At 40.4% G+C, this 72,089-nt stretch overlaps 1 protein-coding gene and 1 long non-coding RNA gene across 2 annotated transcripts; both read right to left on the reverse strand.

The window, feature by feature from the left end:
* Nucleotides 1-5,794: 5,794 nt before the first annotated feature.
* LOC121663153 lies at nucleotides 5,795-36,869 on the reverse strand. The gene is made up of 6 exons (XR_006015546.1): nucleotides 29,740-36,869; nucleotides 25,765-25,863; nucleotides 13,683-13,781; nucleotides 12,614-12,791; nucleotides 11,737-11,816; nucleotides 5,795-7,635 (listed from the first exon to the last, which is right to left on the reverse strand). It is a non-coding gene; the product is annotated as an uncharacterized LOC121663153 (long non-coding RNA).
* A 26,460-nt stretch (nucleotides 36,870-63,329) lies between these two features.
* On the reverse strand, nucleotides 63,330-71,615 carry LOC121663152. Its single transcript, XM_042025098.1, has 2 exons — nucleotides 71,017-71,615; nucleotides 63,330-67,830 (listed from the first exon to the last, which is right to left on the reverse strand). Exons 1-2 carry the CDS (start codon nucleotides 71,613-71,615, stop codon nucleotides 67,800-67,802), a joined length of 630 nt encoding a protein of 209 aa, XP_041881032.1. The 3' UTR covers nucleotides 63,330-67,799.
* Between the last annotated feature and the right edge of the window lie 474 nt (nucleotides 71,616-72,089).

Raw genomic sequence — 72,089 nt, forward strand, 5'->3', positions numbered from 1 at the left:
TGGCCTCAAAGCTTACAGCCCCTCCTGAACTCTTTACTGCCAAGATTATTTCCTGATTTCTTGCTCTAGGTAACTGCCTCATCCATACGAAATAAAAGGATTTGGATAGCTTCAGCCATGAGGGGTTACTGGAAACAAATTCTCTGCCTCTCATCATCAAGGAAGCTCTCAGATAAAAAAACTGTTTTCTTTATCTTGTTTGAGTTAACCTCCACTGACTGACATCAACAGTTTTGTATAACATGCTTTCATCATGTTGGTGCAGCAGATTCAGGGGAAAAGGACAGAAACTTAACTCAACCTAGGGATTATCTGAACTCACATGTAGCATGCTCTTACATCAACTGAGCCACTTTCTAGGTCCCTCCACTGTACTCTTCCTTACACTGCTCTGAACACAATTAATTTATTTCTTCCAAGCTCTATGACGTACCTCTGTTCTCCATACCTAACTCTTCATCTTACCCACGCTCGCTTCACCAACAAGGTCTTCTCCACATCTAACTATTTTCATATTATTACTTCTAAGACAGTGAAATATTCACAAACTGATCAAGTCACCACCATATTTTCCTGTAAATCTTTTTCCCATTATAGGCACAGCATTTATGTTGCACACCATGCTGGACAGGTCTGTTTGGAGGAAAATACATGGGAGAAGGACCACACAGAGCAGAAGAATGGGACTGTCACACCAACGACTTCACATCCGGACAAGGAATAAATAAGCAAGGCAACACTCATTGGAAAGTGGTAATTGCAGAGAAATGAGAAACTGCTGGCACCACAGCTCCTTAAGGAAGCTCATGTTGGTCTTCTCAGAGAGACAATGGGCAAAACTAAGGCCAGCTTCTGTCTCTCACTCAGGCTCAGACCTGGAGAGCACCTTCTGAGACATAGAGGCATGCTTGTGGTTCTCTGCTTGTGGCTTCATGAGGAATGTAGAACGCTTTGCTAACTTCAGCTTTTTTGCATTGAATGTACCCATCAAGCCCTGACAAACACAAATGTTTCTTACGGTTTCCGGGTTTGAATTCAGCTAAGGTTGATTGGGTCTTGGCCACTTCTTTTGGCCTTATGCCACCTAACAGGTTTAGATATGGGAAGATGGTTGATGTAATGTACAGCACAAGAGTTTGAATGCCAGGAGAGCTGATTCTGCACTCTACTGACTCACTGTCTCACTTTGGGCAAGTTTTCAGGATCTCATTTTAGCAGCCTTCAGAGTGAAAATATTACATAGAAATTTTCATTGCTAATATCCCAGCCTTATTTTCTCAAGAACCATTTCTAATGCAAGCAAGCATCCAATAGGCTAATAATGCATAATGAAAAGTAATTACATGTCAAAACAAAAATTCACAACCTTTGATGTCTGGTAATGCAAATTTGGTTTGATTTTCTAACAAGGTTGCATTTTTTCTGCTGGATGTTTTTGGAGCACTGGTGTTTTTATCAAACTGCTCATTTTAGGACACTTAGTTCCAGGATGCTGCAGACGTTGGTTCATTTTGCACATTAAATTTGTTTAAACAAGCCAAAACAAACAACACAACAACAACGCAACAAAAAAACCCAAACAACAAACAAACAAAAAAACCCCAACCAATCAAAAAAAACCACCAAAACCTAAAACAAACCCCAACAACAACAAAGAAACCCCCAAACCAGTCCACAGAATAAAAAAGAACCATATAAGCCCTACCTTTTTATCTAGCAATCCATGCTGTCAGTACCACATGCAGATACAACAGAGATGATGAATGCGGAGCAAATGACAAATGTGTGGGGACCACATCATGTAATAACCACCACTGCCTGTGCCAAAGGAGGCAGTGCCAGGAATGCCTAGGGGACACTGCAGAAACATGAGCTTCTCTTCTCGATCATAAATTTTCCACTTACATCCTTGCTAATGTACTACATTAATAAACTTGCAGACACTTTGCAAACATTTATTTGCTTTCTTCAGCTTTTTTTTTTTTAACAAGCTGAATTAAAACAATTAAATTAAAACCAATCTCAATCATGTTGTATGCATTGTTTTATACTAGTAAAAACCACCACTAATTGAAGCCTTCTCCAATTCTATCCTTAGACAGCTTGTTATTTGCATTTAACACTGGCTTTGCAAAAATTTTTTTAAAGAAACCAGAAGGAAGATTTCAATATCATCCAAGTCAGTAATTTCAGGTGCATTTCTCTTCAAGAATCTTGTAGCAGATGCCATGTATCCCCAAGAATTAATTTCCTGTTTCTGTCTGTCCAGATGTCAAGGACAACGTCAATCTAAGAGGTAGAAAAATAACTTTAAGGCACCTTTCTTTAGGAAGAAAACACTTCACTTCAAGCCTTAACACATTGACAGCTTTGATAAAAATAGGATTTAATTCAAGACTTTATCCTTGGCAGATGTCTTGTCTCACACATTAAGTTGTGTACACTTGTAGTAAATATATTTCCATTCAAAAAAGCAATTGCTGTGGTGCACTGAAAAGTCTTCACCCCATTTTACATTTAGAAATACAAGATTACAGTGTGCAACACTGGCACAATATTAAGTTAATAAGTCAAGTATACATTTCTGATAAAGAAATTGCAAAACTCACAAACCCATTTTATTAATGAACCCTTAAGGCTAAAAAAGTTCTTAAGTATCAGTTAATTTCTCCAGATTTTACCTCAGAAATATTTCTGTTGAGAGCAGGAAATTTTTCCATGGGTAATTAACACAAGAATAAAACTGAATGAAGTAGAAATATGTCCCCATTTCTTATAATTTTTGTTCTTAGATCAACAACTGGAAGCTGGAGACTCTTGTATTTACAAGGCTGGGTAATGACTTATGACCCTATTTTATTATTGATTATATTTTTAATTTTTCTTGGATTTGCACCCTGAGTAAAAGTGAAAAAGAAATGTAACTCAATAGAGTGTACACATTACAAGTCTTCCTCTCAGAAAAGAAACTGTTGGAATCAACCAAGTCTCCAAAATTCTTGCTTTATTCCTGGCTTTTCTTTTAAAACCCTTGCTCTGCCACAAGGAAGTTTTGGCAAAACATTTCTTTTGAGGAGGGGGGAGGAGGTAGAAAAGTAGAGGGAGGAACCTAAAAATCTCCACCTTTTGGCCATCTCAAGTCTGCCTGGAAGCTCAATATGATGCAATTAATGAACGGCAATCCTCCACCTTCAGTGCTTCCTTCCCTTTCTCGAGACAGATGTGCTAACAGCATGGCACCTTCTTTAAAGGAACTCAGTTTTATGGAAGCTGATCTCTCAGCAAGGCACAAGTGGCTACAAGCTTTTGGCTGCCCCATGTATTTTCAAGCAAAATCACTGTGTTTCTTACCAAATATTCAGAGACCATATCAGAGATGAAAATCATTTCTATCCAGAGACCAGCAAATGCCTCTTTTTTTTTTCCAGATTTTTGAATGTCCATGAATGTTAACATATTCTTTGGTTGCCTTGGAAAACATTCTTATATACAAATGTATCTTGTTTGCAAGCTTTTTTCTCATATGGGGCACACATTTTACTCTGTTTAGCTGGAATCCTATTCCTTCTACGCATATCCTGATACGCAGCCCCAAACCAGTTCTCTCCCCCCATGCTTTTACATCTTGCAAGACATACAATGCCACCCTCTCCTCACTTATATCCAAACTCAAGAAAGAAAAACAGCTCAAAATTCAGCCTATCTGGGTGCCTACAATTAAACACCTAAATAAGTTACCTGTTAATCAGGGATGCTAAATACCTACAGTTCCTGCAAAAGTCAAGAACTGTAGAAAACTAGGATATTTCAGCCCCCACAACCTCCATTTCCAACCTGCCCTCAGACACAGGAAGCACATTCTCAGCTTTACTTACCACACTCATGGTGTTACGCTCAATGACACTGGATAAAGCAATTTTAAACAGAAATTAAGTTATTGAATTGGATTCTCATGCCTAAATTTCACCACAGAAGTTTGATTTTTTAGCTTAAACATTACAGTAAAAAAACCCCAAGAAGACAGAAGAAAACAACTAGATACACAGAATCCCAGATTTCCTTCCAAGAGGAAGCACAGTGCCAGGAAGCATTATGGATATCAACCAGCTGTCATGAAGGACAGAGAAGACACCTGCTCGTACCATGCTTCATGCTTCACAGAATAAATAAATAAAATAAAATCTTACCCTTGAGTCTCCCAAGAAGTTAATTTTCCTAACATTGCCAATGTTCTGACTCAAAGAAACATCAGCAGAAAGTAGTGATCCCTAACATATTTAAAGTGTTTGTGGAGATAAGTTTTGTCTCTCTCCCTAAAAAATTAGACTAAGCTTCAAGTACTATTCATGAACTGTGGAAAGAGCCACAGTTTTAAAATATTTTTCAAAAAAGACAAAATTTTCTATACATTATCTCAGAGTTAACAAAGCAATATGCACTTCTACAGAAAACAAATGATTTATAAAGGATGCTATGAACTGTTAGAAGTGGAGTTTCAACAGCTTCAGACCAACTAATACGTCATTTGAACAAATACTGAACAGTAACTGAACAGTAACAGTAAGGGATAGGAGAATGTTTTCAATGGATGTATTTGAGATACCTCAGTTGAGAAACTTTGAGATTAAATCCCAAAAACTTCTAATTATTTTCACTTCAGTGTTTTGTTACTAGGCTTCCAAGTAGAAATCCTGAAGTGGCTCTATCTTCCACTTGCAGCTGAAGAGCTTTGTGCACAGCACCAGAAAAATTCCTGTTGCTGGAAGTCCTCAGCTGAAAGGGGAGACTCTCCAAGAAGACAAACCTATGGCAACCTCAGGAAGGGAAAAGCAATTGCCCATTTCGTATCTGTTTTGAAATTACTTTCTTCATTCTACATAAATTAACAACGCTAGGAGACTTCCTAGGAAAAGTAAATTTTTCTTACAGGGTGCTGGAAAATTTTCATGGAGAACTGGCTGAAGATCTTGTGTGAAAAGGCTGTCAGCAGAAATATGCTATTCTGCAAAGGGATGCTGGCTTAGCAATATGCTTTAAAATAAACTAATCACATTGAATATTTCTTCTGCCTTTTCCCATCAGCTGGTCATAAAGAGAGAAGCAAAAGAAAGAAGTAAACCTATTTGAGAATGTTTTCACCCTGAAGGAGCATGGGAATAGACAGCTCAAGAGTTTTGCCTGAACAGCTATGGTGATTTAATAGTATTTCTCTTGGCAAAAGTGTCCAGATTAAAGACCAAAACCCAGTATTTTAATTTTTTTAGCAGTTCTTAGTTATTTAAGCATCTCACAGGAAGAATGCTAAACTTCAAATATTCAAGGCCTGAAAACAGCAGTGGTAATGACAAAGTAGAGATTCATTTGAGAGTCAATGCAACCTATGAGAGTCATAAGAATTACAATAATTCAAATATCACCCACAAGTATGTAGAGTCTGTTTTACTTGTGGTGCTTAACAGAGGTTGGCAATTTCTATGTGTTTTGCTTTGGAACATAATCTGAAACAACAATTTGGGTTTGGCACTTACTGATATACCAGCAATTAACAAGTTGTTAAAAAACATCACAATCTTTTGAAGACCATATTGATCCTTGGGGTATTTTCCTGATCTTTACACTACCTGCTTCTTCTTATATTTTAAATTACCTTCATTTACATGCAGATAATAAAAATATGCCTTTATTTGACTCTATTTAACCTACCATTGTCAGACCAACAAATCTTTTTTTTACATTTGAGCAACAGTTCAGCAGGAAATCAGCCCAGCAATGACATAAAAGAAAAAATCCTAACTTTTTCTTTAGATCTTCTTTGCTTTGGGATACTATTTTCAAAGTCCTCAGATCTTTCTCAAATTCCTAATTATGTATTTCTTTTCTTATACCCTCAAACAACTGCTAGACTTGGCGCAATCTAGAGTTCCAGGACCTTGCAGGGAAAACTTGCCCAGCAATTTAATTTCTGTCTTACTCGCAGGAAGGGAGTCCCTTTTGGAGAGCAGCAGAAACCACAGTTCAGCCAGAGCAGTTTTAGGTTGCCCCTATAGCAAAAACTCGTAAGCTGCTATTGCAGCCTAATGGGGCTGCTGGTGTGCATTCACACAGTCCTACTGAAATGCCCTCCTCATTAAAAGGGTTATTCAGAAGCCAACGTCTGCACTGACTTCGGTTTCTAAATAACTTTAGATTCAATGTCAGGGTCAAAATAGGGCTCCTGAATGGCTTCAGGATGGCAGAGTACCTGGTGATCCCTAGGATTTGTGAATTAGTGCAAGGAAAGGGAATCAGTAGATGAAGATCTGGTTATTTGGTCAGGTTTCTTTGCAATGCAAGGTCTCCTCCTTTTACGCTAGTGTACTGTAAATTGCCAGGGAATTGCGGCAAAGGATAACAGCATTTTGTCACAGTTGTGATTAAGAGACTGAATCTTTAGTGCCCCTTTAAATTGCCTCTCCTGTTGTCCTAATTCAAATAGAATTTCATTGTTTTCAATGCGTGGGAGGAGGATTCAGGGGGAAACAGTAGCAAATTTTACTTCTGTCCCAGAGAGGTATGCAAACAAACAGCAGAAGTGAACTTCTAGAGAAATTATTTTACTGCCTATTAGTGTCTGCCAGTTCTCATAGATCCATCAGGATGCATGAGAATTCCCTTATAAAGTAATTTATGTGCTGTGCTGCAGAGCAGCACTTTACTCTTTTGATCTCTGATATTAGGGATAACAAATTTGCAGGCACCTTCAGATTTCTCAGCACTGCCATGCAGTCTAAGCTGGACTGGTCTGACTGCTGCTTGTTCCTTTAACTCGGTTTTATGTAACACATGATTATCTCAAGCATAGCCTGGAAGCAGGCAGGACTTTTAAAACTGTTTGGAGAACCTGATTAGAAATAAAAGGGGCTTCATTTCTGATCTTACCTTTCTTTATGTCCTGGATTCAGCTGGGATAGAGTTAATTTTGAGATAGGTAAGGACAGACACATCACTCTGTAAACATATTTTCTTGGTTGCTTAAGCTTGTTTTTGCAGTTATGCAAAATATATCAAAATATGGTGTGGGTGAATGTTGGGTTTTTATGGTTTTCATGAAAAATATGGCATATGCCCTTCCAAAGCCGGGAAAATGATGATAGCATTGCTTTCTCATCCTTTTTGGAGAGACTATAACTCTCTTATCCAGACCACCTTCATGGTATCAGGTATCATGGTATGCTGTACACCTGAGGCCTTGCTGTGCTCCAGTACAGAAAGCTATAGTTCCTTGCTAAATGTCTGTACATGGATTTGAAAATATACTCATTATTTCTATGTGAAAGAGCTCTCTGAAAACCTTATGAGACAACTTCACCCCACCCTCTTCACTTTCCTTCACAGGTATAAACGTGCTTCTTAAAATGTTGTTAAACTTGTTGTGAAGGAAAGTTCTCCATTTTGTACAGATCACTCAAACAGAAATCTGTCACAGTTGCATGCAAGTTGCATACAGTCTTTCTTGGGACTTTTGTATCTTCTTCTAAAGGAAAACATGGATGTGTTTTATGATACCATTCTCTTAAGGCATATGATGGTTTCTTCTTTTCTCTGCTATCTTCCCATCTGCTGTCAGTGGAGCTTCAAATGTTCCATGCTTCCTCCCTGAAAAAGAAAAAAAGAATTAAAAAGAAAGAGCTGAGCTCCTGCTGCACATCCGAGAGCCCTGTGGGAACAAAGAGCCAGGAGTGATGGGAGGGAGGATGGAAAACCAGTGGGAATAGGCAGGAGACAGGCAAGGCAGTGGGGGAAGGGGCCATGGGGCAGTGGGGGAATGGGAGCAGAAAGGAGCCAGATCTGGTAAGCTAAGGAGAAGCCCAGTAGGAGAAACTTCTTTGTTTGCAGGAGACAACAAAGGGGAAGGGGAAATGATGGAAGAAGCAGAGCTGTTGGGTTAGAAGTTGTTCGTTGTTTCTATCCACACTCTGCCCACACCCACGAAGGGGAAAACGAAAACACACAAGGGGGACTGATTAACATGTGCAAACAAACATGCTTCTTTTGCTCTGCTTGTGACAATTAACTATCTCTTTTTCCTTTTTTCTCCCTTTGTTTGGCATTTGGACAAAAACAATTAGATATGAAAATGTGAAGTTGAAAATCTAATATGGCAAGGCTATAGAAGATATTGACTTCCTTGATCTTGACACATTGATCTAAATATATTTTGTTAGCAGCTCAGAAGTACTGGTTTCTCTTAGACAGGGCTGACTGCTACAAGGAAAACTAACCTAACCGACAGTGATATGATTTTTCTCTAAATCTAAAACTTGAATTTTTCCTGTATCCTGAGAGATTTAGCAGGGAGAAGTTAATGTCACAACTTTTGTATTGTTTGTATACAGAACTGCTTTGTTTTAGGTTAAAAACTCCTAGTGGAAACCATTTATTTGTGGAAAGAAACATCAAATCCCTGTGAGAAATTAATATATATCTTTACTTATCCAGCAGGCCATCTAAAATATCAAAACCAGAGCAATACCAACCTTTTCTAAGTTAACTAATATCAGTTCTTTGCTGTAGGACTGAGTGTTTTCCTCCTAGCAATATTACAGCAGAGTCGTCAGCATTTCAATGTAATCTGCACTACAATGCCCTATGTTAATGCAGACAGATACTTCAAAAACAGAACAACATGTTAATTGTCCCTCCCATATAACTCTTGGGCCTAACAATTAGTACCCACTTTTATTAGCAGTTAAGTGCAGAAATATACCATTTAAAAATCTTACAACCTTTGTTCTGGATTTTAGGTGACTTCCACAAAATGTGTCTTTACTAATTTCTTTTGTAAGCTTTCGTGTCTGTTGTAAACAGCATTTTTATTCCCTGACTTGTTGCCTGGATAGTAAGGCAAAGAAACAGGACACCTTATTTTGCTAAAACTTTTGTTTTCTTTTAAATTTTACTTTAAGAGATTAGTAAAAGCTGGAAAACTTTCTTCATTTGTCATGGATGAATTTTTTTCCCATCTCTTTATCTGCTGTACTTGGAACTCTGAATTTGGTAGTTGGAAATTAAGCTATCCTGGGGATTAAACTCTTCAGTAATAAAACTGGATTAAACTTCAATTTCTTGATCAAATCTGAAAAGAAACATGGCTCAAAAGAGAGCACTATGAAACTCAGAAAGATTTTCCCTGTGAACGTGAATTATCAGAATAGTCATGTTCTTACAAAACAAGCTGACCAATCCCATTTCTGCTCTTTTCTGAATACTCATTGCTGGTTTCACTTTTCACCCATTTATTATTTCAGTTGCACTGTTTTAAGACAGGCTTTGTTCTGTGCAAGATAAACAAAACAAGCAGCGATTCCTGGAAGTAAAAAATTAACTTGTCCTGCCAGTTCCTTTTCCTGCAAGGAAATTGCACTGTCCTTATATACTCATCCCTGTCCTGCTAGTAACCAGGGTGTTCAAGTCTTAAACCCAATCTCTTTTGCATGGTTGTGGTGTGATAAGTACCCTCCAAAGGCTTGCTTACTTAGCAGCGGCCGCTAAACACATCTAGTAATACCTGCTGTAGGGCTTTTCCTGCCGCAGCTGGGGGGGTGTTGCTGGCACTTTGACTCCATCCATGCCTAAACGAACCAAGAGTTGGCCAGTCAGTCCTCAGGCACCAGGAAGGCACTTTACGTACCTGGCTAAATTTGCCTTGCAATTTACAGCTGTGAGAGGAAAAACATTTTGCCTGTCCCTTTCATGTTCTAAAGAGCGAGGGAAACAATTTTTACATATATACAAGTTGGGTGTTTTATCTCACACAACTTTCTGGTGCTTACACATTTTCTTCTCCATAATGAATGATTAATTTTTTAATTTTTTTGAAACTCCTAGCTCTCAGTGGATATTTTTAGTTGAAAATAATGACTCATCTATGAGAGTGTTTCTTTTTTCTTCTCCACTGACCATCTTTGATTCTTTAAAATGTTCTCATCCCTCCCATTACAAGAGCTGTGTTCTCTCATACAGCTGAGGGTATTTTCTCTGCTACCATGGTCTGTATATTTCTATGAGCAGCTACTGAGAGAGTGTAAAACAGCCCACTCATATGTGAGATATGAAGATTTCCACAAAATGAAACTCAAAACCATGTTTTACAACATACCAAGAATATGAACACACTTCTAAATATGCTTATTTTTACTGTTTCCTGGAAAGCTGAATTTATTGATTCACACTCAGTTTTGTTGCGGGCACATACTGGTACATGAAAGGTCCTACACTGGAAAATATTTCCTTCCAATTCAGTTGTGGTACAAAATAAAGAAAAAAATCACTGTTTTTGCTGTTTTCAGTACTGGAAGTGTATTAGCTCAAATGGAGAAACTCAGGTTTCATTACAGCAGTTTAAGCTTTGAGTTGCAGCAATACCAACCATTCTGAAAAATCACTTTACAGATTTGCTGCAGAAGAAGATGAAAGAGTGGCAAAAATTCTTGTCTTCATGTAAGGCCAGAATGATTGTTAATACCAAAAATTCCAAGTATTTATAGATAGTCTGTACCTGATGTAGCTTTTGGGGAAGTTATAAAAAAGCAATTTCTTGCTTCTATATTTTAGTAGTCCCTTTCCAGTTTAGGAGATTTCTTCTTTATCTGCATAATTAGTCCAATCAGTAAGCCTTGGTTTAGCTACTTAAAGTTAAAAAACCAAACAAAATTTCACCATTACACTGAAGAATTAAGCCATGTAAATTCATAGAATCAGTCAGTCCTGAACAAGAAATGTATCATCATTGTAGCTACATCATCTTATTTGAAAATACTTCAGTACTTTGCTACTTAAATAGCTTCATTAAGGGAGAAAAATACAGTATTTACAGAAGTAAGCATTTTCACAGAATATGTATAATTTGAATTGGAAAAATCAATACAAAAAATAATCCGGTTTTAAGTCAAATCTGAGTCCCAATACTACTGTTTGTTAAACCAGCCTAAGTGTCTGGAGCCAAGCACAACACCTGGCTGCCTTTGAGCTGGATTCCACATAAGGATACTGGCTTATTTCTCATGGGGCTCCCTTGGCTGGACTGCACAGCCTACTTTATGTGTGATGCAAGGAGATGCCCACTCTGGTAAGCGGAGGATTCAAGAGTGAGTGTAGCACAGGAGCATGGGGTCATGTGGGAGCCTGACAGAGGCAGGCTGTACTTTCCTTTCTTTTCTTTTTTGAGTTACAGCCCCTGTGAGTCAAAAGAACTCAGGTTAACTGAGCTGACCCAGAGCACTTGGTGTCATTACAACAAATGAAAATAACACCATCGGAGCCAAGAACATCAGTGATTCAATGAGGGACTTTTTGAGTTTTCAAGTCAAAATTCAGTTTTCCTGTTGCCAGACTGAATCTTGGCATTTCTTTTGTGGGTGAGAACAAAAAATTTTACTTTCTTTTTTTTTGTTTTTCAGGAAGGAGAATGTTTCAAAATTCATGAATTCTCATTTTTCATCAGATCCACTCCTAATCAGACTCCCAAAACTTGTACTTTTAAAGTTCCTAGTACTACATTTTAGGGCAGAAGTATTAATAACAGTATGTGCATGCCTATATACAGCAGTAGAGTTGAAGTCTTTGTGTGTTGCTGCATTCAGACTTGTACAAAGTCAAACCCAGCTCTTCCTTTAAATTAGACAAAGCTTCCAAACTTGATTCAAGAGACTTATGGAACCAAACACAATTGTGTGGAATCTGTGAGGAGCAACATACCAGCACTGGATGCTTCAGAGCCATGTCCTGAAGAGTCAGAGGTTTACTTCTTGTGGGGCTAAAGCACTGGCACTGGATTTCTGCAAGGTACATAAAATACACCTCTGAAAAGGCTTATTACAAGAAATTAATTTCATAGACCTAATTTAAATATTTACAGCATAGTGCTATGTTTGCAGTACAATTATATTAGATATACTTTTTGTATTGTAATAAATTAATTTTCTGTCTTGTCTGTTTTTTAGAGCATCTCTTCTCAACATCAAACCTTCCTGACCTCAACCGAAGAGAAATTATTAGTAAAATGTTTCTGAGAACACCTAAAAAATTTATCTAAAAATGAGCTGTGAAAATTTTATTTACATATACTTTTGCATTCAAGGAAAGTCAAAATCAGTTTCTTTCAAGGGTACCAAAGTCGGCACAAATGGCAGAAATCCTTGGAAGGTAAATATGTGCCTTGCTCTGTTTGAAGAAATCAGGCTTCAAAACAGCAAAGTTATAGACTTTTGAAAACATGCATCCTGGTTTGCACAGCAGGTTTTTAACATCAGAAGCAAACACCAGGATGTGATGTTCTGAATATTCACTTTCAGTATATTTGAAAGCTCACACCTACTTGTATTTGAATGTGTGATTACTTTCAGCGCTGCATTGTTCTGAAACAGTTACAAAAAGAAAAGGGCATTGGAGACCTTACTGTTTATAATAAATCATGTTTCTGCTTTCAGTCAGGGAATGAAAGAATATAGGCATTTTACTCACAGGAACTACTATTACTCTTGTAGAAATAAACTTTAGATAGAGCTTCCTGCAAAAAAGGCTGTGATCTAGGATGTATGCTGATTTGAATCATTATGTGGAGAAATATACTCACATTTCTGTGACCCCATTATCTTCATTTCTCAATTCATAGAAAACTTTGTATGCTTTGGAAGATCTTTTGCAGTGCTGTCCCTGATGCTTCTTTCTGGCCAAAACTGGAAATGTGTTTTCCTCCTCACTTTCTCAGTGACACTTGTTGATTTATGTTCTCTTGGAAATAAATAATCCACCTCAGGATAAGAGAAAAACAAAGCTGAGTGACAAAAACCAATTCTGCACCCTCAGAGAATAGTGAATGCAGCTAAAGGGGATCAAATATGGTCACAATCAATAACGTGGTCAGAACTGAATGCATCTTTCAAGCTTTGGCTTGAAACTTCTGTTAGTTACTGGAACTGTTCACCGCCTTTGAGCCTAGACCGTAGTTTTAGACTGAATTTTGGAATGAATAAGAAAGTTCATTTCTGCCAGTTGACCTGGGGAGTGAGGTTCATGGCTAACTCAGTTCTGAGTTCACCAGCCTCGATTCATCATAAGTGACAGAGGATGGCTGAGATGGGAGAAGGTGAGACGCTTAAAGTAGGTGCTTAAAAATAGGTGAAAAAAAAATGCTGTCAAAATTAACTCCTATTTTATGTGTTTCCTGTACCAGAGTCACACAATTAATACCTCCATGCACACTGCTTGTTAAATACACAGTATGAAGAAGCAATTGGAGGAATAATGCAAAAGAAGTAAAAGAATAGTATTTAAAGGTTTTGTTTCTTCAGAAGAGCCATACATCCCTTAATTCAGTAAGAATGTCCCACAGTCTGAGACTATCATAAGCCATTAATGGGATTTTTTGGTTTTGATATTCAGCAAAGTATTAGCTAAATAAGGGGAGTATTTATTTATTCCTTAATTCTATCTTATTTCTTGAAATAATTGTTCTTTAGTCAAATATCTGTCATTGATATATCAAAAAAATCAGAAATTAATTTAAACAAAATGGGCCTTTACTCTCAGATTTTCCCTTTGACTTTTATTTCTCTTTTTAGTAGCAAATATTCAGCATTTCTTTTTATGGTGTACTATAATAATAAAAGCTTAAAAGTTTTACAACAGTTCTGAACTCATACCTGCAAACTTGTATTCTGTAAAGGTCCTGATATCATTTGCTTGAAAGGCTTATCTGTAGATATTAAATATCATGAGATATTAAAGCCCATTTTCAAAGCCTAGAAGATCGAGAAAAAATAAACTTTTTTAATGGTTCATACTTGAGAATACAGCATTTCTAACCTGCAAGGTAATAAAAACATTAAATGTAGATACAAAAACTATTTTAAATGTATTACTTTATGCTTGGTGCCAATTTCTTTGAACTCATTTTATTTCAATAAAAGTAATGCAGAACAGGGAGAGGTTGAAAACAGATGTGAACTCCTGCCCCTCCAGTCTTCTGGGCAGATTTCCCACTGATCTACCAGAAGTACACTTTTTCAAATAATTGTTAAAATAAAAATTTTGGTTAGAGCTAGCTCTCATGAGAACAAGTGCCAGGGGATGTTCAGCCTACAGTCCTTGTCTGCCCACAAACTGGCACTTGGGATTACCAGATTTCTGCTGCCTCAGTCCTGAACTCAGCTTTATGCCAATCATACCAAACTACAAGGTGGCTTCAAAGGTTTCCATGTGTAAACTCGCTGCCTCTCATGCTCATCTGTCCGCTAAAAGCTTTCACTGAAAAGTTAATTTTACTTAAGACACCCACTTCTCCCACCCCAGTACCAATACTCCTTAGAAAAGTGCTTTAGTCATTATTTTGCCTGGCAAGGTCTTCATTAAAAAAAAAAAAAAAGAAAAAACAAAGCAGAAAAGAAAGCTGTGATCATTTGCTTACTAACTGTAACACATTCAGCAGCTGCAAACTCATTGTTTTGCTCCAGCCTCCTGCTCCAAGTAGCAGCAAATAGAATATCATGCTTGGAAAGAACTAAAGCTCATCAATCCATGAATATATGGCAGATATTGTCACTGCTGCTGAATCACTGTCCCTTAAGCAATACAGCAGGCCTGGTATCTACCTGTGGAGCTACACTGAAAATGTGCACCTCTGCATACTGGGGCTCTTCTGGTTCTCTCCCAGCACTACAAACAATCTCCTGTTTTTCTGGAGGACTGAGAGTCTTTTATCATAAAAGCAAGTGCTTTATCAGAGCTCAAGTATGGAAACAGGTTTTGTTTCACGGGAATGAACACAGGGGTCAGGGTAAATTTTAAATAGTTTAGCTTTCTATCTAAAATGAAGCCTCACTGTGACTTTGTCCTTGAGATCATTAAAACACGAGAGACCATCAAAACACTGAGGCTGCTCTCTCTTAAGGAGCCAGTGGTATTCCTAAGTGCTTCAGTGAAGCTTAAGCAAGAAGTTTTCAAGGAGGTCCCTCAGCTTCCTGAACAAGATTGGGGTTCTACAAGGAGAGGACTTTCTTTAACAACAACACATACAAGTCACCACTCTGATCCTCCAGTTCACGTTCCTAGAACAAGATTCATTACATTTCTATTTTAATGCTCTGGAAGTTGGAAAAGGACTTTGAAATGGGAAAACAGTGATCTGGTCTCAGTGCAGCTGGGATTTTCTTTGTGTTGATCTGGTTCTCTGTCCCTAAGGCCTTTTGGTCCAACAGAAATATATTTATTCACGTAACACTGAGCATGAAACAAATTTATAACCTTGCATTGCCAAAATTTGATGTTATACACAGGGAAATAAATCTGAAGTTGAATCAGCTTTTTAGTCACTTTAGTTTTTTGAGCACATGGCCAACATGGGAGCATTAGCGTCAGTTATTTTAATGATTTTTAATATTTGGGACTTTTTTTTCCCACTATTTTGGTAGTCAATAATTGTGAATAACACCCTGCCATCATTTTTGCAAATGGAGAAACAAAAAGAAATATTTGTAAATCAAAAGCTAGTATAATAATGTCTTTTTAAATTTTACATAAATCTGTTAAATAGTGGAGTTACTTGCCCTTTTAAATAAAACTCAGAAGACCTGAATATATCTTAATACAACATTAAAGATTTTTGTACATAATGACAGTAGTTGACCTCCATAATCATAAGTTGTCAAATAAGTTGATAATGCCACAGTAAGAAAGCAAATAAAAAAGGTGTCTTTCATGTTGAAAATATTTCTTACTCCTTTTACAGGTTTTGTATTGTAAGTAAAAAAAAAATAAATTAGACTCTGTGTCTATTATGAACTGAGCTTACTCAAAGGAATTTCCCTGTTTAAATCAATAAGGAGATAAACATTGTCTGCATAATACTATGTAGCACTGGACATTTGATGACCTCCTGAAATTCCTATTCACTCAATTCATTTGATGAAGTATTGCACTGGACTCAGAAATGCTCTGAGAAAAAAAAAGATTGAATATAAAAAAATCTTTGGCTTAATTACAGGGGTTTTTTACTATATTGGAATAGCTGTAGAGAGATATAATGTTCTTCATAAAAAAAATTTATATTATATATTTGAAAATAGGTAATTTTTAACTTCCCCTACTCTGATGACTGGTCCAGCAAGCAAACATGACTTTTCACTAATACTGTCTGCTTTCCATTATTTTAATATGTAACTGTATCCCTCATATATGAAATGTATATCTACATATAATTTAAAATGAATAAATTGTCATTAATGATTTTGAGTAGCAAGTTTTTAATTTCAACAATCTTTAATTTTTATATGTGTATGATGGCAAATTCATTGAGGTCTTTATTTTGGTTTTCTGCGTGAAATCAGCAGCTTGAATTATTTGCCTGCCTCTTGAAGGAAGCAAGTCTAGCAAAAAAACAAAAAAGTTATTTTATTTCTAATGAGAATTATTTGTTCTCTAAAATTCCTGAGTGACGTCAGGACCAACTGTAAGCTAAGGCTCTGGAGCTGAGCTTCAGAAGATTTCAGGAATCGTTCTTAATGCAGGGTCCAATTTCAATTTATGAAATACTGGTGTGGGTGACTCATTATAAAACACTTTCAGCATTCTGTGTTCCACTAGAGTGAGACTAAAGCAATGGGTAGGACTGTACAGAAACAGGAGCAGGGCCATATGCTCGGTGGGCTGCTTGGCTGCACAAGGAAAGAAACTGATACAGCACTGTGGGGGATGTTTTTTTCTGTCCCATATGGAACACTAGTTACAAGTTACAGTGAATTAAACTCCTGAATCAGCAAATTAAATCAGAACAGCGTCGCCTGATGACATCTTTGGAAACAATCTGCGAAACAATCTGGTATATGTAAAATAATGTTTAAGAACAGATGTGACATTCTTTGGCACTGACCCCCCAATATGCCTGTTCCTATGTGGAGTCTTTGGGACTTCAGTGACTTGCTTGTGCAGGGCTTCTTGCAGACCCTGACAGAAGCAATTCCTTGCTACGAAGAACAACAGAAAGGGAAAGTGCAGCTTAACTTTCATCTGGAACTTCTGTCCTCAGGACTTTTGAAGCTGTATTTGTTAAGTGGCACGTCATATCCGCTTGTAGCACCGACAGATTTAAACACATACAGCACTTGTTCTCTGGGTATATGTGAATCTGCTCACATGCACCGTGACTTTGCTTTACTGGGATTTAAGGAGCAAATGATCCCATCCCTGCTTAACTAGAATATTTGTCCTTTTGAATCAAAGTAATTTTTTTTTTTTTTAAGGATCACCAAAATCCTCCCACACTTGGCAGAATTATTTTGGTTGCAGTAACAGAGCATGCCCAAAGTTACTAGAAACCCTCTGCTTTTTCATAATTTAGTCCTTTACGCGTCTGGGGAGGGGGGGGAAAAAAAAAAAAAAAGAAAAAAAAAAAGCTAAGGTGGAGAAGACATGGGTTCCTGGGAAATACGGAGTTAACATAACCCGGTTTTGTTGCCGGGAGTAGGAAATAGCTCACTCCTGCAGTCAATTTGCCTAATTGATGAGAAGCCTGATTGCAGGCGAAGGAGTGGATACCCCGGGGGCGAAATGCATGCACAGAGGCGGGGAGCTTGTGCGGCGGCTTCACAGAAACGGGGGCTCCTGCGCTGAGAAATCATTTTCCACGATCCATTTTCCCATGTCCAGCATGCCCCCGAGCACAAAGCCTTGTTGCAGACCTGGAGAGAGGGGCCCAGCCAGGGAAGCCGCGGTGTTAACCGCCTCGGGGCGGCTGCGGGCCCAGCGAACCCGGAGGCCATCCCGGCTGGGAGGCCGCTCAGCCCCCTGCGGCGAGGCTCTCCAGCAGGAGAAGTCTTCTTTCGCCCACCCAAACGCTCCCCACCCGCAAACAGCACGGAGTTCGCTTCTCTAGTGTTTCCTGCTCCATCGCTCCTCCGAGGGGAAACCAGACATGCCCGAGTGACAGCAGTCCCAAGGCTTGGGCCCCGCAGCAGCTGCGTGGTTCCCTAAGCCGCTCGCTCGGGATGCTGCCCTGGCACTTCACAGTACAGTAACCCAGCCCTCGTCTGGGCTTTTGCATCTCGGCTTCATTACTATTACCATGATAAAGACCAGCTTTTTTTTTTTTCGACTTCCCTTTTCAAGTCTCTACTTGCTCTTGACTTTTCTGAATTTCTCTTTGAAACCTTGACACTTTGGTTGCTCTCCCAGACAGATCTAATTACAAGAGTTCAAAAACCCTTGGGTTTTTTGTTGGGCTGGGAGGTGAGGGAGTGAGGAGAAAGCATGGATAACAGAGAGATGCTGTGAAGATTTGCTGGGACAACTCATCTCCTCCCAAGGCTCCTCAGGCCTTCTCTGCAATTCTGAGGGACCAGAAAGCTGCAGCTGTGAGACATAATCAAAGATCCAGGCTTAGCATCAAACAGAAATACCAAAATGTGAGCCTAACAGGATAAACAGGAATTGGAGGCTGCCAATTGTTTCAGTGTGCAATACTCTGACTTCTTCCAATGAGACCTCACCATTCCTACTTTGAGAAAAAAACTTGATAACAGTTTAAATTTTAAAAAGAAGAAAAACCCATGTGGAGGCTCATTCAAAGCATCACACTGTGAAACAGCATGGGAGCTTACAGTCTGCTACAGCCCTCATTCCATGCTGATGTGAATGAAAATGCCTTTTAATTTTTTCCCCCCTATCTCCAGGATTCACTGGAATTCCTGGACAGTTCCCAAACCAACCTACTCCCCTTAACTCGCAGGATTTTCTGATCCCCATGTTGCTAGGGCTGAAAGGTACCAAAAGAATAATAAAGGTATTTCTGGGGCCCTTTATGAAAAGTTATCTCTCTGATGCAGACATGACAGAACTCAGGTCTATTTTCCTGAGAGCAGCACGATTTCAGTCATGGCTCACCTGGGGGTGGTTTACAGAGATTCTCCTTTATGTCAGTACAAAAAAAGGCAGTCAGCTAGTGAGGACAACATAGCCATCATCAAAACTCAGTGTGAAAAGGAGAACTATGTGTTAGATTTTTACCCTACTGGCATTCATAAATCACCTGGAACAAAGACATATGGGAAAACTGAGCCTAGCCTCAACAGAGTAATTATTTCTGGTATCTCCAATTCAATATTTAGTTCTGTCACTAGAGGTGCTAATACATTATCAGGAAGTTAGGCTGTATATCTGTCTGGAAGATGGACCTTGTTTCTTTTTCTCCTAATTCTTCCCAACCCCTTTCCTTTTCCAGGCCACAAGTCCTTGTACATCCATAGACTTAATCAGTGAGGCTCCTGATTTAGTATTCTGAGGACCGCTACTCTGGTAGTACACTATTAGAACCGCTAGACACAGCTTTAATCCTTTTGACAAACTCTATTTATATTCCTCCTGTATTAATCTTAGAGTCCATAATACATCATGCAGTGACAGAGTAGTGGATAATTTTATTAAACCTGTGGATGACACTAGGTGGGAAGAGACTACCAGGAAGCTGGGTTTAGAATACAAAGTGATCTGGACAAATTGAAAGCATGGTCTGAAGCAGCAGCAGCAGGCTATCCAGCACAGACAAATGCAAGACAGTGCACACAGGCAAGAATAATGCACTACATGAAGCCAGGCTGCCAAGCAGCTGCTCAGGGCGTGAGGTGAAAGCTGAGTAACTACAGAGGATTGCAAGCTTAGCAAACCCAAACACTGCAAGAGGAACTAGAAGCATAAGCCCAAGCTGGAAATCACAAAACATAATAATTCAGTCATTATGCTGCATTACATCTTCGAGGCAGCACCACATCCAGATGTGTGTGAACTGCTTCAAGAGGGACACAGAACAGCTGAAGAGAACAATGACGGGCAACAGAAGTTTAGAAAATGCAAGTAATTAAAATGGTGATAGCTTAAAAAAAAAAAAACTGAAGAAATTACAATCTGCAAACCTGTGTAAAGGAATTGATACCTTTTTTTCCTATTTATTTAGTTACTGGGGAAAAATAATTAAAAAATAATTTAAAGAAAGAGGAATGGCTTTAGTTGCAGGAAGAAGGTTAAGGTTCCAGGTTGAGAAATACACATTTTAAAGGTAAGGAAAAGGGGACTCTGGACCAAGTTTGACAGGGAGAGCAGGTGCCTGAGAAAAAGTTATATAAATATCTATTAACAATGAGTGGGTATTATTTGATGCTGCAGTGGGAAGATGAGTGGTTTAGATTATCTTTTCTTTAAAAGAAAAGAATCTTCCAGTTCTACAGTTCCAATAACCTAACAAGCCTAAAACTTTTGAAGTTAACAGAATTTTCCAAGATCCAAGTCCTTAAAAAAATGTATAGGTTTTGACAAGAGTCTCATAAAAATAAACCAAAAAATTTATGAGCTATACTATTGGTTCACCTGTATTTTACCATCCTCTACACAAAGCAGTTATCTGTTCATAATTTATTGTAATATGATACTGGGAAAAATTTTTTGTCGTACGCTTAACTAAGTAAAGAGTGCAACAAGCCATAAACACTCGACAGACGTTTTAAAGGCCATTAGTGTAATGAGATTATACCATGAAGTCTGTCTACAGTACCTGATCTTAAAAAATTAAATCAACACTTCTAAACTAGGAATGATTTCAGCTGAAGAGAACTATCTATCCACATGATCCCTAGTATGCTTTTCTGGTAATTCTTATGCCCAAAGACAGAAAAAAGTCCATCAAGGAATGACAGACAGATTTATTATACTAGAGTATATACTAGATTACTAAAAACAGATTATTTAAAAATAAATTAAATGATATCTTAAACTAATTTACATACATGTTTTTCTTTACCTATGTTATATCAAATTACGTAGTTCAACTACAGTTTATCAACAGGAATCTAAGCATTCTTTTTCATTTTTTGCTTAAAAGTATTGTATAAAAAACATCACATGTGAATAATTACTCCATGCTCCAAAAATTTTTTTACATTATACAAATCACCTGTGTGTAACACAATTCACACTTTGGTGTCCCCTTTTTCCCTTTTTTGAAGCTTTTAAAACACACTGGCACACAGGACCACATTCAACTCCTGTATAAAGCTAAATTTCCACCTGAATTTGGTGGATTTATAGTAATATCCAATGTTACGTTTTCTTTCTTTTTCTTTTTTTCTTTTTTTTTTTTCCTATCAAGCATTGAACATACTCAAGGCTACTGCAGTTACAAAGCACAATGAAGTTTTATGTCACTGATATTACATCTTTGGACTTTACTGGGGGATCACTCTGCATTTTACATCAGGACAGTAGATAATTCTGTTGATTTTTTCCCACCCTGTTCAGTCTGAATGATTTTTTGTATCCCCAGTAAATTCCCAAATTAATTTTCTGAGGCTTGAGCAATACTCGCTGAACTTGTTCCGGATTTCACTGCATCATCCTTTCATCCCCCCACAGAAATTCTCTACCTGGTAGAGAACTCATTCAGTTCTGAATTATTAGAGTTTTATCTTTGGATCTGACCCTAACATAGATTAAAAATATCAAAATACTTAGTCTTAACTTACAGTCTTGTAAATTAAATGCATATACATGTTCCTACATGGATGACAACAGCAGTTTGCATTTCTCCCAACACACTTTAACATGCATAGACAGGAGTAGGGATATACCAGCTCAAAGTGAACTTTTGGCCTCTTGGGGGCACAGGAAATTTGGTTCCTGAAGCAACTGCAATTCTTCCACAGGATCCCTCCAACTCGGCTTTCAGCTGCAGTAGTACAAATCAAAAGCAACCTCCTGGTGCTAGCATGGATATTGACCAAAAGTTAACACTATATACATATATTAAAAAAATTCAACCTGTGTGTCCTGGAGGTGTGTCCTGGTTGCTATGGGAACGGTAATGATCAATTTCCTGGCTAGTATGGGATCCAAGTACCCTTCAACATAGCTTTAATGTTGTTTTTCACACTTGCAAAAGATACAGATTTTAGATGTAGTTCAGGCATTCCCAAATGGACTAAGCTCTTTTCCCTGACATTTTGCTAGGATGTTTAACTTAACAAAACAGAGCAAAACAAAACAAAAAAAGATCAAACCAACCCCAAACAACGACCAAAAAAAGGGAAAAAAATGCTTAATAAAATAATAGGCACATTGTGATGAAACACTTACAGTATTACCATCAACATTTCCAGCAACCCCCTGCCAGTATCCATTCAGACTGGTGGCTCAATGTACCTGAGACAGCTAATTAAAAAAGGAAGTGGTCAAAGTCATGCCCTTTTTTTTGGTAAACTTCAAAGGTGATCCCTCTCCTTCCTCCTCTTTACATTTTACTGTCTGGCTTTCTGCCCATCCTGCAGCTGTTGGCTGAGCCTGTCTTTCATGGCGTCAAACCTGCCTCCTCACGGTCCATAAAGTTACAGCAGAGATCGTGATACGCAGGTGTGGAAAAGCCAGAAGTGCAAGATGGGCCCGTTAATGATTTTTCTGGCACCCCATGCTGAGCTGCTGAAAAAAAGAGAGCAGCTCGCAGAAGGCAAGGGACTCTTTGTTTGCAGAGGTATTTGAGATTGTATTACTTCTCCCACAGCAAAGGTGTTGGGTTTTCACTTTAAGGGCTGTTTACAGAAATTATTCACCTTTTATACAGCTTTTAAAAAATGCTTTGAGGCTTTAATTGGACACAGGATTTACATCACACCAGTACGAAAACTCTTACTTTTCATTTAACCCCCCATCAAATCTTTCAATGATCTTGCTCAGTGATAAGCAGCCACCTCCCATTGTGTGGACTTCACAGAGGAAAACAGAAATCAATCTTTAGGGATTCATTTATGTCATAAACTTTCATTTGGAAATTTCTGCACCCATTTACATTTGGGCAATGAAGGCAGAGGGGACCAACTGCTGGGGGACAAAAAGAACAAAACAGGAAAAACCACAATGATTTGTTATTGTTCTTGAAATAACTGAACAATTTAATAAACTATATCTAAAAGTCTTATCTTATAGAAGTCACGTAAAAGTCTGCTGTATTTTAAACAGTCCTCGAGCTGTGAACTGGGCCTAAAGAACAACTTTTAGCAATTCCAGCTCAAGATTTTTAGAAATGGATGCCTGAAACTAATAGTCTACAGGAACCATTTTCCAGAGCACACAAGCGACACCACTCAGAATCAATGGGACTTGAATTTTCAGATCGTCCAAATACCAAAGCATGGCCTGAGTTTCACAAAATATTTAGTGCCCAACTTCAACCGGTGTCCCTATCCCCCTCTAGGAGAGAGAGCCTGAACAGCTGCTTGTGGGCTTTAAATCTGTCCCTGAGCCCCTAATTAGGTGTGGGATGCTAGCACTTCTGTGACCTCTAGGTCCTAGATTCCCTAAGCACCCCAAACTTTAGGCATCTGTATTTTAACCTTTTACATCAATGTTTTAAAGCTGGACAGTATTTTGGTGCTAACAAAGAGTGAGCAAATAAGGACTGAAAGAAGTAGCAAGTGAGGAACATATTGCAAGGGGATGGGAGGTTTAAGAGGAGTTAGTGAGTCAGAAAAGTGGCAGCTGCACTGTCATCTCTGCTGTGATCTTATATAGCAAAAGTTTAGCAAGGGTTTTTCTACACAAAGCTACTGGGTATTGCCCAAATCTCCAAGGTGCAAGTTCAGTTCTGCAGCTGCTTATCCATCTAGATCTATGCCATGGTTTAACCCCAGCCAGCAGCCAAACCCCACACAGCCGCCCACTCACTCCCCCACCAGTGGGATCAGGGAGAGAATTAGAAGGGTAAAAGATAGAAAACTCATGGGTTGAGACAAAGACAGTTTAATAGGGAAAGGAAAGGCCACACAAACAAGTGAAGCAAAACAAAGAATTAATTCACTGCTTCCCATGGGCAGGCAGGTGTTCAGCCATCTCCAGGACAGCAGGGCCCTATCACATGCAATGGCTACTTGGGAAAGACAAATGCTATCACTCCAAACATCCTCCCCATGTCCTTCTTCCCCTACTGAGCATGATGTCGTGTGGTCTGGAATGTCCCTGTGGTCAGTTGGGGTCACCTGTCCTGGCTGTGTCTCCTTCCAGCCTCCCACTCACCCCCAACTTTCCCACCAGTGTGGCCATATGAAAAGCAGGAAAGGCCTTGGCTCTGTGCAAGCCCTGCTCGCAATGACAAAAACATCTTGATATTCTCAACCCTGCATTCAGCACAAATCCAAAACACAGCCCCATACCAGCCACTGTGAAGAAAGTTAACTCTACCCCAGACAAAACCAGCAAACTCTATATGATAATGTGGCCCTTCTGGTTAGCAGTGGTAGATTAATTTCAAGCTCCTGACCTGCTCACGTATTTTTTTCCTAATACTTTTATTTCCATGAACAATCATTTCTAATGCAGCAGTTCCTAGGAACTCAAAGCAGGACTGGGTGCGATCACAAATCTGAAGTCAAGCAGTGCCAACCATAAATGAGCTGGATCCAGGTGCATGATGCTTCTGTGACTGCTTCAGCAGCTGGTTGTGCTACTCAGCAGCTTATGAAGTTCTGAGATAGCTGAACATCTCTTCAAGAAAGACCAGTGGGAACCAGAATGCACCTTATTGTCTGCAACAGTGGAAAATGGAGTGCGGTTTTCTCCACGCCTGAAGTTGCAACTTGCTCAGAGCTGGCATGGCATGGCTTTGCTGACAAACAAATTAATCAAGCTCCTTCTAAAGCCATTGGGGAATGATATGCATGTATTTCATGCTACTCCTAAATCCAGTTCTGTTAACAGAATTCTAAGGGAACTTGGTACACATAAGATGCTGTCTCTGCTATTTTCCAGTTATTGCCGTGGAAACTGTGCCAGTATCTTCAGCATGGAAATATAACACAAACTGCCCAACCCAGGACTCGACAAAGATGGTCTGTAACCTAAAAGAGCAACCAAAGCTCAAAAATCTAACTCAGGGACAGAACTGTCAAGAGTATTCACACAGAGCAAAGAAATAGGGAAAGAGATATAGAGAAGGCAACCACTCTCTATATTTTTACTAGAAACTTATTTCCCAGCTGTCAGAAGGAAGAGTAAGGTGAGCTCATGAATAACTGCTTTTGCAGGTTCCCTTGAACGCCAGACTAATCTTTAGCTATCCATCCTGCAGCAGTCTGTAATAACCTCCCCACTGTGTCAGCAGATAGATTTTAACAGCAACACACAAGAAGCAAAATCTTTTTTTAAACCAAGCAAGTCTCGTTAGCCTTTGTGCTGCACCCACAAGTCACCTCATTATATGAACTGGTCTTTCACCTTACATTTGTGATGCTACAAAATGTCTTCCCAACTATATGTACCATAGTTCACAACATCTCTGCCATCAGCTTTTCAGGAAGGAAGCTCTGACCTTGCAGCTCTGGAGGGTCATGAGCCAGTGCTCCCACAAGAAAATAAATTTTTAAAAAAGCATGTTAGAAACTGAAAAGCTGAGGGAGCTTGGGCATGGTGGGAAGGGGAAGATGTTGCAGAGTACTGTGGTAAATTATCTGCTGTGCCACAGGACTCTTCTTTAGCCATGTGCATGCTATACAGTCTTTTTGCACCACAATTCTTTTCTCTGGTGATGATGGCAGTACAATAATAATAACTCTGTAGAAATAGCTACCAAGTGCAGTTCTGGTAAGGCCACTGGAAAAAGCTGCTGAAAAACACAGCCCTAATTTCATACACTCAGCTTAGTAATTATGGAGCAAAATTCAGCTGAAAGGAGCCAGCAAGGGCTGGGATTTTCACACTTACCATAGGAAATATTTGCTGGGTTTCTTTTTGGGGCTTTGTGTGTTTATGAGAACAAGGCGGCCGTTAGCAGAGTGCTGATCCCAGAAGTCTAGCTGAGTGCTGTGAGCAGAAGAAAGAAAACAAAGTCAGAAGGATGCATTTCTAAATGCCCCTTGATGTGCCATCCTAAAATTCATCTTCCCCTGGAATAAAGTAACTAACATAAAATGCAGGAATGTTTTAGAGATTATATTTTCCTTATTGAAGCCAATCTCCATTTCTTTGAAAGAAAAAAAACTTCTGAAGAGGACAACATTATGTTTTATCCATAGTTCACTCTCTTCTCATCCTATGTATTTTCTTTCCATCAGGCTGTATTCTTCACTAATAATAGAAGTAGAGGGCAAATGATTTAGTGTTAGCAAAACACGTCCAGTTTTACAAGGGCCTGTCTGAAGTAGCCATTCCGTGCTCTGTCTCAGGTAAAACAAGTGGAAATTACCAGCTAAAGGAGGTTCTGTCCCCACCTCCTAGTATTTGTACAGCTATATAATAAGCCATATCAAGAAAGCATCTCTAAACAAATCTGAAGATAAATTAGGGAGTGGAATGTGAAGATGATTTTCGTCCAGATCAGAACCAAGGTCTGCCTCCCAAAACAGGGGGCATGAGTTCCAGCAGGAGCACAAGTTGGGAAGAGCTGGAGTTGACAGCTTCACTTTACACAGCACACTTCCATCAATCCAAAATTATTGTGAAATTAAAGTCCTGGCCAGTTCACAATTAAGAATAAAGACACACTCAAAAAAAAAAACAAACAAAAAAAAACCAAACCAAAAAGGCATGTATTTTTTTCTTTTTGTTTGAGCTCTGTGAGCTGGCTCACTCTAGTGTCAGAGACGCTCTAGCAGGAGACCAAGGACATGAAAGGGAGGGGAGCTGATTTAGCAGCATTAGCTGTTATGTCAGCTTAGTTGTAGCACCAACTCCTTTAGAGCTTCTGTGGCAAGCTGATCATTAGCAACAATAAAACTTGAAAACTCTTGAAATTATTTTATTTCTTTTTCTTGCTGGCTGGAAAATTACAGTGGTTCTTTCTGAGATCTGTCATAAAAGGCAGTTATACATGATGATACAAAATCTGTCTCAGAGACCAAGAGCTGAAATAGAGATTTGAAGCTTTGTTCAGGTCACCTAACTCCTCTTTCAACAGAAAAAGAGGGGATGGAGAGGACCCTATTAAGTTTTGCACAAAGGCTGTTCTGGTGAATCCTTAAACACAGTGATTTTACTTCAATCTGTTATTATACTTCCATGAGACCGAGAGAAGTGCAATTATGTTGGTTCACTGTTTGCTCCCATATCTTCCTCCATCTGCCCCAAACCACTGGCGATCAAGTGGCTGCTACGTGCCGCTCCCAGGAGCAGCACACAAGCTGCAATGCACTGCTGTTTCAGAAATTCCTGGGTCTGGCTCTGCTGGAAGTAGTGTAAGTGTAAGGTATTTACACATTTTCATTTCCAGGCATGAGCCAGAGGTGCAAAGGTTCACAACTGAGGCAGCAAAGGCGACCTCACCCATGAGGTAGGCTTGATTGGATCCACTGATGGCAAATTTCACACAAAAGTTCACCTCAATGCCTCAGTCAATTTCAAGACTCTTAGATGAAAGAGTTTATGACAATGATTTACTGAATAAAAACAATTAATGCCATCGGCAGATTTTCATCATTTGACAACACATAACAACTGTGTGGAAGCGATGCACTTGGATTTTGTAATGGATCTGATTTAAAATTTTCCCATGAGATTTTGTACTTGGCAGCACAGGAAGATTCAGAATGAGTACATTGAGAAAGGCCAAGTTCAACTAGAAAAGATCCTGAGCAACATGATCTAGATTTGAAGTGGAAGCAGAAGTTGCATGACAAACCTCCAGAGATCCCTTACAACCGCTCTTTTCAATGCTTTTAAATTCTTATATCAGTAGATTTGATCCTCTCACTTTAACAGAGGCATCCTGCTTCACTTGAGTACTTAACCAAGAGCACTTACAAATGGTAACAGCCATGGTCATTATCAAAGCTGAACACCTCTCTGGACTATCTGCTTTGGCCAAATACCAGTCACTGCCCCGTGTGACAACTGGATGAAATACAATGGACCCTTGAACAGGAGCAGGGTCAATAATCAGTTACACCCTCCTGGCCTTAAAATGTAATGAATAGGATTAGATGAAGAGATATCAGGGAGGAAACACCCTTTGAAGCTTAGTTAGCATTCTTCAAACTACAAGATTATTAGTCTTAGCCTGGAGAAGAGCTTATGTCCCTCAGAGACCATCTCCTTTTTGCAGCTGGTCTAATTAAAGAAGCCTACAAACAATCTTGTCTGTGTCTTTCTGACCACACAATTCAACACAAACTGCTACTGAGAGGGAAAGTAACTGTAAACATCCCAGTTACAGCAGGCAGATTAGGCAGGAGGCCAGCTGAGCAAAGAGAGAAGGCAGCAGACCAGCCTCCTGGACCTGGTGCCAGAGGTTAGCTATACGTCGTACTTTGCAAACAACAAAGTCCTTGTAGCTCTCCTTCTGCAGAAACCCTGCACAGCCTGCAAAGAAAGGGAGTTATTTCCAGCAATCTCTACAGGTGTGTGCATGCCGCAGTTCTTTTTCAGATTAACATTAATTTTGATAAAATAAAATTTAAGGGTAAGTCTCAGAGCAAAGATGCTCATTATAGTCTTTCTATATGTTTTAGTCTTTCTTAATGTATTAAACATAGGAGCTCTGCTTAAATTTCAGTCCTGGGGAGAAGAAAAAAAAAAAGAAAAAAAGGAAAACTTCACCACAATGCATAACTATTAGAGTCTAAAAAATAAAAAATTGATAAGTGCTTGTAAGACAAGTAACACTTGCATTTCCTGCATGAAGAAAACAAGGGGGAAAAGAAGACATCCAAAGAGGGAAAGGATCAGTCATTCAACCTAGCCTCCTGACTCAGTGAGAATCGATTTTTTTGCTGCCTGCTGCATGGTCCTGCAAGTCAATGCAGATCCTGACTTCTTGCCTCAAATTTGTTTCAGGAGAGATTTTGCACCCATCAGGCAAAGTGTGCCAGCACTGGAGTGAGCAGTGTTATCGGGTGTTAGCTGCAGCACTCTGATACATCCTTGAGAACTAGCACATCATTAGGGATATTTTCACAATGGAATGTGTGGATCTTAGGTCCATGTCAGACAGAACTGAGAATGCTTTCAAGAAGGAATTAAAAAGTCTTTAACAACTTTTAATAACTGTTCATTTAAATGTCCTTTATCCATATGACTTCAGCACTATTTTTGAAATTTTCAAAGAAGTTTTGATAAAGCAACTCTGTACGGTCTTCTGTTAGAAAAAAAAGAAAAAAAAGAAAGAACACACAAAACACCCAACCAATGAAACACACACCACCACCCCTTTCCCCCAAATGGAGGTATTTATTTTTTGAAATGTGCTCTAGAAGAGAAATTAACAGGAAATATATTTCGCAGTGCAATACCCACTATAACAGATACAAAATCTGAGTCTCCGCACTTTGGGCAGTTATTGCCACCTCCCTGAATTAGCCACAGTTTACACCTACTTGCACTGATATAAATGACAACACAAGAGCAAGGTGATAGAAAACAGGTCTGCAATGTCTATCCTCAGCCAAACACACCTGCAACCCTCTTACAGAGCAAACTATATATTGCAGTATCTCTAACTTGTGTATACTACAGTAACAGTGATAACCTCTGTGGAACTACATGTAACATAAATTACACATTTTATACACTGGACTTACAAGAGATTTCACATTGACCAATATATACGTGAACATTGAAACACCCCTGCTCACATGTTACATTCTAAGCACATTTTAAAATAAAATAGGATTTGTTCTTTGGCACAGCTGACATGCTCCCCCAGCAGCCACGTTGATGAAAAAAACAGTGAGAGTTCACACTCACCAAGGACTTGTCAGCACAAGGCATCACAGTTCCTGAAGAGCACTTCCAATTCCCACAGGTAGGTATCTGTCTCAGTGACACAGCTTCAAGGGCACACTGCAGACACCTGTGAGATTAAATATTAAACTCCCTGGTCACACTGGCATGCAACCTCAGCCATTATTATTTGTAAACTACATGGCTGAACAACCCCAGATTTTCAGAGAAAGAAGTGATACTGTGGTCCAGACTTTCACTGTGACTTTGCTGAAAAGCATGAAGGCTGTGTTGCTTCCAGCCTCCCTTATCTATGCTGCTAAAAATGAAGTGACACAGATCATTCTACTCATCAATCATCCCCACTGGGATGTCAAGAGACCACCAATAGCATATCTGAGACTACTCCACTGATGAAAGAATATGTGCTTAAGAACTCTACATGTTTTCCTGATCATCAAGTTTCGCTCCAGAGATAACTGGAAATGTTTAATTTGAAATAATTTCCTGAGGGACAGTCTTACAGAACAGCTATTCAGATTATTTACCTGTAGCCACTCTGTGTAAAGAAGCTTATTCCTTAGAATTGCCAAGTGTGTGAAAGGAAAAGCCTCTGTCAGAAGAGTTGTCTGTCTATCCACAATATACCATCCACTTTGAAGCAGTTTCCACATAGATGGTTTCCCATCCATAAACCACATGCTTCATAACCAGAAAACCACTGCAGTGGGGTCCCCCTCGAGTAACTTTATTAAGAACACATTAATGTCCTAATGAAGGATAAAAATTAATTTCAAATCCATGCCTTGTCTCTGATACAGGGAAAAACAAGTCTTTGCTGAAATACAAAATAATAAAGGATTAACTGCCTTAAATGTTCTAAGCAAACAATGATTTTTCATTCTTAAACCCCAAACTCTATTTTTAGAGATTTATCTTATACACCTGCTTCTCTTTCCTAGAAATAATATACAGTACCTGATTTTTACCTAGATTCTCTGGCATCTCCAGCTCCATATCCAATTCTGTTTGCTGCTAAAGTTAACAGTAACTTTCAAATGAAATTAATGTTAATACTTATAACTTTAGAAACGTTAATCTCAGCTGCTGTGTCTAGAGTTAAAACAGGAGCAGCTGGTGTTCAGGAGGTTCTGGTTTGGGAGTTATGGATGCCAGTGGAAGGTGGACTGGAAAGAAAAGGAATTTTGTTTATATGACTGATGAAAATTTCTTGCCTATCAGCAGCTGCTTTCATTAACTTTCTTTACAAAAATGTGAAAGAATTTTGGTGTGGGTCCTCAGAACATGCAGTTCCTCAAAACTCCACATCAGGAGGTGCAGTCTCTCCTCCTTTCCCTGCACTGGGGACCAGGCCCCACCACCCACAGACCCATTTCTCCTAAGGCAGGTGTGCTTCAGTCATGCCTGGGAGGAGGAAAGGCCAGGGTCTCTTTCAGGACAAGAGGCACTGGGCATACATAAAGTGGTACTGCTCTGGGAAAGAAAGGCTGGCTGAAGCATGAAGTGGACCAGTTTGGGGATTTATTTTGTTGTTATTAGAAGCTAATGTGGAGGGAAAAGAGGGGAGTCATATTCTTCACTTTTTAACATTCAAGTACTGTAGCAGTCACCAGACACACAAAACCCCGGGTCCCAGGCCCTCCTTGGTATTTAAACTTTTGCCTCATCCCTCTGAAGCCTCATGCTCCTACACACAATCAGCACCTCCTCCCTGACCCATCCTGGCCCCTTCCTTTTTCCTCTTCCTCTGCTGTGCTGAACACCACATGCACCTCACTCAGTTTTGTCCCCTCTCAGCTCTATGACAGTCTGCACTAAATTTCTCCTTCCTGACTCTGACCCTTCCTTGTCACCCTTTTTCTCCTTTAAAACTTACCTTAGCTTTGGCCCCTACTTTTGGATTTATGTCTATTCTGTAAGGAAGGGATACCCAGTTTATTTTAACATGCAACCTCAAACAGTCATAAGTTTGATCCAGGCCGCAAGGAGCAGACTGTGGGCACTTCTAATGCCCCTCAGTCCTAACAAATCCCTCTCTATGTTCCATTGCAGCCCAGCATATATATGGATTTCCCATCACCCTGGAATGGCTCCCCATTCTCCACTATCTCTTGTCTTGTCTGTGAAAACTCTTCAAAGCTCTACCCTAGGTGTCATCTTCTGTATCTTATCCTCAGGGAGCCTCTCCTCTTCACACTGATATAACTATTACCTTTAGGTAAATGGCTCACAAATCTACATCTCAATACCAAAGTGATCTCCCTCAGTTTAGCACTACACATTTAATAACACTTCTGATCTGCTGCCCTGGAAGGATGACTATTTGTTTAAAACTAAACTTTGCAGATATTACTGAGCAGCTTGTCTTTTTCCTTTTATGTTATTTCCTTTTTATGTTATTTCCTCTTCTCCACTGCTGTTAGCAGCAAAATTCTTCCCATTTCTAAAACTTCAATTTTCAATACCTACTTTTAATACCTATTTTTTGTACCTACCAGTTCTGGAATATTTCCTACCTTTCAAACTTTTCTCCACAATAAAAGAAATAAATCCAGACAACATGCTTCTCCATATCTTGGCCATCTTGATCTACTACAAATACTTTCTTCTGCAGTTCTTCACTGTTCCTGTCTTTTTGGACCAAAAAGACAGTCAGTGATGAACAGAATGATATAAATGCATTACACTCCCAGGACCTGTTGCACTTAGATATAGTAAGGTAATCACAGGAACTTTAATTACATTAAAAATAAAATGCAGCAGCAGTAACAAAAATTGTTGATCTAGCTCCTCTGTGACTTCCCTTCCTGTACCACTGAATTTTCAATTCCTGCCCCATTATCCCTAAGTTCTATGCCAAAGCTGGGTAAAAGCTCTTGCTTGCTGGCTTTTTGCAGTGCCAGTGATGAACATGTTCTCAAAATGATATTTTAAAGAGTAACTTGGCCTTGTATTGAAAATCTCCTCTTCAGATTTGTGCCTGACTCCCACTCCTGTTCCCAGATATCAGTTATCACAAACCTCTTTGGAGCCTTGATACAAAACCGTCCAGTGTGCCCAGAGGCAAGGGCAGAAAGAGGGGGAGGCAACAGAACTACAAACAAACCTCATTTCCTTAGAATAAGAGTGAGAGTGAAAAAATTATTAATTTACAGATTTACACAATATACTTACACTTTTAGTTCCTTCAGCTTACTTTCAGTTAAAATAGTTTCAATGAAAGAGGCAACAATCATTATGTTTAAACTGTCATCTTTATGTTTCAGATCTATTTTTTGAGAGGCATGAAATGAAGGAAGGAGTGAAATGGATGCTACTGATGCAGGACACTGCCATTTCAGAAAGCCAAGACACACCTGTTTGCTCTCAGCATTTTCATTGATTTCTTCACATGCCAGACCCATAAACCATTTCTTAGGGGCCGCTGATGCTCTGCCAACACCAGTAAATCAGGCATGCCAAGGGAAGCTTTTAGCACAAAAGCTGAGCAGCATGAAGCAGCTGGTGCCCATGCCAGGAAACTCTCTTACCTTCAGGCCAACGCAAGCTGCCGACCAGCAGCCTTTCCCAGAGCACCACAGCCACTGTTCTCCTCAACAGGACTGTCTGGCACGTTTCAGTCTCCAAGAATGTCGGCGTCTTTACCCAAACCAAGATTACAGATGGCACTTCTATGCCTGAGATGGGTTTTATTAAAACTCCAACTTTCAGCAGTTAAATACATACAATTCTGCTTATACATAAACAGTGTTCCAAGTGTAAGTAACATCTGAAAAAGCGATCTGTTTTCTTGCTGTTCGGCCAAATGTCATTCACTTCCAGACTTCATTAGACTTACTGGTGTCGTCCAAGAAAAAAGAAAACATCTCCTTATCTACCTTGTAATTGTTTTTTAATAGATATTTGGGGCAAATTTGCGAGTATTACAGCTTTTTTGTAAAATATTTTGCATATGGATTTTTTTTTTTGTTTTGTTCACACTGATAGACAATTGAATTATGTTACCACTGTAGGTCCTTTTCAGCTGAACTATTCTATTCTGTCTTCTATTTTAACACTCAAGAGAAGTACTGAAATGTGAGCTCTGGATCTGGTCCTCCTCTAGTCTAGGGCTGCTCCCTGCAGCAATCCCACTATAATTCTCTTTTCTCAGAATAACAAGAAGTTGGTCTTTCTGTAAACTAGAGCTGGAGAACAAGAACTGGAGAGAAAAATTATTTTAAATAATTTTTTTTTTTAACTTCACAAGGCTGAGGATTCTCATTTAAACAAAGTTGAAGAGAACAGCTGAATCAAATGAAAACAGAAAGAAGTCTTGCCTGTCTTTGTATGACGGGAGCAGGGAAATAAAGAAAAATGCAATGGCACTAATATTTATGGAAATTTGCACTGTGAGCATAAGCACCTAAGCATCCAAGCAAATATTAATACAGGGGTTGAGTATATCTCTGTAACCCTGATGGGCAACAATACAAAACCAGGAAATGCTCTAGGCAATGTCTATGTAAAACCCACATCAACTGCCCGTATCAGTTAAAAAACAGAGATACATTTAAATTAGTGCCAGTATGTGAGAAGGCCTTTGATTGAATGCCATTTGCATTTCATAGAGAAAAACAAAAGTTTCTGGGCCTGATTCTCCCTAGACTTGCACCCAGGTGGCTGCACTTGCATTGCACAGGTTACCACTATAGAGTGGCTCAATATCATAAGTATTTGCAGCTCCTTGTGTGACTAGAAATATATTCCTAAAATACAAAATACTTGGAGGAAGGAAAACCAGTATCCCGAAGCCAATCTGCACATGTGCCATATTCCTGTCTTGCTTTTCCTTCCCTACTCCACTCCTGGCACTACAACTAAGCTGCTCCAGGCTGGACATGCCAAAAGGAGCCAACTTATTGCAACCAACTCATGGCCTGAACTTTCTATTTTCCATTGGGTATACCTGTTCTAAATACCTCTACTGCTCTTCATTTGCTCATCTTTTTGTCCTGCCAGTATTATAGCCTGAAAGGCTCAGGGGTTTTCAAGTCATTTTCAAGTGGCCTTTTCCCCTTTTCATGCATTAAAGGCTGCCGCTTCATTTCTCCGCTTTACTTTTCTCTCACCTGTTTGTGAACAACCACTTCAGCCTCAGCCAAGCACACAGAAACAAGCACTGAGCCAAGGCATATTTGCCTCGGGTCAGGCAAACAGGGTCTGTGTGGCCACCCTTGGCCTGGGCCAGGATGAAAGGCCATCCAGGCCCCCTCACGGTTTGGTGACACCCCAGCCAACCCTCCCTTCCTTTGGAAACAATTACAGAGGGTCACCTAAAAGTGGCTGCAAATAAAGCTCTTTCCAGAAGCTGAGAGAGGCTGCTTTCTCACCACCAGCATTTGGGACCTGTTTTCTGCTGTCACTCACACTGGTGGGGACCAGGGTGCTGTCATGGAGGGAAATCACCCAGGACTTTCTCTGGGTGCGTGACTTGGCTTCCTGGCAGCTAATCCAGTCGAGGCAGTAGTTCACATGTGGGTTTTATCTTAAATAAAGAATAAGAACTATTATACTTGTGTGTTTTCATTTTTGCTCTGTTAATGGGGTAGTTCCAACTTTCTTTCATGCTCTCCTTGCCAGCTCTGCACACTGTGCAACTGTTAATCTAAATCCTCCTAAAGACATCAGCTGGTGGCTGAATTCTATGGAAAAGTAATTTTAAGAATGGACGAAATTTATAGAGACAATGTCTGCCCAGACAGTAAAGGTGGAAATGAACATGCTTTTAATGGCAATGGAATAAATCTGGTTTAGTGCAACATGGGGGCCAAGCCTTCCTGTCAGCCTACACAAAAGCATGAAGCAGGCCTGAGTCCCCCTCCTCTGTGTAGGATGTCCTCTCATCAGGGGGGTTCACTGCAAGCTACTCCTGGCTCCAGCTTGGAGACTGTAGCTGTCAGGTGCGAAGAGAGAAAGCAGAGTGAAATTTGCTTATCCAAGCCCTTTTCCAGCCTACAGCCAAGAGATACCATTTGGTATCATCCAGTGTACTGTGGGCCAAAGGCAAGAGCTCCACATTATGTACTGTAGAGTTCCACACAGCACATTTCTGGGAGTAGAGAGACTGGGTCTTAAGCTGGACAGGAGGCTGAAGCCCTCTTCTGATCAAAAGAAAAGCATTAGTCTTACCAAATCAGTCATCTCTTCCTCTCACATTAGAAGCCAGCTTAAAAGCCTCAGCCTTATACCTTAAATCCTTTAACTCAAATCTAGCTTGTCACCTGCATCCTTGCCACAGGAAGAAAGTGCAGCCTCAGCAATGACATCAGCTGCATGGGACCCAGCTGAAGCTGTTCAAGGAAGAGCTGGGCATTGGCAAGCCCACGCTTCACCACTGGAGGTGAGGACACTGGACAAGTGTGGGAGCACTGCAGCTCTGCCACCACTGCGGCATGGGGCCAAAACTTGTAGCTTCTCTCTTCAGTCAAACCAGAAAGCAACCCACATATAATGGGTGAGTGATAGGGAGGAGACAAATCCTTTACACGTTAAAATTGCTGATGATGTTACACTGTGTATGTGATGAATACACTACAAGTCTGGAGATAGGGAAAAAGTGGTTCTGATGATCAGTTACTTGAGTGTTTGGTGTAAGCCCTTCTGAGAAGAGGAGAAAAGCTGCATCATGTCACAACATCAAATGGAGTATCACTTAAGAACACCTGCCTCATGTTAAGGAAACCAAGAAAGGTATATTAAAATTAAACCAAAAGGTGGTTAAAGTTTCATCTCAAAACTTTCCCTAGCCATTTTCTTCTTCTTCTTTTTTCTTTCAAGCCAAATAATCTTCTTTGAAACAAAAATTTACTTCTGATTCCTGTTCCATAAGTAGAATTATGGGGAAAAAAAAGTGGGAAAACTAAAGAAGAGAAATAATTTTAAAATCTCATTGTCTTTTACTGCAAAATGGTCTTAGAAGACTGGATAGACCACTTCTCATTTATACAACTACTTCTTTAACTTGTAGTAATATTGCCAGAATTGACCAATGCTAGGTTTTTCCAAGTTGTTCAAAGGCTAGGGGTCATGTAATACACTTCTTGTATTTACAAATACAAGGCCATATTGTCAAATATACAGGATAAAGTCCTAGTTTCCTATTCTGTAATTCCTCCCCCCTTCCCCCCCACCAACAAAAACCATACTACTTCATTTTTCTTTCAAACTGTTTCATTGTCCAGGTTATCCTTTGGTAAATAGGCTCTAAATTTTGTAGAAGACATTAAATAAAAAATCCATGTAACAAACATTACAATTTATATAGCAACTTATATGCTCAGAACACGTTAATTCAAGCACAAAACGACCACAGGTATACCTGTGCACAATAAAAATATCTGGATTTAAGATTAGAAGAGAGCAAGGGTCACTATATTTTTCATTGCTGTAGAAAAAGATGTTATTTTTGTCCCTTGCAATATAAATGAGCTTAGTAGGCCCAACATGTGAAATACCTTCAGGACAGAACAGACTTTATGAAAAGATAGATGGATGGAACCATTGAGTTCATAATCATACCACTGCTTTTGACTTCTCTCCAAAGCATGTTCTACTTAGGAAAAGAATGCAAACTGCAAATTAAACCCTCACTTATCCTCAGCAACCTGACAGTCTGGCCCAAGAAATACTGCTAAGTCTGGCACACTGGGAGAGTGATGCGTGCATCACACGGAGGTGTGAGGAACGCGGCCCACCCCGGCTCATCTCGCAGGGCACAGCTGGGGAACTGTACACAAAGAGGGGAAACAAGTGTCTTTGAGGCAAGGAGGTGAGAAGGGGCCTGAAGAAAAATGGGAGATATTTTTATTTCCTTCATATCCTGCTGCTATTTTAGCCAAGCATTTTTCATTGCTAACTTATATGAAAAGAGGTTTTTTTACCAAAACAGTTTTCAGATGTCAGAATTAATCCCTTTGATTAATGTCATTAAAACTGGGTGTGCTACTGAGTCTTTTCAAGTATTCTTCATTACCATCCTTTAAACCTGTTCTTTTTGCATTTTCAGTTTACAGCACCTTTGCACGGGGACACAATGAGCTGGAAGGGAAGGTGTTCTGCCAAGAAGATTGGGGCAAACACCAATGAAGCTTCTTCTAAGCATTTGCACCCTCCTTATCTCTGTGTCATTCTTCAGCTTACACACCCTCAAACATTCTCCTTGCCTTCATGCTGCTTAGCTTCTGTGTGGAATGTCAAAAACTTGAATACCCTGATCAAAATTCTTTCTTTAGCTCTTTGGCTTCCCCATTAGCAGAAGCAGCAGGTGCCTGAATCTGACACAGAACTTCCCTAGCCTAGAAACACTGTCTGAATAATTAATATTTCTCTCCTCTAACTTTCTATGGTCCCTTTTCACCCTCTGTCAGCCAAAAGAATAATGTACTTGAATAATCATGCTGTAGTACAGTCAGTCATGAAAACCACTTGTTCGCATGTTGGGCAAATTAATCAGACTGTCTACATACTCTGGCACAGAGGCTTCTTTTCTATTTAAATAATTGAGAGATTGCTTTGGATTTTAGCATTTCATATGTCTATTCAAATTGTAGTTCAGTTTTCCTTTTTCTAGAGACTAGGATGCTTTTGGTTTAACAAGCAGAAATAACTGTGATAGAAGAATTGCACCAAAGGGACAACACCACATTACTGGGCTTGATTCTCAGGTGACACAAATGAGCACTGATCCATTGATGCTAATGGGTTACACATTCCTACAACACTTAAAGATCTGGCTTCTTTTCTTGCTGCCTTCTTGCTGTCAACTTTTTGCCATCAGTTTTGGTGTGGGGCTTCCTTCCCCTCCTCCCCCAACTAAACTACCTAAATGCTCAGCTATGACCATGCGTGTAAGTAACACAACTTTTTGATTTTATATGCTCAGGTTTTCTTTTGGGCTGTTAACTATTACAGCCCAGTAGAAACAGCAGCCAAAAGTCTTCACAGTCCCATTGGTCCTGTAGTTTATTCCTTAGTCTTCCATTCTGAGAAAGATGATATAAAAATATTAAATTATTTAATACTCAAAACCAAGAAGAAATCAAAGATAACAAATACCTTGTTAAATCTTAGAAGATATTCTAGAGATATAATTAGGAATGAGAATACCCTAAAATATACTAAGCTTCCCCTTGAATAAACAAATCTGTTTATTCCTCTCTCTGCTGTTTTCTGATCACCATCTTTCTACTCAGAGGAAAGCAGCTCTTTTTTCTTACTAATCAAGATCCTTCAGGAATTACAGAAAAGGGCTCCCACATTAGTTAGATGTGCTTTTCCTGAGATCAGCCTGCAAAGTGGAAAATCTGCCTGGCTACATGTTAAGGACAAGTTTGAACCCATCTTCCTTCCCCCTCTCTCCAGTACCAAGGTCAGCACAGATTAAATATTTGGAACTCCATACCTAAATCCTGGTCTTCTACACTGTGTAAAGTAATTTCCTTCAGATCTAAGCAGCTTCCAAACTGCATGCCTGATAAAGTAGAGCTCCAGACAGTGTTATCTAGAGTGGTAACACAAAATAACATGAGATAATACTCTGTGGACAGCGCACCTGCAAAGGTGTATGAGCCAACGCATATGGAAGAGATACGTGTGTGAAACAGAGCTGAAACGACAGTCAGTGGGAATCAAGGAATTAGATGTATGTCCCCAGACAAAATGCTCTGCACTTCAATGAAAGCTTCTCCCACATTGTCTGGTCTGCCTCTGAGGGCATCTCAAACACTGTCTGAAACCTGCTGTAGAACTGGCTCTCAAACACAGCCTTATCACAGACTGATTCAGTTCTTTGCAACCATATTATGTTTCTGTATATCAAATTGTACACCCCTATGAACAGAGGAAAAATACCTAAACATTCTTAGAGTCATAATTAGTTGCTAAATTGAGATCGAGGTATTTTTTCTCTGAAGTCTGTGTTTTTCCCTAGGATTACTGGAACTAAATTTCCCTTGACACCACTCAAAAGAAACCCCAGCTCCACAACCCAGTGAAGGAGAAGCAGATGATTTAAGATTATAGGATTAGGATGTTTTTACTAGTTCTAATTCCTTCTTCATCAGTAATGTGTGTACATGGTTATTCACCACAAACTCTTCACTGTCCTAGTTAAAAATAACAGTTTCACTCCTTTTTCCCAGCAGGAAAGTGTTCACATCACAGCTGATACTAACAGGCTCTGTTGTTAGAGAAACCAAGAACGGGATAAGCAAAGGGTCTGAGACACTGACCTGGATAGTTTTCTTTTAGTCCGTTTGGATTAGAAGAAAAAAAAAAAACCTCTAAACCAGACAGCAGCTGTGTCACATGCAGGAAGGGTACTCCTCTGTATGGAAGTTCTGAGCATGCAAGGTTTCATTCCTCTTCCTCTTCAACAGACCATTCACAGGTAACCCACAAAAACTGAGCTTTATGAGAGAAATGAACACTTTAGGAAAACAGACCCTTAAAAAGAGACTGGTATTATCTGTAGTGTTTTTTAAATGTTCAACCATGCAAAGTCCTGCAGTTGACAAAGCCCCAGACATTTCTATTGAATAATTTTCTTAGTTATCTAAGAGATAACGAGTATATATTGCATAAAATATATCATGTATTATATATTATATATAATTAATATATATTGCAAAAAAATTGGTTGATTTTTCAAATTAAAAAGCAACATTCAAAGAAAATGTAACTTTAGAAGCCTTAAGGAATAGTCTCAAGGTACTTCATGTTATGGGACAATTTGTAGCGAGGCAGTTATGTCCAGGGATGTCCACTTAAAAGCAAAATAAAGTTTTAGTCAGTATTTTTTTTTCCTTCCAGTAGCTGGGAAACAAAGCACAAAACAAATGACAAGTAAACATTCAGCCACAGGAAGCCATTAACAACAGTGGGCACCAATTAGGGCCCAGCAGGTATCCTTTACACTGCCTGGTGCTCTAGCTCCTCCTCAAATACTTTGGCATAACACTCACAAACTCAGGCTTAGGAAACAACAGGCTGTTTCATTTACTCTGCAATTTGTAGCCACATATTCCTGCTGATAGGCCCATAAACCTGTTTGTAGTCTTCTTCTGTTTCCCTTCAAGTTTGTGTCATTAGAAACTACAATTACTGTCTGTCCAAAGAGAATACTCTTCAGGAAAGAAAATAAAATTGAGATACTGTGATCCTTTTCCTCTTTGTCTCTCTCTCTCTCACTCCTTTTCAACTTTTCTTTTCGAGGAGAATGCATAACACAATAGCTGACGTCAGGCAAATGGGCTCACTGAGAAAATATATGTGAATTCTCAGATTTTTGCAATGGGGACATTATTTTTTTCAAATCACAAATTTTCCAGTAGAACAGAGTGAAAAGCACATTGTTCTCAAAATTAAGTCAAGGTCTTCAAGAATTAAAAAAGACCAAAAAACATGTTCTACTTCATCCAAAAACATTGCACAAAATATACAGTTTCGAAATCCTTATGTCAATTGTAAGATACTTTGTAACTGCTATCCAAGAAACCTCAATAAATTACCCAAGCCTTTTAAAGTCACTTATAGATTGTGCCTTACTTCTTCCCTGAGCAAGTACAGAATTTTATTGAAACATGACACAGAATAAGATTCTCACTTTTGCATTGAGACTGTAAGATAAAAAATAACAAAGCAGGTTGCAATCTCACAAACCAAGATTTTACCAGCTTGTAACTGTTTTTCTGAAATGAAAAAGTACTTCTGTGGCATTATGGCACTGCAAAAGGCAGAGGAAAGTCAGAGTCCAGCCCAGAGAACTGAGAGATCTTCTTAGTGAGTGTCATGATATAAAACAATATGGGTGAAACAACCCACTCAACTCCACTAAATCAACCTTTGTCTTACAACCATCCACAGCCAGGGTGCTCTCATGTGCCATTTCTCTCATCACTGCTAGATGAAAGTTAACCCAAACATCATCAGCTGATGTTTGGTAGTTTCTTGATGCTTTTGGCATTACAAGGAAAACAAACCAAACCTGTGCTAATTCGGTGCCCTCCTGTTTCTCTTTGATTTTCCTTCATTTTTAATAATTTTTTCCACTGTTTTTTACCATTTCAATAAAATCAAAGCAAACATCAGCAAATGAGTAAGTTACTTTCCAACTGCACTAAATGTTAAATCCCCACTGGCGAAGGCGTGCCCAGTTACCCACCTCTTTGCTCCCTCCACTGCCTCTGCTGACAGTTCTCACTGAAGCTCCCAACTCCTGCTCCTCCAGCAGCATGACAGAGTTGTGCAGCCTCTGCATACAATAGCCCCCACAACAAGCATTGAAAATCCTGTGTGACAGAGGGATAAACTCTACTACAGAGTTCCCAGAACACCTATCCAATGGGTTTTGAGGAATAACCAGAAATATACTTTAAGCCTTGTGTCATGTGTTTCAGTACTGTCATACAGGTGTGGGGTATAGGAGTGTCCTTATCATGCCCAGATATCGGGAGCCTAGAACCCAGAAAGATAATTGACAGAAAACCCACAAATCCTGTGTGTATCCAGAGCTCACCTGTCCAGTGCTCTTGTCATGGGAAATGTCTAGGAACCACTGAGTTCTGCACCAGCCCTGACTCATCACTGCTGCTGCTTTGCAGCTCAGCACCTCAAGGAGACCATGTGGCCACCAAGGTAGAGAAATTCAGTACCTGTCTTGCTCCTCTTGGCTCAGCAGGGAACCGAGAGCAGAAGACTCCACATCACTGTTTCCTGGCATGCTGGGACAGGAGCACTGTGTGACAGAAGTGAGTGAAATGATTGAGGTACTGATATTCCTCAGCAATACAGAAAATGACATGTGAGGAAGCCTGAGTACAGGAAGCCAAACCAGTCTGCCCATTTCCACAGATCAAAGAACTCAATTGAGTGGACTCTGCTGATGTGCTGCTCCATGAATATATGTAAACTCAAACATTCTCCTCCATAGCTAAAAGGATACAACTGATGTGGACATTTGCAGGATTTTCAGAATGAGGTTTATTTATTCCATTTGAAATTAGCCTAGACTGGCCTTTCCCAGGTACCAAACTGCTGGGGAGTTTCACCCATTACAATGTGAGCTTTCCCCATTCCTCTGTGGGAAGGAAGAAGTTGTGCCTGTGTAACTTACCTGCATACACGCATTTCAGTTTTGTCTTGATACTTCTCAGAAAGAAATTTGGGACATAGAATAATACACCTAAATACTGATCATCTAAGTGTACACGAATCCATACACGAAACACTAGCTAACAAGAAAGGTGTTACTATTTGCACAACTGAGTGCATATATATAAGCAACCCTTTCAGCACTAAGAATATATCTTTGAAAACTACATCTTATACTCTAAGGCCAAAAGAGGTAGTGTCCCTGCTCTACAGCCACCTAGAAATCAGGTGGCTCATCCAAGCCAGTCATCTAGGCTCCTTCTGTAGTCAAGCAAGAGAGATAAGTGTCTCCAGATTGCCATTTATCCCATTCTAGGATAGGTGAGTAAAACAGGTGAGATGAATCCCTGGCATGGTATCTGCTGGGGGAGGGTGAGGAATTACTTCCTAGATTACTCCCTTAGGAGAGATACTTAACTTTTAGCAGCTAATGTTGAGAGGAATCCCATGATACAAGATTAGGGAGGATTATAAAGATTCACACACTTGTGAAAATTCCCATTATATTTAGCTTACAAAGAAAGTCAAAATATAAATTTCCCGTGCAAAAAAATCATCTTACACTCTCGATCATTCCAACTGTAGATCACTATATCTATTAGAGATTTGTGGAAGTTTTATGTGTTTTCATAAAGAAGTAAAGTTCATGCTGTTCTATTTTCCCAAGAAAATGAGGTTCACTTTCTGAATATTAAGAAACTGTTGCAAACCTGTTAGCCATTTAAATATGACAGAGATATATAAAAAACTTAAAACATTTAGTGGGAGCATGTTACCAAGTAAAGGACAGATCTGTCAGCGCTGCCGAAGAGGAAAGGTGGGAATGTGTCATCACTCCTGAGATCAGAAATGAAATTTAACCCAGAGAAGAAACTTGTTTAGCTCACTGCTTCCATTCACCTGACACCACAGTGTCAATTAGAGACAACAGTTTTTCCACATCTGCTGTTCTTCAGGAGTTCAAGGTTCCCTTTCAGTTTTGCACAACATCCATGCAAACAGTGAGAACAGCTCTTGTTAGCAGAATCTCTCCACGGTGCCTCCTGCATTACTGAAACCAGTGGCACTATTTCTTTTTGTCCATGCCAGCTAAGTATGTGCTACCATTTACTGCCTATAAATGCAGGACGTTCCACACAGGCAAATATCTCAGAACAAAAACCTGCTCAGCCCAACTGGGCACTGTTTGCAAGTTCTTTTAAACCGCTAATAGTTACATTAAATAGGGAAAAATATTTTCTGCTTTGATGAGATTCACACCTGCCATTCTTGCAAGGCTAACTCTTCAAGAAATTGAAAAATTCAGGCAATAGTAACATATATAATCTTCGGTCACAGTTTCTCCCTGCATGGAAAAAACAATGTGCTACTTCACAAGCCCTGAATAGACTAAACTCAGAAATAGGTCGAGAAAGAGGCAGACATTGCATTTACTGTTTTTCTCAGTTTATTTGCTACTGTCATCCCCTTTAGGATTTTCCCTTCTCATGTCAAGTATTTAAAAAATGAGGAGAAAGCATAAAGTCATGATTAAGTGAGCATCTGCTTAAAAGTGGCTCTAAATTCTAGAAGTCAGAGCCCAATGCCACAAAGCAGCTAAAATGTAGACGTGAGATCTGCATTTCTCTGCATTGCTGTGGCTGGGTGAAAAGATTCAGAGATATCTACCAAGACTAAATTGATATTCAGGTGTTGAAAAGCAACTGTCACAGTCACAACTGAAATGCCGGCCTACATACAGTGATTCACATGTTGTGTTCCTTTAAAAGTAACTATAACCCTGTCATGCTAACAATCCCATGGAAATCCAAAATGGGTGAGGAGGGGAGCTTTCATTTCCTGGTTACTTTACAACCATTTCACCTGTCTCATCCCAGAGTCTGGTGCTGCATTCCAGTAATGCAAGCACTGGGAAGGCTGGCGAGGTGTGAAAGGACCATAAAACAGAAACACCAGGAGACACCACGGAGATCATCAGGTCACACACTACAGTTTTACAGCCCCGGTTTCCAGCCACGCTAGCTCACAGACAGCCAAAGCCTGGGCTTCTGCAGGCAGTGAGAGGAGCAAAGCAGTGGCTACGCTGGACACAGCCACTTGCTTCCACTCTCCATAACCCATCTCATTTGTACATTCCCACACAGAGCAACTGTGAGATTTGAGTTCACAAAGGTGGCAAATTTGAAGCGTTAAAGCGTGTCTTTAGATGCATTGCTTCACTGCAGACGTACTTTATGGGGGTTTTCTCGTAACACCTGCTGCTATATCCAACAGAGAAACTGATGTGGGTCCTCCATTGGATCAGCATCCAGCTCTCAGTTTTCCCTGCAGTCACTTTTCCCCTCTTCCTCTTCAGTATTCTCCAAATTTTCTTCTTCTGAAGAAAGCATCTGAGAAGAATTCCAAAATTACCATCCTTTAGTCCTACACACTTTCATTTTTTAATACAGACTAGCATAACCAGGCCTACAGTCTTTAGGTTATTTTTATTTTATTTGCTCAAAATAAATAGCTGTTAAGATTAAAAATGAGTGATTATCTGCTAATATACCAATGAATTGCATACCCAAGCTAAAGATTTTAAGTCCCAATACAGTTTTACAGACTACATCAGTACAAATGACTCAAGAGGACCAAGAGTTTCACACCTCATAAGATGCATTATGGACACATTAAGATTAATGAAACGAGCAGGATCTGGGAGCACATCTCTGTCCACATCCACATTAGCACGGCACAAAATAGAGGAAGCTGAACCTGCAGAATGAAAGTCAGTGCTGAGGACCCAGCACCCGCCCAAGTTTTTCTTACTTTGAGCTACCTCTGGAACTGTGGACCAAAACACCCACTGGCAGCTGGCATACACAGGGCAAAGCATGTCCATCCATCCATCCATCCATCCATCCTCAGCCCCACTTCATGATGTGAGCCTCCAAGTGCCAAAGGGGAGCAGCTGGAGGCTCACTTCAAAGTAGATCTGAGGTAATTAGCTCTAAAGTCTTTTGCTACATAAATATTAATAGTAGTATTTTAATGTATCTCAAGCACTTCCAGTTTAAAATGGTTGGAATAAAACAGATTTAAAGTTTGTCAGCACTTAATTAAATGTGCTTATTTTCACCACCATTGCTGTTTTCCTGCTGTATACCCAGAACACTCCAGGGCACAGCATGGCCATGCAGACATGCCCGCAAATGAACACGAGTGCAGTTAGACATCTACAGGCCTTTACAACAAAAGAGCTGAGCTGAACTACTAATTTCTACAAATGTAGTCTCCCTCACAGGTAGATCTTGGGCAGAAAAAAAATTGTTGGTTTTAGTTTTTTTAATTTAATTTCCATGTATACGTTAAATCCATGTATGCAACTCACTGTGGAAAACACAGGTTAAACAAGCTTAAGATACTAGAAGAGAAGAAAACTTGAGCTGTTGTTCTTTTTTAGGCTTCGAGGCCCACATGACACAGCTGACAAAGCTACAAAAGTTCAACCATTTGTGTGTGCAGGCCCAGGTAAAGGAAGTCTGCACTTTCCAGTCCTCCATCTGCTTATTTGACATAAACATATAATGGGAAATAATGCCGTGGAAGCCCTGAGCAATAACGTGCAAGGCACTCCTGTAAAAAGAAGCATTAACATACTTTTACAAATTGTTATGACAACTTAGTAATTGGATACAGCAACTTTTCCAGACCTATTGGCACACGAGTGTGGGAAGAGCTTGCCTGGAGGCTGCTGGTTCTGCAGGACAGTAGCTGCAGGCAATTCAGGGAACACTTTCACTGGAAGCTACAGGTCAGGAAAATAAAGGGGAAAAATACTTTGGAAAAAAAAATCTTGAAGAACAAAATCTAAAAATAGACTTTGATGGTTTGAACAAGATAAAGCTGTTGGAAACTGTTTGAACTGTTAAATTAGATTTATTTAAAGAACATAACTGGTTTGATTTTAAAAGCACTTCAACTTCCTTTACCAAATGAAGTTTTTCTTAACTCTCAAGCTTCAACAGAATTTCCTAATTTTTTAAAATGATTCCTAACAGTTCATGAGGCACATTTGAAGCTAGGCACCAGAAAAAAACATTGCATGCAAGGATCTATCCTATTCCTTCCACACCTGCAACTCTCAGCTCTCACTTAAACTAAACATGGAATTTTAAACTTGTACAAACCTCTTATTTCAGTTTAATAGTGACTTATAATTATTCATTCTAAATCCACTTCTTACTGACATAAGCTAAACAAATGGAATTCTAAATTACAATGACTGTTAAAGTCAAGGTTTTTCCACTGCAATATCCAGGTCAGTATAAAACCAACCCAAGTTTGAGGTAATTTTGTAGTATACATAAAGCCCTAAAGTACTCAGAAACAAGTATCCTCCTATTGTTCATATAAATAAAACAAAATGTGTAACACAGAGCACCCTTTGTAGCCCTTTCTTAATAAGATTTTGATAAAATACAAGGGAAAATACTCTCTGCTCAACATTTCCCTAACCTTCACCTATAAAGAAAAAAAAAGCCACAGATGGGTCAATACTTTTCGAATTGGTTGATACCCTACACAAGACAAAATTATGTATATGTCATGATTAAAGCAATTCTCTCCCAATGGTGACTGTGTCACTCCAAAAATAATTCAATGCAGTATTCCCCTGTTAAGTATGGAGAAAAGTGTTTCCTTTAGAAGAGGAAATTCTCTTAAGGAAGTTGTTTTAAGCTAAATAAAAGTTCAGGATGAAGCCAGCAAAAGGTGTGAAGGATTTCTCTTTGATTTCCTAGCTTGTGTATTTGGGCTCAGACACAGACTACATTTTATGCACATATTAATAGGATGCTAATAAGCCTACAACTCCACTTTGACAGGGACCTGTAGAGACAACCCGATATGTGGCACCAGATATAATAGCTGTCTTAAGCAGGAGATTTATTTCCCTCTCCCACAGGGGGTAAATCAGACCACATATTTTTTAATTACAAGTTCAAATAAAAATGTCATGCAAAGTTAGGCTGTTATTTTTGTTGTAATGTTTCTCAGTTAAAGTTAAACCTTCAAAAGATCGAAATAGAATCCAAGCCTTTGAGACTTACTAGGAGCAGGTTTTGCTCTTCACTGGTAACCCTACATGCAAAATGAGGCCACTCATTTGCAAACCCTCGTAAATTACTAGGTCATGAAAACAATCCTGGTACCAAAAGCACAGAAATTGGCAGCATTTATTTAAACAGCTTGCTGTACCCCATAGAAAACTTGGAGAGAGATTCTATCTGGCTGTAAACTGCAGAGATATTTTAAAGTTAAATCTTTTTAAAACAATGCTGAAAAATTTATAAAAGTGATACAACGAATAATAAAAAGTATTAGGCAAGAATAATCTCAACCATGTATTTATCCTAATTTGTATTTACCATTAAACAAATAATCCAGAAATTATACCTAGTATATCTAATGCCACATCCTAAAAATTAATTTAACCACACACTCAAGAAAGGCTTCCATATACCTTCTCCCCCAAACAAATTTTGTTTTCACCATTTCAGCTAGGGGATTTTTTCATATTTCTTGAACAACAAAAATAAATTAGGACAAATTTTTCATCATCAGACACTAAAAAAGGCCTTTTGCTTGAACAGCACATGCAAAATGGAATTTTAAAAAATTAAAAAACCAACAACTAAAAAAACCCCACAATGCACAAGTGATTTTCATTTTAATTCGAAATAAAAATTCTGGAAAAGTGGGATTGTTCTTAGCCTGTTGACACAGAAGCTTCTCCTTTTTATTAACTGTTGCTTTGATGAAACTTAAAAAAATCGTAACAAGAAGTTTTGTTGCTGTTTTAAAAAATTTTATATGGGTTGAGCATTTTACATTTAAAAAAAATATATAGATAGATATAGATAGATACTTTTCAATATATTTATGTTTTCACTCTGGTCAATTGACCAGCATGTATGTATACAGCTACTAGTAGAATTGTGTCAAATATCTTCTCCTATCCTGGGAAGATTCTCATCTTCAAAATTATTTCTGTCAGCTTAAGGGTCTACTGACAATGACTTCAGCAGTCAACAAAAAAAATGGACAATTGTCACTCATAAGTTGCTCTTATCTGTCAGCTTGAAGAAATTCTTGTGGCCTTTCTATTTTTAACGTGAAATAAATTAGTATAGTTCTGAAATTACAGAGTAGATTATTAATTTAAAAGTTGACTAAATGGGACTCCCCTTCCCTTTACTGTCATTTGTACACAGGGAGTTTCATCTGTTCACTTGACCTTCTCCTCAAGATGAAAAGAGCAGAAGCAAAGTGCCACCCAAAGATGTCTCATGCCTGCATTGCAAATGGTTCAAAATGTCCTCGTGTCCGTGCAACTGACTTCAAAGGGCTCTCATAAAAGTAATCCAGGTCATTCTGAAATGAGGCACCTGCGCTGCTCCAAGGGGGCTGGCTGTTCCTCACTCACACAACTGTAGCCACCATGGCACAACAGTGTGCACAAAGATGTTCATCTATAAATCTCACCTGCTCACATGATCTCTGCTCTGGACATGAGTCTCTCACCCCCTCTCAAAGCTGGAAATCCAGCCTTGAGAAGACAGGTAGGAAGGTTCAGAGCTTCAGGCACCAGATTCTCGTACAGAGGGAGGAGGTCTAGGGGACCGTCACAGTGTCTTGAAGGCTGTGCCCTGATGCTTGTGTATCCAGCTACAGTGACACTGAAAAAATAGCAACTTTTATTACCTCTTGCAAATCTATTTTAGTTTCCTAGCCGCAGGACCTAAAGATGCAGGGCCAAAAGAGGAACATTTAAATCTTCACAAAGAGGACAAACCATAAACCCGAGCTCAATCTATTTATTGTTATGTGGCCTGCACATAGATACATGCACATAAACATGCTGCTGTAACACAGAAAACACATATAAATTAGCTCCTGGTCGCATTCTGTACTGCAGGCTGTGAGATGTGAAGGGCACACGTGCATGCAGTCCTTGGGCAGCTGTCCTGCATCACTTCAGGTGCCGTTCAGACAATGCTCCAAAGCCATTTTGCCTTCCTGGTTCAAGCACTATCCTTGAAATCCATACAGCGTTTATGACACTGCCTAAGAGCTTCCTACATGTGTAAAATCAAGCCAGCTTTCTTCCAGTGGCTTACCAAACATTCATGTCAACCTTGACAGGCTCAGTTCAAATTCTGACGTGTGGCAGCTGCTAACAATCACTTTAGCAGTAACTGAATCCACTGAATGCTTTTTGGGAAGGGTCTAAGATATTTGAACTATTAGGAAACGTGCATTATCTGTAGGTGATGGCCAACCCTGCAATCAAAACTGAAATGACAGCACTTCTGTGCAAACACAAGTTAATTTTGATCATTGCTTTCAGGGCACCAAATATCAGAATGGTTACAACAATTCCGTTATGGAAATTTGAGAAACCTCCTCAGGGACACTGTGTGTATCCTACCATCAGTAGCCTGAACCGGAGTCCTGCTCTGCAGCCTCTCACCAGTTTTGACGCCTAAGCAAGACATCTTCACCATCATCTTCCTCCCTCCATCAGCCCACTCAGGACTGGTTTGTAGAGCAGGAGAACCCTCTCAGCATAAACCACATACAAAGCCCACCTCAAGGTAATAAAAACCCATCACTTTTAGGAAGATGAGATGCTGATTTACCCTGAGATCAACATGATGAAGTCAGCAAGGAAACTAACCTTGGCAAATTCACTTCACAGCACCTCAGGACAATGCAAGTTGGCTAACTGTTCATTTTCCAAATCATTTTCCAGCAGTGGAAACAAAGTTTAGCATCCCAGAAGAAGAATCTCAAAGGGTCTGGGAGCAGTACTGGCAACTGTAATTTCTTTCTAGGATAAAGAATAAATAAATAAAAAAGAAAGAAGAAAGAAAGAAAGAAGAAAAGAAAAAAAAAAAAAAAGAAAGGAAACCCCAAGATACAACAACTTAGCTTGTTTGATCTGGGGCTATTTAGGTTTACAACAGTAATCTTGCTTTCACCTGCATCATGGAAGTACATTTTTCCCTTGTCAGAGTAGTGGATAAGTGAAACCCACAAATGTAATTTTTTTTTTTGTGACAACCATTCACATTTCAATCTAGCATTCAAACAGAAAACCAAATCCTAAATCTATTCAATTGTCTTACTATATCCCACAGATGTTAAACATGTTTTACTGACCACTGTAAGGCTGCCAGTGAGAGGCAATGAACTTTCTCTCTCTTGCCCTACACTGACTGTCTTTCCTTTGATTTTTCAATTCTCCCTCTGTCAGGACTAGGCTTGTCTGAAGACAGGAGCAGCAACAGACGTCCTGTGAACTGGGGAAAAGCAAAGCATAAGAGAGATCAGACAACATATCTGAAGAATTGTATATCTGTTTTGGTTTGCTTAATTTTTTTTTTTCAGAGTCCTCAGGCTGTAAGGTGGTTTGACCCTGGTTGGAGACCAGATGCCTACAAAAGCCACTCTATCACTTTCCTCCTCTACTGGACAGGGTAGAGAAAATACAGCAATGGGTCAAAATAAAGACACGGAGAGATTCTCCCACTGTCATGGAAAAACAGACTTGTTTGGGGAAATGAGTTAAACTTTTTTACCAGTCAGATCAGAGTAGGATAATGACAGATAGAACCAAATCTTAAAAACACCTTTCCCCCACCCCCCTATTCTTTCTGGGCTTAACTTTACTCCTGGTTGGGGAGTGGGGCCTGTGGTCAGTTCATCACATGTTGTTTCTTCCAATTCTTCCTCCTTATGGGGAGGGCCCCTCACACTGTTCCCCTGCTCCAGCATGGTCCCTTCCACAGGACACAGTCCTCCACTAACTCCTCCAAGGTAAGCCCTTCTCATGGGCGGCAGTTCTTCATGAACTGCTTCAGCATGGATCCATGGCACAGTCCTTCAGGAACAGGCTGCTCCAGCATGGCTCCTCCACTTAGTAAAGCTCCAGATCATGTGGATACAAAGGGGGAACTCAGACTGCTGATGGCTCTGTTTCAGCCTGTCAAAGACCCAACACACAAATAATGCTGCAGCATTACAAGCAATAGCAGAGCACCACACTTCCAGCACAGGGAATGCCCCTCACCTCCTCCACTAGGGCAGTTCAGCTCTTACCTACTTCTTTGCAGTGCTTGGGCACCTGTGAGCCCCCCAGACTACTGTGCCACTGTGCTCCCAGTACAAGATTATTTGGACAGAATAACTCCCCAATACAAAATACAAGCACCTGCCCACAATGAGATCATTGAGATCACCACAAAAGTGCTGTCACAGAAGTGTAGCTGTGCCATTAAAACATGAGCCCCACACCACATGGGCTACTACAAGAAGCCAGGCTGCTGAAGGCTGCTGCCAGGATGAGTCAACCCTCAAGAGTCAGCCAACACAGGCTGAAGAGTTTACCTGAGGTAAATGTGAACACTTGTGCCAAGATATGATCCATTAATGGATGATAAGCCATAGGACTACCTTCATGTTTCTTCCCCTTCTTTCCGAACTGACTTGCAAGGATTTTCCAGAAATTGGTCTGTTTTTTCATCTATGTTTCAGTATATTGCCTACATAGTTTATGTACCGGAAAAATTGTACTTATTCTTTAAAAACAGTCTCCAATTCAAGTAACAGCACACAGCTTGATTAACTCTTTCATCTATAGACACTATGGAGTTAAACTGAATTTTCAACTAAAGACAAAGAGGAGGAAGCAAGAATAAGAACATAATAATATATTGCATACATTTAGCTATGTTATACTCCACAGAGAAACATCTTTTAGCAGATGTTTATAGCAATTGTTCAGACTATCCCACACCATATCCAAGTAAGTTTTCAAAGGAGAAGATGTAAGATACAGAATGAAAAGTACAGAAACTTAAAGAAACACATACAAACAATAACCAAACCAACTAAAAGAACACCACCCCCACCCCGCCCCCCCCAAAAAAAAAAAGGCAAAAACCCAAAAAACCAACCAACCAACCAACCAAAAAAAAAAAACCAACAACACAGCAAGACTGATATTTGGGTTAGGTTTTCTTGGTTTTGTTTTGGTTTTTTTTAATAACAGTGTTGAAAGCAACAAAAACCACCCCAAATCCCTCCCACCAAACAAAATCTAATAATAAATGTAATGTAATCTTCAAGCCAAACTCTTGGCAGGGCACTCAGGATTGCTGAGTTTGGATACTACAGTATCCAACAGCTTTGCCTGAGGATGTTCACTGAGTTTGCTCACACTGTGCAACCTTTTTGTTGTTGTTCCCACTGTGCAACCTTTTTGTTGTATATTCCCTCAAATATTGAGACCAAAATTCTTGGAAAGAAAAAAAGAAAAGACTGTAATGGCTTCGGACACCTAGTTAAGCAGCTTGTTTCCGAAAAGTGCTGATGACCCAGGAGCTCCCATTCACTTCAAAGTGTGGGATCTGGGAATGTTGGTTGCTTTAAGATTTATGGTCTCTCTACATCCTAAATGAGAGATTCAAGAAATTACAACGAGTAGCTCATCTCCATTAAAATTAGAAAGAAGTGCTAGACTGATTTGTGGCATCTGTTCCAGAGACCAACACGTTCATGTCTTCACTGACCCTGCTGGAGGAATAAATAGTGTAAAGAAAGGAGGATACTCCAGGGAAAGCTTTGCTAAGAGGCAGTGGGGCACCTCACCACAAAATCCTCATGCTGACAGAAGCCTCAGCACATGAGAGAGCGGAGAGGATGAGAAGTCTCTCTGCCTGCAGACTAGTTATTAGTAAAGGAACAGAATTCAGCTCACAGCTCTGACTATATTCCTGTCAGCGAGCCAGCTTACCAACATTGTGTAAAAACATAATCACAAGCAGGCCAATAACAGTCCAAGACAGCATGTGGAAATCCATAGCTAAACAAAATAACACCATCAGGAGCAAAAACTTTGATTCAAATACGGGGGAGAATTCTTACCATGTAGCAAAGCTGTTGTACAGCCAAGCTGACAGACCAAACCTACAAAACTTGTACAAAATCTCCTAACATTTAGATATTGATACCCACAGGGATTTTGGGGACTGGCAAGTCACCAAACTAAATGTGTTATTTCACTCTAGGCAGGATTGTTCCCCAGTGTTTCCTGAAAATATGGCAAAACCCAAGAAAGTTTTGGAAGGCTTTCTCCTCTTCTGAGGGGGGGGGGGGGAAAAAAAAAAAAAAAATAGCAACTGCAAAGGGTAAGAGTCCATAAAAGGATGTCACTGTTAGCAACCTGAGTGACAGACAGGAAGGAGATTTCCACAATTGGCATTTGGTGAATTGCAAGCTATAAAAACTGTTTGGAGATTGCTGGGTTGTCTGCAGTTTCTGGGGACAGCAATTTAATTCTGTCTGTTACTAAAAGATCTTATTTTATTTATATTATTTATTTGGGAATTTCTGCATATACCAAAGTAAAACAAGAAAACAAAACAAATCACATTTCTTACTAGGTTTTTTCAGTGACTGTATAACTAGAAAAGTGGGTTTAATATCTCAGGTTTTGCACCTATCATTGGAAAAAACAATTTCTCTTGTAGTTACTGTTACAAACAGCCTTCCTTTCACCTGATTTATTTTGTTTTTATTGTGCTTTTTGTGCAGTCATTCTTTTCTGCTTTTAAACCTTTGAGTTACTATGATAATGCATGAATTATTGAAAAGTATATGCATCTATGCTGAAGTTGCACCTTAGTAGTTCTAGCCCTCAGTACCAAGTGGTCTGTTGTAGCTGAATTGGAGAAAGAAAATCCTTTCCTGCACCAAGAAAGTTCTCAGAGGAAAATATAAATAAAATCTTTCTGAGAAAAAATTTCTTCTTGTAATTCAAAGAATTTCATACATAAATATTGGCTCCCCCCTTTTCCAACATCCTCCCGCTCCTCAACTTCACACTTTTTTCTCCTTCTGCTGTTCAAGATTTTCGGTGATGCTAAAACCAGAGATTGAGATCTGAATTCTCTGCTTTTGAACTTCCTTATTCAGCAAGTCCCAGGACCATAAACAGCATTTCTCTGCCTGTAGAGATCCTATTACATTTTAAGGTGGCACTTGAGTGGATGGGTGAAAGGGGAAGTCTTGCTAACTAATTTACACTTGGCAGATTTTTTTTGTTGTTGTTAAAAACGTGTATTTTTCATCTTTTAAATATATATATATATATTTATATCTCCATCTTGGATAGGTGGAAAATAAAAGGAAAAGCTAAAGGAGCTCAAGCTGTTTAGCAAGTTGAAACTGTTTAAATAATAAGCCCTTTGAAATGTCATTTCACATACATGTTTTATTGTGTTTATCTTTAAAACGGAAGAGACAGACTAGTCTTTGATATACACCTAAGAAATCTATCTGCATTATACAGTTAAATGAATTTAATTAATGCAACAAAGAAGACGATGCTTAACTTTCCTCAGAGTGCTAGGGACCAGTTAGGGGCACAAACATACTAACACTTCTATTTGATGCAAGTATGGGTTGGCTAAATTGGCAACTGAGACATTTAGGGCACAGAGCAATGAATGTGAGCAAAACCACCTTTTACAGAATACTTCACAAGTATCATAAAGTACAGGGCAGTAGTAACTGCTTGAAGCAAATATCCACAGCAGTGGTGGCTTTTTGCCTGGGGAAAGGAGAAGGCAACAGCAGATTTAGTCCAAGGACCCTTTTCCTTCCCCAGCTTCTGGAAGCCTCTTTTCTCTAAGCTCATCTTAAACGGACCTGGGAGGGAGGCTTGTATTTTTTAGCTGCTGGCATATGCACACCAATATCCGCACAATTTCCACCCCCAGACTACAAGCACAGGAATGCAGGATTTGCCAGCTGTTGGCAACTGGCAGCTCCTGAAGAGCCCCAGTAGATGGCAACGTTGACCTGAGTGTCCTTGGGCCCCCTGCCTGCCCGGGCCCTGCAGTCCGCGCAGGGGCTTTGGGAGAGGCTTGTTTCCATATAATGCCCGAGCCCCCGGGAGTTTGGATGCCTTAATGCACAGAGAAGACATTTCTGCTGCAGAATATGCCAAACAGTGATGTATGGCCAAAGATACAGTAAAAGGAGGAAAAGAAAAGCCATAAGATCCAACCTTCTGAAAGAAAAGTACATTCAAACTACCAGTGGAATTGTAGAATCATAGAATGGTCCGGGTTGGGAGGGACCTTTAAAGGTCACTTTGTCCAAGCCCACTGCTATGAGGAGGGATGTCTTCAACTAGCCCAGGTTGCTCAGAGTCCAGTCCAGCCTGACCTGGAATGTTTCCAGGGATGGGACATCCACCACTTCTCTGGGCAATATGTTCCAGTGTTTCACCACCCTCTTTGTAAAAGAATTCCTCCTATATCTAATCTAAATTGACCCTCCTTCAGTTTGCAACCATTGGCCCATGTCCATCTCAACAGGCTCTGCTAACAAGTTTGAACACAAGGTGTCTTTCCAGCTGTGTACAATTACTGTCTCTGGCACCACAGAATTACAGCTGTCACACTAGTGCATGCACTGTCCTGCAAGTGACATGATGGTTCCTGAAGTAAAAACAAACCTCTTTCAGTTATCAGGAAGGCATGAGCTGAGACCCAGCTGCATCAAACTGCACCTTAATGCAGAAAACACTAGAGCAGTAAGAAAATATTGAGAGTATCCCACAACAGTGCCTACAAAAGCTTTTTCGAAAAGAGTCTTCCAACATAGCACATATTTTCATATGCCATTATGCAAATACTGTTGAATATCACCCCTCTAATGTCTCGGCTAACCAGGGTGGACTCCCATTTGATGCACAAGGGAATACTCTATACTGAAAATTGCCAAAGAACTCCTTGCCCGCCTCCCTGTACAGACTCTCTCCCCTGGTAGCTGATGAAAACAACGGGCACTGCAGCACAGTGACAGCAAAACACCACACCTAAAAATCTAATTTCCCTTGGTATGTGGGAGGTTTTTTTGAAGACCGCTTTCAGCATTTTAGGCTATATAATCAAGTTTTGCTCTTGCCCACACAGACATAAACAAAGAATAAAAATAAACAAATTCATGAAAGATGCCTGTAGAGTAACCACAACTGTGTCAGGATCCATTCTCTTACCAGTTAAACCAAGGTGCTCCACCAATACAGAAACTCTATTGGGTACTAAAAAGGGAACACCAGCCCTTGGGCAACTGAATGATTTCCTTGCGACTTGATCGTAAGTCCTGAAATTCAGTGCTGTCTGTTACCAGGTAGCCTTCCATAAGGACATTACCTGATCCATTGGGGCCTGTTTCATCACGTCTTCTTCATCTTCCTCAGTAAATGCTGGTTTGACATTTATCCTCTCTGCCATCTTTGATAGTCCCCTTCTGTGTTTATTCTGTACTCAGATAAATTGGTGCCAAAAAAGAGAAGCTGTGCAATTGTGGCAATGGATACTTTCTGGGTTGTCTTTGCCAATGTATCATTCAAACCAAGAATGAAGCTAGAATATGGCTGGCCATAACACACTTACCCACACTACATATAAACACTTAAACACCAAGAACATGCATCTGGTTCTCAGACATCTCCAGTAAACTGGAGTGGAAGTTGTGCATCCTTACTGACAAGTTAACACTCAGCAGACACAATCTTCTGCTGTAGAAAACATAATTGGACAGCCAAAATCCTACAGGCTGCACCAGCAAACCACAAAAATGTCATAAACAACCTATAAACCCTTCTGAAATGCAAGGTTTCTTGTTCCATGTGTGATGCAATTAATGTATCAGGAACATCCATAGCAGGTATGCAGCTGTGACTCGTGACCTGCAGGACACGGACAAACCTGGAGGTCTGGAGGGATGGCCTGTGGCAGAACAACGGCTCTGGTGGCTCACAGGTGTGCAAGACTTGCTCAAAGTTTAGATACAAAGAAGCAAACTATATCAATTGGTTGAGTGTCTCTTGCACATTTAAAAACACCCAGGATTTTATTGGGATATCAAAGAATCAAAGCAATTCGTACGAGTACAGACCAAAAAAACCCACGAACAAACAAAAGAAACCCACAGAGTTTTTTAAAAAGTTTCATTAATGTCTCACTAAAATTAGACTACTCTGGAAGAGCTGCAGTGCCTGACAGAAGAAGGTATCTGTCAGACCCTCTCTAAGCTTTAGGAAATGGCAGGTATTCCAGGCAAGAAAAACATGCAGGTTCAGGATAAGTACCTGAAGTGCTCTGATTTTTGAGGTCTGGGTTGGAATGGGTTTTTAGTGGCAGCAACATAAAACAGACCAGCTCTTTGTCCTGCACTGGCCCATGACCTCAGATCTGGCTTGAGGAACTAAAGTATTCATGTACCAGATACAGAAAAATCTTATGTTATTTATCATATTCTATCTGCAACATGTTGGAGTTTTTTGGTTTATTCTAGACTATCAAATGCTCAGCATCCAACTCTGACTAAGCCTGATACCTTTCTGGGCTCACCAAGTTTCTAAGTGCCATTCCAAGAAACAGACCTTACAGAAAGCATCCTCTCAATCCAAATCATACAAGCCATAGCTCTTGTGGCGATGCTTCTGAGGTGGCACAAGCTCCCTCACCAGAGGTCAAGAGGCAACACAGAACAGTTAACACACACATTCACTTGCCCCTACCAAGTGCTATTTGAGATGAAGTCTGACTACATCTTTCTTGTTTGCAGGAGACCAATAACTGCAAAAAAAATAGTTGCCATCTCACAGAAATACCTGGCATTACTGACGTTATTCCTGCATGACATCACTTTTCCCTCTCTTTGTAGTACAATTTGTTGCTATGAAATCTCAAGAATGCCAGTGATTGATTTTGAAAGTCAGTGAATATCTAATGTGTATCTAATAAGCAGCAAAATGAGACAGATGTGACAACAAGCAAAACGACAGTACAATAAAAATGACTGATACATAAAAAGAAGCTTGGTTTTGTTAAAAGAAAAAAACACAACAAAACACAAGCATAAAGTGCCACTACTTCCTCCTCCAGCTTAGTTGTAAAATCCATCTCACTGGTTAAACACCAAAGCACTGCTCAGGAGGCACATTGCTCGCAGTGGGAAGAATCCTGCTTTCATTTCAAGTAATCCTTTGCTACCAAGGACACGAGCAAACATGCATTAATCTGGTGGTTCCCACCTGCAGAAAGGCCTGCAGGCACTCGCTGTGTGGAGAACAGTGGAAGGCAGCCTTGGCACCCACCTGGCAGCCCTCACCCTCCAACTATGAGGCAGCAACATTGCCTGGGGCAAAGAACCACAGCAATAATACCTTATGGCACTGACAGTGTTTTGTAAGTGAGAGGGCTAAAGAGAGAAACTTAAAATCAGTAGCAGTAATGGCACCCATGCCAGTTCTCCTCTCATTGTTAAATCCAACATTTGAAGGATCCTGAGCAGAGAAACAAAGCAAACCTTTACAATTCTGTCAAAAGCAGCAGGGGGAAAAGGCTCTGATTATGCTTTGGTTTCAGATGAATGTGCACCCGACGTACCAGCGAACAGCACAGCGCTCTCCCGCCTCAGAGAGGACAAGGCTGACAGATGGTGCAGGTGCTCGTGTTCTCTAGGGGCAAGATGATGCTACTGAGAATTGTGTCTGCAGTGCAAGATTTATAAGAGAGAAATGGAACCATGCCACAGACTGAGGTATTTTGTTGTTGTGCCATGTCCCTAAGCTCCTGTCTACTCCTCTTCACATCAACCTTATTTTTCTATTTCCCCCTCCCCCGCTCCATCTTGCAGCAGCTCCCTGGTGACATCCCATTTGCCTCTTTCCACAGAGAGCTTCCCAGCAGCACCACTCTGAGACAATTCAGTAAGCTCCCTGGAGCTGAGCTCACAGCTTTAGTCCACAGTGAACACACAGAACAGACATACAGATAAGCCTAGGTGAAGAGGCATTATTGTGAGTCAGTGGCTGTTCACCTCTTCCCTACCAACAGAGGTCTGAAGTTTAGTTCTGATCCAACATCAAAGGGGCTTGAAGATAGCACAGCAAAAGTGTGGAAAGAAACAAAGAAGTTATTAAACCACTGTGAGAAAACTTTCTGATACAGGACAGTTTGAGACTCCTTTTAAGCCATGCAACTCTCTGCTTGCAAAGCTTCAGACTTTTAATGCAGTATATCTCATACCATGAGTTTCCATCCCTCCTGCAGCACCTGTCAAGGGTAATTGAGAAGGCCGAGGAATAAATCAACAGGTGGTTGTTGAAAGAAGAGGAAACAACATGAGTAATACAAGGCTGGCCTCACACAAGAGTGAGTTACAGTGTGCAGCATCCTGGCATGTACACAAGGGAAGGCAGAAAAAGTATTCAGCAGATGAATAATCGAAGACAGAATCACAGAATATGCTGAGTTGGAAGGGACCCACAAGGATCCAGGCGGGCATACCCGTGTTTCCTTTGTGTGTGACCCAAATCTTACTCCAAGTGAACACAACTGCTGAGAAGTCACTGTAAATGTACTATTAAATCCAAGTTCAAATCTGCCTGTGTGCTAACATTCTTAACTTGTTGGATTAATTGCTGGCTGCACATAAGATACTGTGTTGAACCCACACTTCTTTGAGTCAACATTGCTTCATCCTTCTGTTAGATTATGCATTGCCTACTTTTTCTAAAGAATTTAAACAAAGACCCACAGAGAGTGCACATTATAGTCCCAACCTCAGTACTTTATCTTTTTCCCCTCACAAAAAGGTTTTTGTTGTGCAACAGCACCTGCATCACAACACATATAAATTAAGAGAAGGGCCTGAATCCACAGCAGTCAAAAGACAGATGTAGTTGCAGTGAGGCAACACTTGGCACTGCCCCATCCTGCTGAGGTATTCAGCTCACAGAACAGCATTCACAAGTCCAAGCCAGACACCAAAATCCAAAAGAGCCTGGGCCTTAAGGGCTGAAGATCTGCCCTCTCACAGGAGCATTGACTTTTTTCATACTCTGGCTTCAGAGGCGGGGAGGAGATAATTTTAAAACCCTTAAAGTAAAAAAGAAGTACCCAAGAAAAATATTTCTCAAATCTGCACTCAGATGTTGCATCAACATTTTTGTAGTGACTTAGCTATTAATTTGTTACTATCTATAGGAGTTGGATTCTTTTACAAGCAGAAACATTTCACTGTCGTCTCTCCAATGGTGAAAACTCTCCTACAAAATGGCAAAATTTGAGTAACATGCTAGTAGTGGTCACTGCACTCACGCCCTCTGCATAAAGGAGTTCACACCCACATTCCCTCACCTTTCAGGAGAGCAACATAACAACCAGGCTGTTGACAACACTGAGGGAGAATATTTAACTTATCTTCTGAGCCTACTAGACAAGGCAAAGAGGACACCCACAAAGCAAGAAGTCTTCCCTAAGACAAGGACATGAACCTTGAGGTAGAAACAAATCCTGCACTTCATTTGCACCTAAAACTATCAGCTTTTTCTTTTAACTACAGTTGTCTGTCAAGAAACAGTAATCCACAAACAAATTTTCCCTCTTCCAAATCCTTGTTTCCTGTCTCCTCACGAATGCACAGTTTCCCACACACACAAAGCTGCCCTTGAAACCCTAAGAGCTGTTTTTGAAACTGGAGCTCCACAAGTCAGATAGGACACTGTTACACAGGAAAAAAAAAAGTATTTACTACTCATGGCCAAGCAATAAAAATACCATTCAGGCAACTGTTCGAACTGTGGAAAGAGACCAAGTTACACGATCTCTATTTACTCCCTTCCCACACACAGGCTCCCTGGCAGATGAAACACAAGAAAGACCCCATTAGTATGCTCAGGAGTTGAAAGCTTGGGTTTGCCAGCCTTTCACCAGGCAACACAGTCAACACCAACCAGAACATGTCAACGTGCAGCCCAATAGGCTGCATAATTAGGCAGGTTCTGGCATTTTCCAGTGGCCAGTGCAGGGAGCTGTGTAAAACCCATCATGGTAAGGCATAACAAACTCCTAGAAATACAACCAGGCTGCACAAGAGCAAAGCCTAAGCAGTAAGTGATGTTGAAATCACTTATAAAAAGGCCGTATGAGCACATAAATAAAGGGGGATGGATGAACTCCTTCATACCTAACTTCAGTGTGCTTGGCCCCACAACCACAGCGTGCAGGTGTGTGTGACATTCTCGAATGCTTTTTTCAAAGAGGAAAAAGTGAATGCCAGTCTTCCTCCTGCCAGGACAGAACTGAGTGAATAAAGTGGCTCTGTTTGTGGAGCCACTTTGTCACCTGCTACCTGAGTCAAATCACAGGAGGAGTTGGGACATCCATTTACTTTGGTATTTCACAGGGATTTGCCAGCATTCTCAGCTCAGTCTCCTCTTCTGCAACCTCCAACAGTGATTGCCTCCAGCTATTGCTCCTCCTGGCTGAGTCCTTCCATCCATTCAGCCTGGTTCTGACCTGAATCTGTATCATTTTCCCGGGCATCTGAGCACCAGATGCCCTGGAAAATGATACAGATTCACGTCAGAGCCAGGCTGATGCACCAGCATCTTTCCCCAGAGCTGCTGCCTCGAGCTCTTGTCCTTGTTGTAACCCTCACCAGAGGCGTGAGAGGCTGGCAGAGAACTCTTGTGGTGGAGGAAAATCTGTTCCTGCAGCCACTTCTGACCTCCTGATCCCAGAAGGCAGCCGTGGCTGCTAGAAAAGTTCTGCTCCATGCTTCAAGCCCTCATTTTAAACATGCTTCAGACTGAAAAAGCCTTCAGAAAAGAAAACCAGAAGCAGCAACTTTCAATTTTATAAGACCTTTGAAAGTGTGTGCAGAGTAACAAAGAAACATCCTGTTTAATTAATCATTTGACTGAATACAGAAGGCTTAGAAAAAAAAGGCTGCTATTGGACACAGAACTACAACAATTTAAATGTCAAATTCTTGCTGTAAAGCACAGAGAAGTTACAATAGTAACCATAAGTTATGTTAGTAATTGTGCACCAAAATCAGTGCACATTTTTATCCTTCCCAAATTTTTCCCAAGAGCAATTGAACCATTCCTCTTTTCACTGAAATTTCAAAAATATAGATATTTACTTGATGCACACACCTGGAACAGAATTTAATCCCCTCTTGAAGTGGCTTAGTGGTTAAAAAATAGCACCAGGCTCTAGGAGACAATGTGCAGTTCTAAATACATAAAATACTTTACCCACTTATACTTTAATCTGGATTAGAGCATGGCCAGTTGATGCTGCAGTACAAATACTTGGCAATAGCCACAGCCAACTGCCATGCCAGAAATGTACTAGGCAGAAGAGAAGAGAGAGCTGCTCATCTCATGCACATTTGATGTCAAAATACATCATCTGTGACTGCACATCACACCTCAGCATGGCTTTGTGTGGAAGACAAAACGCTCTGATTTACAGCATTATAGATGTTTGCTAAATGCCTTAATTGCCCTGTCTTCTTTCAAAGTGGCACTTTATTATTAGCTTACAGAGTGTGCTATATAAGGCAGATAATTTTTTTCCTAGTTCTTTATTGACACCTTAAAAATCTGTATTTTACTAATATTCCTTTGAATAAGAAGAATGTCTGCTTTACCCCAGGATTCAGTGATGAACAGCCACAGTCAGCTCCTTGTTACTATGGCAATATTACATAGGAGCTACAGAAACAGACCGATGCTTTTATCTTCTTCCTTTGTACCTAGAATATACTCACTTCCCCCTCCCCTCCTTTAATTTTGAACAAAACAGCCACAAAGAGGGATGGTGAATCATTCAGAGAATCAAAACAAAGGTTATTTTATTAACTTTGTTGTTATATTAACTGAGAATAAATTACAGGTCTGTGAATGAGATATAAACACCAAAAACCTTCAGATATTTTCTTGCAAACAAAGTGTTTTCTTTTTTTTCATGAAAAAAAAAAACCCTTGGAAAAAAGCCTTAGTGACCCACTCTGCTTGTTTCTTAAGCAAAGCTGAACCCCTTTGCTCTTTAGCTGTACCCAGGGAATGGTGAGAGCAAGGATCACTCACTCAACTTGCTGTTTCCCCTGAAAACAACTAAACCAGTCAATGTAGACACATTTGTCTGTGTCAGCTGCAATGAAATCCCATTTTTCATGTGACACCATCCAAGAGGTAACAGAAACAGGCTCCTGCATGACTACTAACACCACCTCATCCCTATTCATTTGCTTCTAACCAGCAGTGGTTTAAGCCCTCTGCTCTAACTCCTCTCAAGATTTATAGCAAAACATCTCATTTGCATCTCTTGACTCCACCCCTTGTGGAAGCTCTCCCTGTTTGTATCAATCAAAGCACACCAGATGAGGAAAGGTTTCCAGCTCATGGGATGTGATGGTTTGGGAAGCAGGCATGTTAAGCAGCTCAGTCAGCTGAGCCAAGGCAGGAGCTCTACCACAGCTGGGGATCAGCCAGTGGTGGCACAAGGTGGCGACAAGCAGTTTGCTGAGCTCCTTTTGTTCTGCTTACAATCTTAATTCATCCGCCAGAGGTTCGAGACAAAGCTACTGCCTCCAAACTTCTTTTCAGATTCATCAAAAAGGAAAAAAAAAAATCATGGAACAATTTTCCCCTAAAAAATCAGCTCTTCAAACTCAAGAAATGTATGTTTAGGATTTCTATAATGATACACTCCAGTTGCTCATTCAGAGGAGAGCGCCATTTAGCAAATAATTTTTTGTAGTCCCTGGTTCTACTGACACTTCAGTACTGCCCTAGACAACCCATTTTTTCTTTCTCCTTTGCGCCAGTCTATAGTTTTGACAGCTCCACATTCTCAATGTATGTTCTTCTGGCTTTCATCATTTTTAAAATACCTTTCCAGTGGAGGTAGAGATTCCTGATTACGATTTAAGCCTATGGGCCATTGGTTTACTCTTTCGGAAATTTCATTAAACTCTTAGATGTAACCTGCATATTCCAAATAATCCATAAATTGCAAGATTTTTATCTCAGGCAGCGGAGAGAAGAAATATACTGGCACACATTCCATAAGAACTCCAGAAAAAGAAAAAAGAAGACACCCCAGCAGTAAACTGTCAGTATGACCCATAACCAGTTTACCAATAGGCACGTGAATAACATATCTTGCACAGTAAACTTTCCCAACATGCCAGGAACCAAAAACCAGTCCAAAAGGCATTGTAAGCATCAATATGAATTCAGTATTTGCTGTTTCACAGTAATTGCCCCCTGCAATTATGCCAGTTTAAATTAAAGATATCATGGTCATGATATCTAGTTAAGAGTATCTGAGTCAGACTATTTCCCATTTTGACAAAATGTTTTTTTGTAGCCTCACTAGGAAAAAATAAGAAGCCATAAGATTGAATACAATAGATTAATGTTTTTCATGTACTTGTAATTTAAAGGAATCGCTTGCTAATGACATCTTGTGCAGTATCCTTCAGATACACCTGCCAAGCCAAATTACTTATACTAAAATAACCTGTGTGAAGTCTACATACATTTTCCTCAAAGCTAAAGAAGCTCAGTGACTAACATGAATTGAAAAATACCCATTCTCCGTAGACCACGTGGTTGAAAACAGCAAGCAGTACAAAATACCCTCATAACAAGTACCAGGGCATCCACGTTCCTGTTTGATGATGGTTGTGCAGAGTGTTTGTGCCTGTCCCATGAAGAGATTTCAGGCATTGCAAACTGATATAGGGAAGGCACATGGACGTGTAAGACAGACCACTTGGACAGAGGCTTTCAATTCACTTTCAGTATCTGTTCAGCACTTCACATGGCGGTAAAATAATAAATCCCAGTGACACAGCCCCACACAACAGCCTCACAAAAACATTTATTCAACTGTTGGCTCTTCTTCTGTTTGCTTTGAAACTTTGCACTTCAGGGGTAAGGTTGAGAAAGGGAGAAAGGTTTAGCTCATTCTCAGGAGCTATATGAGGAGTTACAGTGGTTGCTGTAGGAGAAAAACACAGGGAGGACTGTATTATATGAGCATGTATTAAAATGGCTGGATCTCTGTTAAGAGCTTCACATACTAGGCACTAAGCAAATAAAATGCTTTCAAAGAACACAGCCATAATTACTGCATGGATTGTGTTAAAACAAACAAAAACTTCTCACAAAAAGCCGAGAGAGAAAAGTAAAGCCACACGTTCTTACTGAGGACTACTCCCTGTTTCCCGGCCAGGCCACTGCAAGGGGAGCAGGCGATGCGGCCCCCGGGCGCAGCTGTCCCGGGAGGTTCGCGTGGTTCCCCGTCCCAGGAGAGCGGCACAGCCCCGCCTCGGGACACCCCCGTTCCGACGTTCCCCCCCGCCCATCAGCTTTTCCCTTAACAATAGCTCCCAGGTGCTTCACGCACCGAGAAGCCTTTTCTGTAGAGTTTTGCTTTTATTTGCTCCTATTTCTATCCTAGTCCTAAATAACCTCTGTTAGTTTTAATTTAAAGCATTTAAAGTTTGGTCGCTTAGTGCTCTTCCCACTCGGGTTTTGCTATTCTGAAAGCTCCCTGGCAAAGTGAACGCTGTGATTCATTTTTCAGCCCCTCACTGCGTGCCGCACCTGCCCGGCTGTTGGGACCATGCTGGCGGGTGGAACTGTGGCAGCCAAGAGAATGTTAAAAAAAAAAAAAAATTTGGAATATCAGAATTTACTACAGTTTTCTCTCTCCTGTGCTAATTGTTAAGAAGGTAATAGCTTCAGTGCTAATTTATTTTTATGTTTAATTAGGAACCTTTTTTTCCTTTACATTCAAAGCTCAGCTTTTACCAGCACTCAGATGGTGAGAGGAAAGATAATGGAAGCATTACATTCCTTCTAGTCAGTGTACTGAGAGCTGAACATCAGTTGACCCTTCCTGAACAGTTCATTTAACCAAAAAGTAAAGCTAATTTGGGGTGTAGAAATCTCAGCAGTTTTATTACACCTAACACTTCCACCCAAAATGCGAGCCCTCACAATAAGAATGACCTAATGTCACTGTCGTGCAGCTGGCAATTAAGCACCACAGCAGCCACTCACTCACCACCTTCCCCGCCCCCACCAGTGGAATGGGGAGGACAATCAACAGTAGAACTTGTAGGTTGACATAAGAAGAGTTAAATAACTAAAACAAAGTAAAATATAGTAATAATGATAAAACAAAGCGAACCAAACAAGGGATGCACAATGCAATTGCTCACACACCCACTGACTAATGCCAGACTCCATCCCCAAACCTAGATCGACTCCCCTTCCCAGTAGCTCCCCCAGTTTATATACTGGGCATGATGTTTTAGGGTATGAAAACATCTCTTTGGCCAGTTCAGGTCACCTCTCCCAGTTTTCCTTTTGTGTACCTCCTCTATAGCAGACCATGAGACACAAAAAAAGTTCTTGATTTAGGATGAAAACAACTTAGCAAAAACCAAAAGCTTTCAGTGTGTTATCAGCATTATTCTCATGCTGAATCAAAACACAGTGCTGTACTGAGAAGAAAATATCTCAACTGAAACCAGGACAGTCATTAACTCAAGACAGCTGACTGCAAAACAGAGACTGCATGCTTTTGGTATCTTCAGTTTTACTAAAAAAAAAAAAACAAGAAATCTTTAAGTCATTCCAGAACTCTCAATCCCTCATTATATGTTGCTAAGAAGGGAAAAAATTGCTTTAAAATAATGTCCTTCAAACATAACCTGTAACAGCTCTTTCAATAAAAATAAAAGGGACTAAAAGACTTCATTGCCTCACTATATATCTATGTATCTATACACCCAACTTACTCTTATCACTGGGAACCAGCTTCTTTCTCTGGAAGTAGCTCCTAACTCATACCACATCCCTTTGCTGGCTTGGTCCTGCAGCTGGGTGAGATCCAGGCGAGGGCCCATCAGCTGCAGGCATTCATTCAGTGAGGCTCACAGCTTTTTCCCCATGGTCTGAGAAGAAGCAAGAACACCTGTGAATAACAAATTACCAGTACTATTTCCAGAGACTATTGCTGCAGGCCTTCCTCCTTGGGAAGGCAAGAAACATTCACATCTTTCTCGGTGACTTCTCTTCCAGCAAGCGCCAAAGCCAAACCTTCTCAAAAATCTCTTCCTCTCTTCGCAAAACCACCAATGGGAAGAGGCTTTGATTAGGAGAGTAAACAGAATGTGCCTTTACCTCACAAAAAAAACCCCACAAAACCAAAGAAAGAGCCCCCCCAACTGAAAGGGCAGTTGTGATCGAGACAGACACTACCCCACTAGTCCTCTCAGGGCAGCAGCCCCCAAACTGATGCACTCACCCAGCTGTGTGTCAGATCCCTTAGGCACAGCTGGGAAGGGTGTGAGATGGTGGGGATGTTTGACAACAGCTCAGGGAATACTGTTTGTCAGGGCTTTACAAGCATTCTGGTGAGGAAGATCACAAAAGAAGACAAAAGCTGGGCAATAACATGCTCCCCACTCAGCTTTGAAACAAGAAAAATGGTACTGTGTCAGTGGAGTGAGAAAGACGAGAGTTGGGCTAGAACCCAAGAGCAGACTCAGTGATGCACAGGGCTGAGGTTGTTCAGTTAGAAAAACACAGGCTTCACCTGTGTCTGGCCTCTCAGCCTTGCTCAGGAGCAGCAGGAAGGCAACACTATTTATCAGCTACCTTAAAAAAAAAAGAAAAAGACACAGAATATGTGTTGCTTGGGGGTTTTTTTCCACTGTAAATCATGCTGACATGCTTGGAGGAAAAAGCTATCTACCCCAAAGGAATTATTGATTATTTTAAGCATTCACAGCACCAGCTGCTCCTAACTCTCAACAACTAAAAGGGTTATGAGTGGGAGGCTTAGGCTGAGGCATTTTGAAGATGGCTAATATACTGTAAAAAGCAAATGTAGTGACTTCCAGGCTGATTATTGGTTCTTATGGCAAAATCAGATCAATGCCACCTGAAAAGTGTTCCTGAAGACATCTGATTTGTTCACCAGTACAGAACCAGAAAGGCTCTTACTTATGCCAATACACTGGGGTTCAGCTCCACAGGCTGAGAACTGGGGAGAGCTGGCAGTGGCCTTATCTGTCTGGGGAAAGCTCTCTCACCTTGACTGAGCACAGATGCAGCAGAAGGACAGAAAAGCATCCCACTTGAATTTGCCAGTCATGCCAGCCACAACCTGTCTTAAACCCATGTGTGTGAGATGGAGGAAGGCTCAGGCTGACTGGGGATCAGTGGGATAGGAAGTTTTGGTTCTCAACACTTCATAAGGCTTTTGCTCTCTCAAGGAAAGGAAGAGTGATTAATTTATTGTATGATGCCTACTGACACATAATTAAATAATGGATCTTAGACAGCAGTAGCTATTCTGCACTAAGACAAATGCAATGACTTATTTGAGGGTTTTCACCACTTTCTGAATTTCCACAGGCATTTTTGTCTTTTGAAACCTGCTACTGGGCTCAATTGTCTATTATAACACATATTAATGAATTAAATAAGCAGTTTTATTATGTTTAGCTACAATTTTTAGATACTGGAATCCAAGAGTTTTCTTTTAAACTGAAAAAATACTGAGAGGTAAGCAACATGCAAAAGGAACAGAAGCTACTACTGCTGGTTTGTCTCTTCTCCTACCACTTGTAAGATTTCTGGGCATTTCAGCTGAACATATTCAGAACACTAAGGGCATAATTCCTCATTCAAAGAGAGCAGAAAGGGGACAATACTGAAAACAATAAATCTTGATGTTACCATTTAGTGAAGGAGATACTATTACAAGCAGACAGTAGTTATATGACTCCAGGGAGTCCAGTGGCTCTTAGCATCCAGCCTAAAATCAGGACTGCATAACCACATTTTAGGATGAGGCCATCTCAGGCCCACTTCCAGTTACCATGGACAATGACTTACCTAACATAAAAGATCTTAGCTGCATGATCAGCTTTGTTTAAATAAATTCTTTAGGAGAAATAAATAAATAAATAAATAAAATCTATCCAAGCAATTCCCAAGTTCTCAAATTCTTCATTCTAGGGGCAGGTTCTTTCTTTTTCGGAATTGGCAGCCCTTCAATGCCAACCCCTCTTACCCCCAGTTCACACTGCATTTGCTGCAGCTGTGCATTCAAATTTACTGAATTTTTTGCCACACTTCAGACTCTGAACAAAGCAGCTTTCAGCCTCACAAGTAAGCTTTAACATACTTCAGCCCCCAATGAGTGAATCACTTTTTCATCGCAACTGGACATACTGATTGTAGTTAATATGAAACCATGGAGCAGTTTAAGGAACAACATTAAGAGGCCAGGATGCTCATTTATAAACTCACATTCCCAAAAGAGAAACAAAAGGAAAACTCAGCTAACAGCTCAAATACTATACTTTCCATCATTGTTAGAAGATGGAAAAACAACAACAAAAAGTGGGTCTGACATCAATCCAGCATATATTGAATTTGGCAGGAAATTTGCAATTGTTGAGGCAGATTTGCTTGAAGATGTTAATGAAAACCGGTGATGTGACAGAACTACATGCAAACTCAGCTAAAATGATATGAAAATGCTTGTGTTTTACAGCTATCACTACAAATGACTCTACATTTGCTTAAATGAAATAGAATTAGTCTCCATACATTTTCATGCCCCATGCTTTTGTCTCTGAGCATATCTATTTCACAATTGCCTTATATTGGTTCATTATTTTTTTTCAATGGCAGTATCAATGCATTTAATAAATAAATATTTTCTCAAACCCTCTCCCCTGTCATTCCTTAAGTTTCAGGTGAAAAAAATGAAAAAAGCACTTGAACAAACATGGAGCAAAACAAAATGCAGCACATCGCTACATCGTGCAACTACTATACTAGGTTTATCTCACATGATGTAATGGAATAGCCAGCACAGACATCATTTGGTATAAACAACTGACGTCTTAGTGAAATCTATAATCCCCAATTTGTGGCACTAAACTTTTACTCCACTAAGTAAATTCAACTTAACGTGTTCATACACGTTCAAACATTAATTTGCAAAATACTTACAGAATCACAGTAAACGCTTAGGTCTGACTGTTGTTCTGAGAAGCTGGATAACAACAATACAAGAGCAACAGTAGGTGGCCGAGACACTAAGCCTGATAAAGACTTACCCTTCCCTTTCCGCCCGTAATTTTTGTACACTTGGCCTCTCCCGTCCCCTCCTCGCCTCTCCCAACACACAGAGCTCTAAGGAGCACCAGACATGGCCATAGCCCGGAGCAGGGAAGGCTGCAGCGGGCCCCGGGGATGGGAGGCTGGGGGACGCTGACAAAGGATGCTGCTCTGAGCTCCCTCCCTCCTTCCTTCCTATTCCACCTCGTACATTGACAGCAGCTCGAAAGATCGGATGTATCTGAATTACTGCCTGGGCGGGGATGAAATCGCCAAGACCCAGCCGCTCGTCTCCGGTTCCCCGGCACAGGGGACTGGAGCAACCTCTGCCCACGCCGCGGCCGCCCGCACTGCCCCATCCTCCTCCCGTTGTCCCTGTCTCTCCCCGGGAGGGCTGCTCCCCGCTGGCGCGGTGGCCGGCACTGCTGCCATCTGCCCCGGCAGCGACGGGCTGGCCCTCGCCCGCTCGGTACCCTGCCTGCGCCGCCTCGCCGAATCCGCGGCTCTGCGTTCTCCCCGGAGCCGAGATGTCGGCGACTGTTCCGAGGAGCAAACGTGTGAACGGCACAGGCTCTTCGCACGGTGACCAGCCCGCCATCCTTACCTTGTGGACACCGAGATAGGGACACCGCCAGGCTGGGACGGCCCAACGCGAAGCTATCAAGGCGCAAAGGCTACCGCAACACAAGAGTCCTTTATTCAAATAAATAAAAATGAACTTTTATATACAAATATACAAAACCATTACGCACATTCTATAAAGTAGTCAGAAATCTTTAGAAAAACCGCGAGGGTGGAGGCAGGACGCCCACAGCCGGTGCCCTCCCTCCCAGCACCCGGGCACCGGCGGGCGGAGGCCGACGCCGCTCCTTTGTCCCTCGCCTCGGCGGCGGCAGCGGCGGCGCCCCGAGGATCGGCTCCGGGCCAGGGGCTCCGCTGCTCTGGCGCCGACAACAGCACACGGAATACGACATCGCGGATGGCGGCCCCACCTCCCCCCGGTCCGACAGCTCCTCTAGCCCCCGCCGTGCCGCTCCCCGGTCCTGGCGGGGCTCAGAGGGTGCCCAAGTGC

This window comes from Corvus kubaryi, unplaced genomic scaffold (assembly GCF_017639235.1).
Source record: "Corvus kubaryi isolate FWS band 111438036 unplaced genomic scaffold, C.kubaryi_AGA036_p1.0 37266, whole genome shotgun sequence".
NCBI classification, from domain to species: Eukaryota; Metazoa; Chordata; class Aves; order Passeriformes; family Corvidae; genus Corvus; species Corvus kubaryi.

Coding starts and splice junctions, on each gene's coding strand:
- LOC121663152 (XM_042025098.1), bottom strand. CDS start 71,615: ATGGCGGGCTGGTCACCGTGCGAAGAGCCTGTGCCGTTCACACGTTTG. Junction 67,831..71,016: donor TTACGGGCGGAAAGGGAAGG/GTAAGTCTTTAT, acceptor GCTTCTTCTCAG/ACCATGGGGAAAAAGCTGTG.